The sequence below is a fragment of the Dendropsophus ebraccatus genome, chromosome 14 (assembly GCF_027789765.1).
Source record: "Dendropsophus ebraccatus isolate aDenEbr1 chromosome 14, aDenEbr1.pat, whole genome shotgun sequence".
Taxonomy (NCBI): Eukaryota; Metazoa; Chordata; class Amphibia; order Anura; family Hylidae; genus Dendropsophus; species Dendropsophus ebraccatus.
The window spans coordinates 14,147,536-14,198,008 of record NC_091467.1 but is presented as its reverse complement, the minus strand read 5'-3'; the positions used below and the strand labels follow the sequence as shown (position 1 = coordinate 14,198,008).

General features: G+C 43.8%; 1 protein-coding gene across 1 annotated transcript; it reads left to right on the top strand.

Moving 5' to 3' along the window:
- Positions 1 to 9,838: 9,838 nt before the first annotated feature.
- On the top strand, positions 9,839 to 50,183 carry CFAP97D1 (CFAP97 domain containing 1). The gene is made up of 6 exons (XM_069952937.1): positions 9,839 to 10,068; positions 27,723 to 27,793; positions 29,121 to 29,239; positions 42,410 to 42,533; positions 48,781 to 48,831; positions 50,087 to 50,183. Exons 1-6 carry the CDS (start codon positions 9,897 to 9,899, stop codon positions 50,102 to 50,104), a joined length of 555 nt encoding a protein of 184 aa, XP_069809038.1. The 5' UTR covers positions 9,839 to 9,896; the 3' UTR covers positions 50,105 to 50,183.
- The last annotated feature ends 290 nt before the right edge of the window (positions 50,184 to 50,473 follow it).

The window sequence follows — 50,473 nt, the reverse complement described above, 5'->3', positions numbered from 1 at the left end:
ATATACCTCCAGTCCCCCCCCCCCTTCCCCCTCGTCTCTTCACCAGCAGGAGCAAACATACTACACCAACTCACCTCTCCCCATGCATATCCAGCGGTGGATTGCTGCTCCGGGACCCCCGCTGGTCTCGGGATCTCCTGCAGAGCTGACATCACAATGTCAGTGCATAGGGGGGTGCAGCTGCAGTCAGCCGTGGCGGGCATTCTCCCCTACATAGTGACGTCATCACAACTCGGGGGAAAATGCCTACCGGCGGGGGTCCCAGGAGCCGGTCAAGCTGCTCATCATGGGCGCGGGGAGAGGTAAGCAAAGGTTACCTGTTCTTTCCTCCCCTATCGCCGTCTGTGAGATTTTGGACAGGGCTGGACTTCTCCTTTAAGTGCGTCAATTCCCAGTTCACCAGCGGTTTGTCAGTCTGTAAAAGCCATAAATCCAAAGGCCCGGTGGCTGGCAGCTTACTTGGGTCCTAGTATATAGCTATGGGGTCCTTGTACATCTTACCCCTCTACCCCAGGATAAATTTTGTCTCTTTTACATAAACATAGTTGCATGTGATTTTCTTCTTCACTGACTCCCGTACCAATTTTTTGCAGAACAGGGGGGAGACCTAAGCTGGATGTACACTTTAAATAAAGACTATATACAATCCACTGTCATAATAAATATAGGTCTAACAGTGGCCACACCTGTCTCTTAGATGCATTGACTTTCATACAACTCTTCTAAATGTTCCTCATGTAGATTTCCTGGCTAATCTGAGGGCGTGTTGAATTCCTGCCGCTTTTTTCCGAGCTACCTTGTGATCGCACTTCTCACGGCTCCGTTCTCAGAAGAGCTGGGTCATGCTAATTCAACTCTGCGTTTCTGACAAGTGTGATACTTATCTATCCCCCGGTCATACATGCTCAGCCAATGAGAAGGAGCAAAACTGGGCCAATTATACAATGATTCTCCATCTTACGTATATGCACACAACTCACCCATTGTCCCTGGCATTCATCCCTAATCTCAGGCTATTTCCATTCATGTGGATCCAGTGGGTGCAGAGGAGACATGACTGCTGGCTCGTACATAGGGGGGATATGCTTATTGCCTCACTAGTCCAAAAGATGCTGCGTTTGTGGCAGCTCTATAACATTTGAACTGTGAACTTCATTCCTGCAACTTAGCTATTCCATCTTTTTTTTTTTTTGGTCTTTTTTTTTGTTCCTTTAGGGGATGTTTCAATGAAATATACAAAAATTAGTACAGGCGGTTTAAAAAAAAACTTTGTAATTGGGTTTTTTAGCTGAAAAAGCATCATGAAAAAGCAGTTTGAAGCTCTCCCTCCTGTCTTAATGGTTTTCTACGGAGAGGGGAGGGGTGGAGGGAGATGAGGCACCAAAACAGGACAACAAAGAGTTAATTTACAGCTACATCACTGGGCTATCTCCTTTGAAGTCAGCACTGACCTCTCTGAACTCTGAATACCGGCTCAGGTCCCGCTGTGTAATTCTCTGCTGGTGACTAATTTCCCTCCTTCCCCCTCCCCTCTCCATAGGTTACACAGGGCCCGACTGATGTAAAAGAGTTGAGATTTCTTGATAATGAGCAGTGGATGAGAGAGAGGAGGGGGGGCCTGGGGAAAGTCTTTTTGAATGCAGATAATGGCATATCTGCCTAATAAACCCAATTACAAAGTCTCCTAAAATCGCCTGGACTATTGATTTCTGCTAAAAAAAACAAAAACGACAGTGACACTTTAAAGGGGTAGTGCGGTGCTAAAAAATTATTCGCAGAATAACACACATTACAAAGTTATACAACTTTGTAATGTATGTTATGTCTGTGAATCGCCCCCTTCCCCGTGTCCCACCCCCCCCGCCCGTGTACCGGGAAGTGTGTGGTGCATTATACATTACCTGATCCGCATCGAGCCCGTCCGCCATCTTGTGCCAAACGTCATCTTCGGACGGACGGACGAATCGCTGCCGCCGTCCCCCCTCCGCCGCGTCATAACTGTGCTCAGCCGCAATTGGCTGAGCACAGTTATGCCCAGCCAATCGCGGCTGATGACGCAATATACACTTATTACGGGAAATACTTATAAAGGGCTTTTTTCCCTGCACTTACTACTGCATCAAGACTTCACTTCCTGGATAACATGGTGATGTCACTTCCTGGATAACATGGTGATGTCACTTCCCGGATAACATGGAGATGTCACTTCCTGGATAACATGGTGATGTCACTTCCTGGATAACATGGTGATGTCTGTTCCTGGATAACATGGGGATGTCACTTCCTGGATAACATGGGGATGTCACTTCCTGGATAATATGGTGATGTCACTTCCTGGATAACATGGTGATGTCACTTCCTGGATAACATGGTGATGTCACTTCCTGGATAACATGGTGATGTCACTTCCTGGATAATATGGTGATGTCACTTCCTGGATAACATGGTGATATCACGACCCGACTCCCAGAGCTGTGCAGGCTGTGACTACTGGAGAGGATGATGGCAGTGGGATGCTCAGTGTCCCTCCAGTGCCCTGTGTCCCTCAGTGTCCCCCTGCCATCATCCGTGCAGATTCTGTAGTGTGAACCCACTCTTAGGGCTGGTTCGGTGCAATTCTGCGGCGGAGCTCTCCGCTGTGGAATCCCGCCGTGCTCAGTGTGCTGCTTTGAGCGAATGGGAGAGCGTGCGCCTGTCAGCTCCCTCTCCTCTCCGCTCAAAGAATGAACATGTTCAACCTGAGAGCGGCGGCAGCGGACAGGCGCGCTCTCTCCCATTCACTCAAAGCAGCACACTGAGCACGGCGGGAATTGCGCAGTGTTTGCTCAGTGTGAACCGGCCCTTAGAGTATTTTACTACTGGCTCAACTCTAGTAGGGGTTCATGACCATTACTGCCTTGGACCCTCTCAGTCTCTCAGTCTACCTATTCTAAAGTCGATCACATATAAGGGATATAACACAAACAACTTGTTATTCATGGTCGGCTCGTGACGGCTGTCATGTTCAACAAGAAAGTCATTAGTCAAAATGACAATTCGGCTAAAGCCACCGATCAATTTTTGTCACGATTTTCAGTCAGTCCGGACTTCCATTGCTGCAGATCATTCGGCATGAACGACTTCTGCGCCACCAAAAAAAAAAGAATCGAACACGGCAGATCACATTTCCAACAGATAATTGCGATCAGTCGACGACTGTCACAAAAAGGAGCCTATGGCTGCCGGCAAATGGTCTCCAGCATATAGCCGCCCTTAGATCTGAAAACTGAAAAGCAGATAAACTATCAATAAATAATAAAGCACATAGAGCAAAGTCTAAAGCATTAAATAAACATCTGCATCGCCTGTCAGATGTTTTTCCGCCTCCGGCTCTCGCTTTGATATCTCTGAGAGGGACTCTCATTGTATGGGTTGGATCAGCACTGCTACTTGGGTGCCTGCATGCACGTCGATATCCAGCTGAGGCCGGGCAGGGTCTTCAAAGACTGGGGGGTCACTCCGAGTCTAAAACGCTTTACTTCATGTAGATTGTTGTCAATAAAATATAAAATACCAGGATGTCAGGAGGCTACACGGAAAGCTACGCTAAATTATTGCTGAAGTCTTCCACCGCCTTGACAGCACGGCTAATAAAAATGAATGCGGTCACGTAATAACATGCAAAAATACTGTGGAGACACCATCACGTTAATGTTAGTGAGTTAGCCAGACCTTCCACTGGGAAGGAACAACCAAGCTAGGGGGGGGGGTCTCCAGTAGAGGAAACCACCTGCCAACAAGCCACAGTCAAGCATGACATGACCTTGGAGATACCCAAGCCAGGTATCCATCCACAGACAGCTGTTTCAGGGTATTTGCCCCTCATCAGTGTGGAGCAGTATTCTAGCTAGTGCATTCAAAGGAATGAAGATTAAAGGGGGACTCCAGCAAAAATGTTTTTCTTTCAAATCAACTGGTTTCAGAAAGTTATATAGATTTGTCATTTACTTCCAATCTTCCAGTACTTATCAGCCGCTGTATAAGGTGTATTCTTTCCAGTCTGACACAGTGCTCTCTGCTGCCACTTCTGTCCATGTCAGGAACTGTCCAGAGCAGGAAAAGTTTTTTATGGGGATTTGCTCCTGCTCTGGACAGTTCCTGACATGGACAGAGGTGGCAGCAGAGAGCGCTGTGTCAGACTGGAAATAATACACCAATTCCTGTGAAACATACAGCAGCTGATAAGTAATTGAGATTGTTTTAACAGACGTAAGCTACCAACCTGTATAACCTACTGACACCAGTTGATTTGAAAAAAAAAAATAATATATATATATATATATATATATATACAACCTCAATTCCAAAAATGTTGGAACACTAAACAAATTGTGAATAAAAACTGAATGCAATGATGTGGAGGTGCCAACATCTAATATTATATTCAGAATAGAACACAAATCACAGATGAAAAGTTTAAACTGAGAGAATGTATTACTTTAAGTGAAAAATATGTTTCAAAATTTCACAGTGTCTACAAATCCCCAAAAAGTTGGGACCATGCGGTTTTTACCACTGTGTGGCATCCCCCCTTCTTCTTACAACAGTCAACAGACGTCTGGGGACAGAGGAGACCAGTTTCTAAAGTTTAGAAATACGAATGCTCTCCCATTCATGTCTAATCCAGGCCTCTTACTGTTCAGTCGTCTTTGGACTTCTTTGTCGCACCTTACTCTTTATGATGCGCCAAATTTTCTCTTTAGGTGAAAGATCTGGACTGCAGGCCGGCCGCCATTTCAGTACCCGGATCCTTCTCCTACGTAGCCAAGATGTGATTGCTGCAGAATGTGGGCTGGCATTATTTTGTTGAAAAAAGCCGGGTCTTCCCTAAAAGAGATGACGTCTAGATGGTAGTATATGTTGTTCTAGAACCTGAACCTAGCTCTCTGCATTAATGGTGCCTTTCCAGACATGCAATCTGCCCATGCCACAAGCACTCATGCCACCCCATACCATCAATGATGCAGGTTTCTGAACGGAGCTTTGATAACAACTTGGGTTGTCCTTGTCCTCTCTGGTCCAGATGACATGGCGTTCCACTGTTCCATAAAGAACTTCACATCGTGACTGATCTGACCACAGAACAGTTCCATTTTGCCACACTCCATTGTAGATGACCCCTGGCCCAGTGCAAACGGCTGAGCTTGTGGGGTTTGCTTAGAAATGGCTTCCTCTTAGCACTGTAGAGTTTCAGCTGGCAACGGCGGATGGCACGGTGGATTGTGGTCACTGACAATGCTTTCTGGAAGTATTCCTGAGCCCATTCTGTTATTTCCTGTGATGTTTAGGGGCCTGGAGATCACGAGCATCCAGTAGAGTTTTACGGCCTTGACCCTTACGCACAGAGATTGTTCCAGATTCTCTGAATCTTTTGATGATGTTTTGTATGGTTGATGACGATAACTTGAAATTCTTTGCTATTTTACACTGGGAAACACCATCCTGGTATTGCTGCACTATCTTTCTGGGCAACAATGGTGGAATTGGTGATCCTCTTCCCATCTTGGCTTCAGACACTGACACTCCGAGTAACTCTTTTTATACCCAAACACGTTGTCAATTCAGCCAATTAGTGTTGATTGGTCTTCCAGCTGTTCCTTATATGCTCAATGTCATTTTTCCAGCCACTTCTTACTACTTGTCCCAACTTTTTTGAGATTTGTAGACACTGTGAAATCTTGAAACAACATATTTTTCACTTAAAATGATACATTTTCTCAGTTTAAACCTTTGATCTGTGATTTGTGTTCTATTCTGAATAAAATATTAGATGTGGGCACCTCCACATCATTGCATTCAGTTTTTATTCACAATTTGTTTAGTGTCCCAACTTTTTTGGAATTAAGGTTGTATATATATATATATATATATATATATATATATATATATATGTAATTTTTTTTGCTGGAGTACACCTTTAATTTTATTTCCGTTTACTGAATTTTTTTATTGCCAGACTACCCCTTTAATGCAGAATCCATTGTTTTCTAATATCTGCTGTGAACAACATGCAGACGGCTTAGAAGTATTAATAAAAGTGGTTTATCGTGCCATACAGGACGCCGGCCTATATCTCTACGTATACCCTGCTTTCTATTCAGCTGCCATTGTGTTCCCTGTGAAAGCCGCGCAGGAATAAAGTTATTACAGATAATAAAATAAGGCGGAGGGATTGGAGGTAACAGCATATGGTAGAAGGATCTAGCTGGAACATTTCTCAGCGGCCGGCTCTGTGGAACATACCAGCATTACTCCAGTTTGTTTGTACTAACTGGATTTTTGGCTTTTGCAGCGCTATGATGTCTCAACAATAGCAGCCGCCTGAAGAGGAGCTAAAAATAAGTAGTAGATGTTATACACCAAGCAACCTTTGGAATATAATCAAGACACTTTGTGAATTCTCCATAGCTGCCACAAAAGATCAGATTAACAGACTGCCGACGTCTATTCTTTATGGTGTAAATGTAATTAGCCGGAGCTGGATAGAATATGTCTTTTTTTTCTTTACTTCAACAGATGTATAAATATTTAAAGGAATTACACAACAATGGATTTTCTTCAAGGGATCCAAAAAATATAAAGGGTACACTTTTGGCCACTACCACTATCTGGGGAGTATATATGCCTGACTCCTTTAAGGGAAATGACGGAATGAACGATCGAGGAGTCGCCCGGTACTATGTTTGGCGGCGGAGGCGGACGGGGGAGCAGAGTGGCAGACCTCCCCGGCAGGCATATGGCGGTGGGGGCAGACAGGGGAGTAGAGCGGCACACCTCCCCAGCAGGCATGTGGCGGCAGGGGCGGACAGGACTGGAGGCGGACGGGAAGCAGAGCGGCACACCTCCCAGCTGGCGGGGATGGGGAGCAGAGCGGACAGGCCAGGGGAGCAGGAGGTATGTCGCAGGGAGGGGCAGACGGGACCGGAGGCGGACAGGGAGCAGAGCGGCACACCTCCCGGCAGGCATATGGCGGTGGGGCGGACGGGGAGCGGAGCGGACAGTCCGGGGGAGCAGGAGGCGCGTAGCAGGGGAGACAAGCGGAGCGGGGAGCAGAAAGGTGGCGGACGGGGAGCAGAGAGGCGATACGGTAAGCAAATTCTATGTCGCAGGGGGAAATGATAGAGTTTATTCCATCATTTCCCTGAAAGGGGTCAGGCAGGTTTTCTATGGGGATTTGCTACTGCTCTGGACAGTTCCTGACATGGACAGAGATGGCAGCAGAGAGCACTGTGTCAGACTGGGAAGAATACACCACTTCCTGCAGGACATACAGCAGATGATAAGTACAGGAATAATGGAGATTTTTAAATTAAGGTAATTTACAAATCTGTATAGCTTTCTAACATCAATTGAATTTAAAACTATTTTATTTCTCTAGAGTACCCCTTTAAAGTCAGGGTGACTCCTCGCACTTGCAGATGGGTCTTGCTGTGCCTAATTTCTTTTTTCTCATATCTGACATTAGATGCAAACCGGATTATGAAATATTCACCAGAAATATGAACAATGCATGCCACTGCAGTGTGTGAATCTGACCTTGTCTTTCTCTTCATCATAATCAATCGATTCTTGTGAAAACCTAGATTCTGAAATCTAGCACAGCAGGCAAAGAAATATACATAACAGAGCTAGAAATAGAATAGATTATGGGAACAAGTATTTAAAGGGGTTATCCGGCATTCGAAAAACATGGCCACTTTCTTTCAGAAGTGAAACTAATCTCAGGGACCAACCAGCCTAAGGATAACAGTGCCAGATGCTGGTTAAAGCGCTCAATGCCGTGAAATCCTAAGTGCATTGCTCCCTGGGAAACATGAATATGCAAAAAAGAGAGCCTATGGAGCCTCATTTAGGAGTCTCGAAACACAGGACTAGCCAGATATCCCTCTGGGAAGGACCCAGCCAAGGGGGGGATCTTATAGGGAAACCACCAAAACCACCATATTAACCACTTATGAGTCAATGTAATGACAAGGGAAAAACCAAGGCCAGGTATCCATCCACAGACAGCTGTTTTGTGGTGTTGCCCCTCATCAGTGTGGAGCAGGATCCTCCAGGTCCTTCCCGGAGGGATATCTGGCTGGTCCTGTGTTTCAAGACTCTTAAATGAGGCTCCACGGGCTCTCTTTTTTGCATTTTCTTCCAGAGACAGCATGACTCTTGTCTTCAGGTCAGTAGCGGTTTGCAGTTAAACTCCATTCATTTCAATGAAACTGAGTTGCGAAACCCACTCCCAAACTGGAGACAAGAAAGGTGCTGTCTCTGGAAGAAAGTGGCCATGTTCTAACACTGGATAACCCCTTTGAAGAAAATTTAAGGGAACCAATCACCTCTCTGAGAGAAAGTGACCTGGCCCCATTACTTTACAGCTGCTGGGCACAGCTCTATGTGCTCTATGGAACACTGTGCCTTGCCTGGGGCAACAGTTTTGAAATCTCTGGTGCCCGGTATCCTGGCATGAGGGCTGTGCCACATCAGCATGTAGCCATGCTGCCTCAGCCCTCTTCCCAGTCACTCACACTTGATTGACAGCCTGAGTTCTGGGCTTTGCATTGACTTCCCAGCAATCAGGCTGCCAATCAAAGTGAGTTGTTGGGATGAGTATGGAGGCAAGCTGCTGCGGCTCCACCCTCATGTCTAATTACTAGGTGCCATTGACGATTAAAGATCAAGATTTTGAATTTGCCACCCGCTACAGACTGCAGGGCACAGCGTCAGAGAGCTGTGCCCGGCAGCTGAAAGATAATGGAGCCAACTCACTCTTCTTAAGGGAGGTGATTGGTTCAGTGACATGGCATTGACCAGAATAAGCAATCAAATGGTTGCTTATAATTGTCCCCTAGAGGGACTAAAAAACTGTGGAAAAAATATATGAAAAATAGTTTTTGAAAAGGTAATTCCCTACTAAAAATTCAAAGCACCCTAAAAAAAAATTAAAAAACCATATTAAGTATCACTGCGCGCGTAATTGTCTGATCTACTAAAATGTAATGTTACTTATACTGCATGCTGAATGGCGTTGGCGGGAAATAAATAAAAATGCCTAAATTGCTGATTTATCGTCATAAAAAATAAAAATTAGCAAAAAATTTAGTTGACTCCAAAGTGGTACCATTCATAATTATAGGTGATGGCGCAAAAAAAAAAAAAAAAAAAAGTGCTCAAACAGCAGCATTGATGGAAAAATAAAAAGGTTGTAGGGGTCAGAATTGGACAATTTGAAGCTTTTTTTTTTTTTTTTTTTTTTTTTTTACAAACATTTTTTTTTTTAAATCCAGGGATTTGTAATACTTCTATTAAAAAACAATCAAGTCGACTAGTACTTATCAGCTTCTGTATGTCCTGCAGGAAATTGTATTTTTTCCAGTGTGGACAGCAGGAGGTGTTCTATGGAGATTTGCTACTGATTTGGACAGTTCCTCACACGGACAGAGGCGGCAGCAGAGAGCACTGTGTCAGGCTGGAAAGAATACACCACTTCCTGCAGGACATACAGCAGCGGATAAGTACTGAAAGGCTGAAGATTTTTTTAATAGGAGTAAATTACAAATCTTTGGCACAATTTTTTTTGTGAACAACCCCTTTAAGTGGTTAAAGAAGCCATTATACCATTAAATTCGGTTTATATCAGGGTTAGTGACAGTATGTGACCATTCAGGATTTCTGATAAGAGATGGAGCAGTAATTGATATTCCCTCTCCTTACTATCAGCACTTTCTATACCCTGTAATAGATGTCATTTTTCTTTTATGCACAGGCCCCGGTACCCCATTACATGCTCTGCACTCGCCTGCCATGGCCCTCATCATTGATGTCACCAGACGGGTTGCCATAGTAACCCCTCCAAGAATAGTGCGATGCCACCCAATGAATCAGCTGCTCACTTCTTACCTGTGATTGGGAAAAGGATGAACACTGTAGATTATTTGGCTTTTCCTCTAATAGTCGCCAATCACAGACAAAATAACAGCCTGAAGAAAAAATGGGACAACCACCACTACCAATGCCACCTGTCCCGGGTGAGAGCTGGTAGGTCCATATTTACAAGCACTTTCTTTGGTTTAGTTACAGTATGTGACAGTGCATGCTATGCGGAGCACCCAGAGAGAGAGAGAGAGAGAGAGAGACCATATAAATTATATAAATGGAGAGAGAGAGAGAGAGAGAGAGAGAGAGACCATATAAATAGAGAGACAGAATATATATATGGAGAGAGAGACTATATAAATAAAGAGACAGATTATATATATATATATATATATATATATATATATATATATATATATATAGACAGATTATATAAATGGAGAGAGAGAGAGGGAGAAGATAGATAGGAAATAGATAGATAGGGAATAGATAGATAGATAGATAGATAGATAGATAGGAGATAGATAGATAGATAGATAGATAGATAGATAGATAGATAGATAGATAGATAGATAGATAGGAGATAGATAATAGATAGATAGATAGATAGATAGATAGATAGATAGATAGATAGGAGATAGATAGATAGATAGATAGATAGATAGATAGATAGATAGGAGATAGATAGATAGATAGATAGATGGGAGATATATAGATTATAGATAATAGATAGATAGATAGATAGATAGATAGATAGATAGATAGATAGATAGATAGAAAATATAAAGATAGATAATAAATAAATCGACAGATAAATAGGAGAGAGATAAATAGATAATAGATAGGAGATAGATAGATAGATAGATAGATAGATAGATGATAGATAGGAGATAGATAGATAGGAGATAGATAGATAGATAATAGATAGATAGATAGGAGATAGATAGATAGATAGATAGATAGATAGGAGATAGATAGATAGATAGATAGATAGATAGATAGATAGGAGATAGATGATAGATAGATAGATAGTAGATAGATGATAGATAGATAGATAGATAGATAGGAGATAGATAGATAGATAGATAGATAGATAGATAGATAGATAGATAGATAGATAATAGATAGATAGATGATAGATAGATAATAGATAGATAGATGATAGATAGATAGATAGATAGATAGATAATAGATAGATAGATAGATAGATAGATAGATAGATGATAAATAGATAGATGGATAGATAGATACAGAGACAGAGTTCAAATCATGAAGCAGCACTCTTTTAAACGATGTGGGCGGGTGCCAGCAGATAGGTCTTGACTCCGGACCATGTGATTAACAAAGTAAAAATATTCCGCGGCACTTCCATTAGATACAGAGACATATACATAAACCTGTTTTCGTATGTTTAATAGATTTAGTCATGAATGAATGTTGTGACCTGTCATTCAGCCATATTACAGAAGCTCAGAGCTCCACTTGTTGAGGATGTTGAGGATGTGCAAAGAAATGAGTCAAAGGAGAAGTCCAGCAAAATTAATAATGACAGTGCGGGCGGGGGGGGGGGGAGGTTAACATAATAAAAAACTTGTATATGCAAAAGAAGATGGTCTGGCCTTGGTTTTTCCCTTGTCATTACATTGACTTATAGGGTCACTTAATATGGTGGTTTTGGGGGTTTCCTTACAGGAGCTAGTCCTGTGTTTCGAGACTCTTTGATGAGACTCCACGGGCTTTTCTTTTGCATATCACTGCATTGAGCGCTTTCACTAGCAGCCCGCAGTGTTATGTTTGGCTGGTCTCCCTGAGTTCAGCAATCTTTTTCTCTTATGGCTCTACTAGGCACTGTTGCCACCTAGCCAGAATCCTGCTCCACACTGATGAGGGGCAACCCCCCGAAACAGCTGTCTGTGGATGGATATCTAGCCTTGAATTATCCCTTGTCATTACATTGACTTATAGGGCCACTTAATATGGTGGTTTTGGTGGTTTCCTTACAGGAGCCCCCCTTGGCTGGGTCCTTCCTGGAGGGATATCTAGCTAGTCCTGTGTTTCGAGACTCTTTGATGAGACTCCACGGGCTCTTCTTTTGCATATTCATGTTTCCCAGGGGGCAGTGCACCTAGGACTTCACTGCTTTGAGCGCTTTCACTAGCAGCCGGCAGTGTTGTCATTTGGCTGGTCTCCCTGAGATCAGCGATCAACAAAAAACTTGTACTTACCGGTCCCCATGCCCCCTCAGCGCCACATCACCTGACTCCCAGACCCTCCCGGGTGTAATTTTCTCTCCTTTTCTTGGCATATCATGGCCTGACAGGAGAGGGCAGTAGATAGCCTGCTCAACCAGTCACTGACTACAGCAGTGTCCCGCGGCTGCAGAAGTTGGATGCCACCCTAGGGCTACCAGAAAAACATATATACGGCCTATGGCCCATGGCTGTATCCATGTTTTCCAGTACTCCCTGGGGCAGCATCCGTCTCCAGGCGCCAGGAGTCAAATGTTGAGCGCTCGGGTTCAGAGAACCTTTCAGATCCCCAATTGGTTCGCCGAGTTCACTTAACACTAGTGTTGGATTCTAGTTCCCGTTGAGATGAGGGGTGAGCAAATATGGGCAGTCACCTCCACTGGAACCATTGAGAACTATAGAAAACTATGAGATGTAATCAAAAAAATAGGGGGAGATTTATCAAACATGGTGTAAAGTGAAACTGGCTCAGTTGCTCCTAGCAACCAGATTCCACCTTTCATTCCTCACAGACTTTTTGGAAAATGAAAGGTGGAATCTGATTGGTTGCTAGGGGCAACTGAGGCAGTTTCACTTTACACCATGTTTGATAAATCTCCCCCATTGTCTATCAATAACAACAACATTGTGTTGAAAAACACATGGGGACTTTCTGGTAACAATACAATAGCTCAAATATGAGGTCACCAGGTACCTGAATTGTTGTCACTTGCCATGTAATGAGGGTCTGGACTGGATGTACAGGGCATGTATCACTACGTGTAAAAACATTTACTAGTGCAAAGTGTTTTTACACAAGCTGTTTCTTACCACTGCTTACCAAACATTTACCCATAGCCATACATGTTTCTGTAACTTTGACATTAACTTTGCCTTAAAAACAGCTCAAGTGCCCTTAGATATGTTATAGGTGAGCTGTGTAGGCCTCTTGGACAGCCTCCTGCTTTCTGCTGAAGACACAGAAATCTGTGTGTAAACTGTTCACTTCATCTGTCTTCACCCTCTCCCTACTGAGATGCCTCATGTGAACAGTGACCCTGGCCCTGCTGTCTCTGAACTGTGTAATGCCGGGAAGGTTAATCATCTTAGGTCAAGTTTCTGGTGACCTCACTGTCAGTAACCCTGCCGGCATTACAGATTGCAGAGATAGCCATCCAGGGACACTGTTTACATGAGCCATCTCGGAAAGGAGGGGGAGACAGAGTGAACAGCTCACACATAGTTTTCTGTGTCTTCAGCAGAAAGTAGCAGCTCAGAACTAGGGGAAGGAGACTGAAAAGATAATAACAAGTAACTAATGAATTGTTAGTCTCCAGGAGGGGAAATGATTCAACATATAGTTTACCTGACCGGAATACCCCTTTAAAAGTCAGAAATCTCATTATTTACAATGTTTTATGCATATTACATATCTTTCCTGCTGTGGAAGTGAGGACACATTTCACGGGGGAACACATCAAAGTCCTGAGCAGTTTTTTTTTACTCTATATCAACAATACTTTATGTAAATAATTCAACAATAGCTCCTCATCCTTTTTAGGCCCCACCTCCAGTGAACTCTTGAGCACCTGGGGCATGGGTCTCCAAACTGCGGCCCTCCAGCTGTTGCAAAACCACAATTCCCATCATGCCCGGACAGATAAAACATTGGATTTGGCTGTCCAGGCATGATGGGAAATGTAGTTTTGCAACAGCTGGAGGGCCGCAGTTTGGAGACCCATGTCCTAAGGGGTAGGCTTTATGAGCTGCCACAACTGGGAGTTCAATCTCTGCAAAAAACAGCAGATAAGCGAGGGTATAATGGAATGTGATAATAATCCTAATCTGTAGAACAAGCAGTGGTCACTTCCAGCAATATGTCCGTAAGGGTGCAGGGGATTTTTGGGATCAGACTAATTGGGCGGTGCAAACTCTCTGAAATGAAACAGTCTAAGCCCATTCAAAAAAGGAGACCGTAAAAGTGCAATCACTCATAAAAATGTCCTTTATTGCAGTCTCTGACGTCAGAGGAAGTGCATTGATTGCACGAAACAGCTGTCATTGAAGGTGCCGGATTGTATCCATAGACTGCAATAAAGAACGTTTTTACGGGTGGCTGCACTCTCACTTTCTCCTTTTTTGAATGATAATTTAATGTGAACTATAAAGACTACAAGTTCTACTAAATTGTTTGATAGTCCATTGGATGCCGTCACCTTCAGTGTACATGACAGCTGTTTCGTGCATTCAATGCACTTCCTCTGACATCAGAGACTGCAATAAAGGACCTTTTTAAGGGTGACCGCACTCTCACTTTCTCCTTTTTTGAATGTGCATAGACTGTTTAATTTCAGAGAGTTTGCACCTTCCGATTAGTCTGATCCCAAAAATCCCCTGCACCCTCACTCTATAGTCATGCATTGTACACCTCTAGACCTAGACATACATACATATATATCTTATATGGTTACATAAGACATGCTATTCATTCTAAGGATTCATTAAGACAATATTATAGACATATTGGCTGCTGTTCATTTACAGTTAGTTGCTTTTACAATGTACTAAGCCCCAGACGTCCTGGCAGAAAATGAGTTAATTAGATTAGGGAGCCAGGAAAGCGAATGTTTGTGCATTATGACAGCTGCCAACAATATAATGTAATACGTGCAGGGTAAGCAGTAATGGAAGACTGCAACAGCTGCAAGGCAGTTGTGTGACGCATTGATTCGGTCAGGGTGAACATGATCTGTCAATTTTTAAGGAAGGGGGGGGGTACTGAAAATTATTTCAATTTTGTATTTTTCATTGGCCAAATTTTATTATAGTATAAGGAACAATTGAACAAAACCAACGACTTGAATTTGTGCCCGAAGCTGTGGAATATACAAAGCTTGCAATCCTTCTTTGTCAGGACTACAAACAATTAATCCAAAATTTTTATGTAACCATTGGTTGTCATTGGGTAGATCCATGCCACTTGTATGGAGAGCCAGTGTGAGGTCAGTGTGGTTTCATATCATAAATATAAATTACATTTGTGTGACATAAAAGGTCATTATAGTCACATTAATATTCAGTCAAGGGACTGAACACTTATTTGCATTTTGACTGCTCTCCACAGGTGTAAAGGGGAAATGTTACAGCTTTCATTACTATTTTATATCACACCTCATGGTGCTTATTCTGGTAAAAAGTCCTTTTTATCACCTGTGGATTGGTATATGTGGGCGGGGCCTCGCAGCCTATGTGCCACATCGCTCCGCCCCTAGCGCCACATAGCCCCTCCCCATCCTTGACGTCATTAGCGCATAGGCCCCACCCCTCAGTGGCCATTGGTGTGGATCTAGGGGGTGGGGCTAAGTGGTGCTAGGGGCGGAGCGATGTGGCACATAGGCCGCTAGGCCACGCCCACATATACCAATCCACAGGTGATAAAAATGACTTTTTACCAGAATAAGCACCATGAGGTGTGATATAAAATAAGTAATGAAAGCTGTAACATTTACCCTTTACACCTATGGAGAGCAGTCAAAATGCATATAGGGGGGGACAGTGTCCCTTTAAAGTGGTGGTTGGGTTAGAAAGAATGGTCTTCTTTTCTACGGAAATATTAGCCCTCCTATACATGGGCAGTATCTGCTATTATTTCTCATGCCAAGTCAAGCAGATGGGGCTGTATTTTGGAAAACACCAGAAGACCATTTCCACTGCAACTTTGGGTGGTGTTGCTGCACATGGGTCTAAAGTACTTGAAAAAAATCAGTAACTAAAACTAATGTAAGTTATTGTCATGCCCGTGCCTGTTTGGAACTGGGTGCAGTCCTCGATTCGATTCAATTCAATTTTATTGAATTTGAATTCTATGTTTTATTTGCACTAGTCTGAACACAACTTATCCTTCTGCTCTGGTGATTGATTTCCTACCACACCCATCTCTTTCCTGCCATAAGTTCCTTATGGCCACTTTATAGCTAAGCTCTGTTTTCCGTAACTTGTCTTCCCACTTAGACTGCATTCCCACACCTCGTAAATTGCAGCCCCCCTACAGACATCTATGTATCATTATGATGCTGTGAGTTCCGAACCTGTTCAAAATGTCCCGCTACTGTACTGAGACAGCCGTGCTACACAGCAGTGGGAAGGTTTGAACAGGTTCAGAACTCTTGGCATTAAAGTGATACATAGATGTTGGGAGATCCAGATGCAAGTCTTCAGCTTCACTGTCTATAAGGGGGCCTGTAATTTACAGCACTCTTTGCTGTCCATTAGGTATGACCCCGACCTGTACGACTATCCTTTAGTGTTTGTCTGTCTTGTCTCTGTTTTGTGTTTTCACTATAGTCTCAGGTAAGGGACTGTCACCATGGTTGTCCGCAGTCGCCTAGGGCAGTTTGAGGCAAGTAGGCAGGGTCAGCTGGGTGGGTACCAGGTTAGGGCTCGCTTTCTGTGTCCTCTCCCCATCTCTTCCTCAACTGTAATCTTTTTATGCAAAATAACGCCCGTTGTTTTTAAAATAACGGCTAAAGTACGTCCGCCAATAATGTTCATGAACATCGTTATCAAACAACAGCTTTTATTTTTCCTAAAAAAAAATGCTGTGTGAACATAGCCTTATACTGTATGTACTGTCCTGTATGAATTATTCATGTGCAAGGCTTATACTCATCATCCAGGCACTACGTCTGTGCGGTGTATCCACATAAGTGCACATTTTACCATGTGATCACTCACATTCTCATGACCTCTGCCCCTTCTACATACATTTGTAACACCCAGCGTGCCCGTTCAGCCGCATGATGTCTGCACAGAGCTCATCAGTCAGAATGATGATAAATAATACATCAGCTTGTTCTCATATACATGTGCTAAGGCCAAATTAGAATTTTATATAGCAAATGACATTCATTGGTATTCACCCTGTAACACACTGGGCCAAATGTCTTCTTCACCAAAATATTCATTTATTAGTAAAATAATGTTCAACTGTTGAGTGAATCACAATGTCTTAAAGGGGTTGCACTGTATGGGATAAGTAATTGTTAGGACCCCCATTGATCACATTCCCCATTTGAACTGAGCACGCATGTTAACACTCCATTCAATCTCTATGGGACTGGCCTTGTACTCGCTTGTACTTGCTTGACCACTGCACCATTCAAGGGGGGGGGGGGGGCACAATTGATTTATCAGTGAGGGTCCCAACAATCTCTTATCACCTATCCTATGAATAAGGGTCCTATTCCACGGGCCGATGGAGGCCCGATCAATAATGTAAGCGAGCGCCAATCTGCTAGATCGGCGCTCGTTTACCGGGCCTATTACACAGCTCGATAATCGTTTAGCGAGGGCTGCAGGGACATCATTACTGATGTCCTTGCAGCCCTTGTTTAAACACCATACTTTACCTACCCCTGCGCTCCTTCTTGCTCCCGATCCCGCGCGCAGCAGCAGCAGCTTTGGTGCAGCCTGTCTGAGCTGACAGACCGCTCAGCCAATCACTGGCCACGGCAGTCCTGGCCAGTGATTGGCTGAGCGGTCTGTTACCTAAGACAGGCCGCACCGAAGCTGCTGCTGTGAGCGGGACAAGGAGGAAAAAGGAGCGCAGGAGAAGCATGGTGCTTGTTGAATCATCGGTTGCCCGCGGCGCATCGCTATTCCACGTAGTGATGCGTGGTCAGTGCCCAATGATTTTAGGTTTAAGCCTAAATAAATGATCAGTCGATGACACGATCATCGGCTGATCGTTGTCTCTATTCCACGGAGCGATAATCGGCCAAATCGGGCCGATTCAGCAGATTATTGCTCTGTGGAATAGGCCCCTTACTTTAGAAACACTGAGGATTTTTTGCAAAAAAAAAAGCCCTGGCTACCCCTGAGTTTTCTGCTTCTCATGAATATCCAGGGCTACTGAGCACATGCACATATTGTCCATGTTATTCAGGAGGATATCTCTGGATCAGCTGCACAGAACAGTGATACATCATTCTGCTCAGCTTCTCAGTCACTAGTTTATGCTACCCTTAGGTAGGACACCATAAACCTACTGCCCTATGTTAGCGGCCCTTCCCCCTGTTGTGGTATATGGCCATACTGTGTACAGTTCTGCGTGTTCCGCAGTCAAGGCAAAAAATTTTATGCCTTTGGAAACCTGCTCCACCAGTCTGAAACCACACAGTGTCACATGACAAATTTTGTTTCCCTCGAGTTCTATCCTAAGTCGCATCATACATTATCCATTACTGTCTATGAGAGATGTAGAATCAAAGGAAAAATCAAGTCGCCTGAAGTCAGTAACTTGTATTCCTCACGTTGCGGAATGTGTTATGTATGTTATAAATATAATGAAGGTGTCTTGTCCTTATTAACCTCCTGTTACACCAACAAGATACAACGTGAGAAATGAAAAATCTCATTGTGCAGAATCCACAGAGGATTATAATAACTCCAGTCAGTTATGAGCGGTAAATGGAAAAGATTATTCACAACATGGGCTCCATCTATTTCTCATTATAAAGAGCTTGGTTTGTTTATTTATTATATTATTATAATGTTTTTATTACTAATCTTTTATTTGACTTTTTATAATATAAAACAAGCCTATATAAAACAAGCAGATGTTATTCAATGAATAGCGGCCGCAGAAAACTGACATGTCAGTTTTTTGCGGCGCCGCTAGAGATCCCGGCCGGAGCGTATACGATGTGTATACGCTCCGGCCGGGATTCCATAGACAGCAATGTAACGTATATTTTCGTATTAATCACAGACGTTGTTGCAATCGGCAACAAGGGCCGTACCCTTACGAAAATATATGTTGTGTGAACATGGCCTTAAACTCTAAATCAACAGTAGATGTGAAATTTGCCATATACATTCATAATTTTTTGTTGTTGTTATCCTGCTGTAAAACAAAGCTGTACTTACCAGAAATCCAGGTCCAGTCTCCGGCAGGCAGATTTTCTGACTTGTGCTGGTTGAAAAAATCAGACTAAACCCAGGAATTCTGGCCAGTACAGAGAGTCACGGCTCAATGTGTCCATCCGTCTGCCTTCTCTCTGTGAGGGCTCAGATGGCCTGGGATACACTGGACTTCCTGTTTTCTGACTGGTTCCTGTTTTCTGAGAAAAAAAGAGTCAGAAAACAGGAAGTGCCATGTTCTCCATGATAACTAAAACAAATTATGAATGTAAATTTCAAACTTGCTTTATTTTACATCTACTTCAAAAGTTATAATGACAGTGACACTTTAACAATGAACTGTAACTTCCTGATCTGTAGAGAACATTTTTTCAGCAGTCTCCTCTTTATCATCACAGAAAGGGAGGAAGCTGTATTGAAGTATGTCTGTACACGTTGGTGCAGGTTGATCAGTGATCCAACAAGATTATTATTTTTGCTTTTCTTATACAATAGTTATATCTTTCAAGGTGCTTATAGTATACTATAAGGACTTTGAAAGATATTACTATTGTATATGAAAAGCAAAAATAAATAGATGGCATAATAAACAACACTTGTCCGGGAGTTGAGTGCGGTTGTTGTACATAATACAGAAAGGGAGGAAGGTGACACCAGAATACACTGTGTTTCCTCCCAAAATAAGACAGTGTCTTATATAAATTTTTGCTCCCAAAGATGCGCTAAGTCTTATTTTTGGGGGATGTCTTATTTTTCCATGAAGAAGAATTCACACGTCACATTCACAGCAGGGACAGAGCGTACAGTATGGCAGCTTCCGGCCACCAGGAGGAGCTCACCACAGCACACTTGTACAGCACAGCAGGGACAGCTCCCTACAGCACACTCTTACAGCACAGCGGGAACAGAGTGTACAGTATGGCAGCTTCCGGCCACCAGGAGGAGCTCACCACAGCACACTTGTACAGCACAGCAGGGACAGCTCCCTACAGCACACTCTTACAGCACAGCGGGAACAGAGTGTACAGTATGGCAGCTTCCGGCCACCAGGAGGAGCTCAACACAGCACACTTGTACAGCACAGCAGGGACAGCTCCCTACAGCACACTCTTACAGCACAGCGGGAACAGAGTGTACAGTATGGCAACTTCTGGCCATTAGGAGGAGCTTACCACAGCACACTCGTACTGCACAGCAGGGACAGAGCGTACAGTATGGCAGCTTCCGGCCACCAGGAGGAGCTTACCACAGCACACTTGTACAGCAAAGCAGGGACAGCGCCCTGCAGCACAGCAGGAACACAGTACAGTATGGCAACCTCTGGGCATTAGGAGGTGCTCACCACAGCACACTCGTACAGCACAGCAGAGACAGTGTACGGTATGTCGGCTTCCGGCCACCAGGGGGAGCTCACCACCCCACACTCGTACAGCACAGCAGGGACAGCGTACAGTATAGTGACAGGTGGCAGGATAACGTCAGACTGTGCGCAGCTCTAAATCTGGCAGTAGGGGACAACAGGGATGGCAGCAGGTGACGGGCCTCTTAATGCCTTGCCTGCACATTTACAAGTGACGGCTGTGGAAGGGAACATTGGGATTAGCGGCAGGTGACGGTCTTCATGTCCTGCATGCAGCTGCTTTGCAATGGATGATGAAGGTAGGGGCAGGCTAAAAAGAATCACAGCTGCATGCCCTGGTGTTCTGTGCGTCGGGCATGCTTCCACACAGAAGCTTTGATAGGGCTTACTTTCGGGGGAGGCCTTATATTTAGCAATTCAGCAAAACTTCTACTAGGTCTTATTTTCAGGGGATGTCATATTTTGGAGGAAACAGGGTAGATCAAATGGGATCAGAGTATTCACAAAGTTTAGCTTCCCCTTCCTTTCTTATTGTCATCTGAACAGGTCACACAGCATGCCTACAGTACTCCTATAAAAGTTAATAGGGACACAGTATGGGGGAACAAAAAAAACAGCAATCATTTGTACTGAGTGTCAAACAACGGCCGTCGTTGCACTGAAAATTGCTTTGAACTCTATGGACAACGGACAGAAATAATTGACACGTCAATACAACGGCGGTTGTTTGCATTGACTTCAGTGTAACAAATTTCACTATGAAGAGAATGGCCGTTGTTTTAAGGCTGACACAGGACAAGTGAAGCCCTAACACTGGCACCCGCCCCGCTGTCCCTTCCTCTTGATCGTCTCTTAGCAGGCCGGCCCCAACCTGAATACTGGTTGCTATGCTAATATAAGGGAAACATGAAGACAGAGACGGCACAAAACAAACACAATAATTGGGTCGGTATTTATCAGTTGTCACAGCACAGAATCAGAAGAAGGGGGGAACAGTCGGAAAGTCAAGCTAAAAACAGGGAAATCACAACCAGGATACAACGCTAGCTTAGTCACACTCTACAGAGGCTCTATCACAGGTAAGGAGGATGGTAAGGGGAGTAGTTGTATGGAGGCTGGGGTCCCAAACCCAGGCGTGATTGGGGCAGAGACTCCAGCCCCCAGGGTATTACAGAGCTGACTGGTGGTGCCAGCGGCCAGTCAGCACGTCACAATAAGCAACACCTGAGCCCATCTGGAATGGGCGGTGAAGCCCCGGCAACAACTAAGGAAGCTTTGCCGACAAGGCCCTAGCAACCAGCCAGGCCGGTCGTCAGGGACATAGAAGCATAGAAGATTGTCAGTAGAAAAAGACCGTCTGCCCTTTTAACATTTCCAAGGGGACGTCTAAGGGGGCGCCTTCAGAGCGATCCCCGCAACTGGCCAGCCCCATTGCCAGGAATGCGTTTGGCACTTACAGGTGGCCGGCCATACGCTCCGACAGTGTCAGGAGCCAAGTGTAACAGCCGGCTCCTGACATGTATGTTGTGTGTACTCATATTACATACATCACATGATATGACCGGAATGTTCCATGACCTGCTATCCTCCAATTGTTCTTCTAAAATGTACTCTCCCAAAAAAAAGGGCTGCCTGTATTGTTATGTTTCCAATGGGAATGGGTTACTTTGCAGTGAAAACCTATACTTATTGCAGAACTATATCTTTATGTTTCAGCCTGTACCATTCTTTGAATCCTATTTTAAGCCCTTGTCTCCGCTAGTAATTATTCTCAGTGACATTAGTGAAGGTCTTTATTTAGTACGTGTGGGTATAGCACAGAGAAAATGGTTTTAACAATAATTATAGCCCCTTCTTGGGAGATGGATTGCCCTCTTACAACAGAGATGGTCTTAAAATATAGCTCCTATTTTCCACTTCAGTTTGTCTCTTCTGGCCCTTCTCTCTTCTGTAATGTGAGATATAATCGTGCTGAAAAGTCTATCCTACAATGCCCAAGAACAAAGCACTTTGTTAGAGTAGATCTCCAGCCCATTATAATAGAGTAATGTCACGGGAGGACAACTTCGCTTCATGACCCAGGTTTGCCATCTTCTGCCATCAATGCTAGTGCTGATAACGAAATACATATATTTATTATTGGTGGTGTTAAAGGGGAAATCTAACCTGCTAATAGCTTCCTAATGCATATGGGGCTCTGAGGAGGACGGTATGGGTAGTATCACACGGGCCGATGGGGGCCCGATAATAACTGTATACGAGCAACAGTCTGCTAGATCGGCGCTCGTTTTCTAGGCCTATTACACGGCCCGATAATCATTTAACAAGAGTTGCAGGGACATTGTTACCGATGTCCTTGCAGCCCTTGTTTAAACTGCATACATTACCTATCCATGGTCCAGGGCTCCTCTTGCACTCTGCTTCTCCCCGGGTCCCGCGCATTCCAGCTTCAGAGCAGCCCATCTCAGCTCCAGTCAGCAGTCCCGGCCTGTGATTGGCTGAGCAGCCTGTCAGCTGAGACAGGCCGCTCTGAAGCTGCAGCGTGCGGGACCCGGTGAGAAGCAGAGCGCAAGAGGAGCCCTGCAGCATGGATAGGTAATGTATTCTTCTTTGCATATCGTCAGCCGCAGGCCGCACACCGCTGTTACACGCAGCGGTGCGCGGTTAGCGCCCGACAATTATAGGTCCAAACCTATATCAACGATCAGCCGATGACAACGATCATCGACTGATCGTTGAGCTTATTACACGGAGGGTTTATCGGCCGGATAGAGCCGATTCGGCCGACTATCATTCCGTGTAATAGTACCCTAAGTCTCTTGCCTTCTTCCTCTGCACCGTTCCTGTGCTGTTCGCAGTTTAATCCTCAGTCCGGAGCACTGTTAGGGTCCTATTACACAGCCCGATAATTAACAGTAAACGAGTGCCGATCTGCCAGATCGGTGCTCGTTTACTGAGCCATTACACCGGTTGATCATGGGGCAGCAAGGGCTACACAGACATCATTAGCGATGTCCGTGCAGCCCTTGCATTTAGTATAAAATAATAAATATTGACTCACCTTACCACATTCCCCGGTGTCCTCAGGCCTTCAGCGCTGTGTTCAGCTCTGCCTTTGCTCCGGTCCTTGCAGTGACAGGCCGATGGCCACTGAGCCAATCACTGGCCGAGACAGGCCCTGGCCAGTAATTAGCTGAGGGCGGTGATTGGCTAAGCAGCTGCAGTCTGTCACTGCAAACACCGGAGTGAAGAAAAAACACCAAGGGCGCACAGACTGCAAAGACCGGAGCAGAGGCAGAGCTGCACACAACGCGGAAAACCTCTGAGGATGCCCTGGAACATGGTAAGGTGCGTTAATATTTATTATTTTACACTATAATCATCAGACGTCAGCCGTGCATTGATATAATGCGTAGAGATGCGTGCCCGACACCCAACGATTTTAGGTCTAAACCTAAAGAAACGATCGGCCGATGATTGTTTCATCGACTGATCGTTGTCTTCAGCCGAAGGTCTATTGCCACAACTCCTGTTACATGGAGCGACACACAGCAGACCATCGCTTCACAAAAATCGTGACTTTTCAACATGTCCTAAATGGTCGGTTATCAGCCGATAATCGTTTAGTTTAGGGCCCTTACAGTTTAAAACACAATCACCTAGATCACCAGATCCAGATACGTAATCCTTACAGCCATACGAGATCATTGAGAAGCCATACCCATCACGAAAACATTATTTGCTGCCCTCATTTTCAATAGACGGCCATCTTTTGTCATTCTTTCTTCTTTTTTTTCTTCATTCCACAAATAATTTTTGGGTTCCGCAATACGTTATCGTATATCAGTCATGTCAAACTCTGGCCCGCGGGCTAAATCTGGCCCATGGTGCCATTATTTTAGGCCCACCACGCTTTTCCATTGCTGTGTTAAATCTGGCCCACCTGACGTTGCAGCAAATTATAATATGGGTGGTCCGAATGGCCGCTCAGAGAACTATTTGGAGGGCTGGCTACTATGTGGGGCTCTAATAGTAGGCCTGGCTAGTATGTGTGGCACTATGGGGGGGGCTACTACATGGGGCACAATTATGAGATTACCTACTGCTTGAGGGTAACTACCATGTGGGGACAATTACTTTAGTATAGGCAGTGCCAGAAATTCCACGTGCACTTTTTATTAAAAGTGCACGTGGATGGCCCGTCAAGGATGGCCCGTGACTTTGTCCAATTTTTTTAATTTTGGCCCATTGTGTATTTGAGTTTGACACCATTGTCGCATATGGTCACGTAAATGGTGCCACTAAAAAGTCCAACTTGTCTTGCAAAAAAATATGCCCTCCTACAGCTCTGCTTATGCTGGAAAAGGAAGGAAGAAAAACAAAAGCCTATATCGAAAACTGCTGCCTTAGAAAAGGGTTAAAGCTTTTTGACGTTCACCTATTATAAAGGATGAAGGCAACGAGACAATCTGGCTCATGCGGAAAGGACCTATGACCTCGTGTCGGAGAAGGTTTCCTATCACTGAGGTTCTCATTACATTACTGGAATATGTACAAAAATTATCTCCATTGTTAATGTTTTTGCCCTAAGGTAGTTGCCTCTTACCCGAAGCTGTGTCCAACCCAACAGTAAGGCCCTATTCCACAGGAACGATAATCGTCCAAATCGGCCCGATTCAGACGATTATGGCTCGGTGGAATAGAGAGAACGATTAGCCGATGATCATGTCATCGGCTGATCGTTCATTTAGGGCCAGACCTAAAATCATCGTTCCCCCACCGTGCATCGCTACGGTGGAATAGCGGTGCACCGCGGGCGAGGATACATTACCTGCAGGGCTTCTCCTCCGCTCTGTCTTCCTCCCCGGGTCCCGCTCTAGCTTCAGAATAGCCTGTCAGCTGACGGAGCACTCAGCCAATCCCAGGCCGGGACCGCCGCGGCCTGGGATTGGCTGAGTGGCCTGTCAGCTGACAGGCCATGCTAGAGCACGCGGGACCCGGGGAGGAAGACGGAGCGGAGGAGAAGACCTGACAGGTAATGTATGCTGCAAGGGCTGCAAGGTAATGATGTCCCTGCAGCCCTCACTCAACGATCATCGGGCCGTGGAATAGGCCCAGTAAATGAGCCGCGATCTAGCAGATCGGCGCTCGTTTACATTGTTGATCGGGCCCTGCTCGGCCCGTGGAATAGGGCCCTAACTGTAATTAACATCCTATATTAGCATGTAAACTACTCCCAAAGCATGAAGGCAACTACGCTAAGCTATGGTAGACTGCTCACAGTGACTGAGACCCCCCGGAAGGTGGGATTTACATTTCATTAATCCTATGATAGAAGTTCACTTCCCTCACTGCCCAGAACGGTTTTATATACCGCTATAATATTTACGTCGTCTATGCGGATCGTAAATTTTACTGTCCCAGCTAGGATTAGAAAACCTTCACAGACATCAATTCCAGAGCACAGAGACATCCCTGAGCTGGAAATAAATGGATTAAATCCACAACGTTTTTTTTTGCTTGCTTAGAAAGTCCAAAAATGCCGGCAATTGACCTTAAGGGGGAATCTATCTGTCTTGTTCTGTGCTTGAGCATATATTTTGTTTCATGTTTTATATTTTTATATGCCCTGATCATACAATGGATGCAAAGAGTGAATGATAGCCTGCCCAGGTTTCCATTGTTCTGATGATAAGAGCCAGGTTGGCGTCCTCAACACTTTTTGGACACTATTAGGAAGTGATTGGCACTACAAGTCCCAAAGTAGGTTGCCAACAATATTTCACTGGGTATTTATGTGTTCAATGGTGCTCACTAAGCAAAACATATCCATAATGGTAATACAGTTCAACAAAGAAACAGTAGGGGCACTCACCGATGCAGCTACTGGTGCACTTTTATTTAACGCATGGACATACAGGTTACAAGCTCGTTTCGCGCGACTGTGCTTCACCAGAACCTGTTGAAGGGTCTGTTGAAGCGCAGTCGTGTAAAACAAGCTTGTAACCTGCACCTTTCTGGCGTCCACCCAGTGTATGTCCATGCGTTAAATAAAAGAAAATTGCACCAGTATCTGCAATGGTGAGTGCCGCTACTGTTTCTTTGTTGAACTTTTTGGACACTGACTTAGACACTCTTATCATCAGCATATGGTCCGATTCTCTGATTCCATTATATCTGTTATGGTGGCATGCGGTATATGATTGCTAATCCCATGTATTCGGCACTTGTAGATGTTTAATCCCTAAAGCCAATTTGTAGCCGCAACCCCCTTTTTTCCAAATCTGGTATGGTTCGTAAGAGTAAATTAATTCCTTCTCTGATCTGCTTTTCAAAATGCTCCTGGTGCCATCTTTGGGGTAAAAAATCATCCTGTATTCTGAGCAGCGATGTCAATGAGGCGGGGCCTAGAGCTAGAGCGTTTATGCCCTAGCCATGTGGCGCTTCTTGGATATTCTTCTCCGCCTTCCCAGTTTCTAGTCCCGCCCCTGGCCCGGATCTCTGCTGTATAATGCTTGTTACTTGCGCATGCACCATAGCAATCCTAGACGGCACAGGCACAATGACACGCTAGCCTGGAACAAGAAGCCCGGCCACATCAGAGCGCCTCCAGGATCTAGGATTGCTACAATGGATGTGCAAGTTGCAACCAGCATTCTACAGCATAGATCCGGGCCGTCAGTGGTCCTAGAAACCAGAGGGGGTAGAAGAGAAGAGCCAAGAGGCTTCGCAGGCCTGGGGCACGGACGCTCTAGGCCCCACTTCATTGACACCACTGCTGCAAAATAAAAGATGACCCCAAAACACACCACCAGGAGCATTTTGAAAAACAGATCCGGGAAGGAATTCAGTTCATTTAACAAATGGTACCAGTGGTTTGGCAGGATGGGTAAGTGGGTATAGATTGGCTTTAAATGCTATCTCCTTCCTAGGAAATAAATAGTTGATTGCTGGGGGTTTCCATGCTAGTAAGTAAATTTCCCCCTAGTAAGTGGATTGGCAGTGCCTATACTAAATCACCAGTCCTTTCACTGTCTATGGGACTTATAAATATAGCTGGGTTGGTGCTCAGCAAGGTTTATGAGTCCCAGAGAAGATGAATAGAGCAGCGTCCAAGCATGCACACTGCCAGTGATTTAATGACCCTAGATGTTTTACACCTTGGGCTACCAAGGTCTACGTCATTACTGGATTCATAGTATCAGAGTAAAGGGATAATTGTTAACCGGGTGGGTGCATGCCTCTATTGAATCTACTGTATATGTCTATTAGTTTTTATACTTTTACCTTCTTTCTATGTTTTACAGCCAAACCTGAAGTTGACAATAGACCTCCGTGGGTATTTTTACACCATCAAGTCCAAATGAGAAAAATTCAGGTATAATCTCTTCATATTTTATAAACTTTATTGACTTGAAGAAGACATTGGGGGGTTGTACAGGAAAACGTGTGACTGTTCTCTGCCAGGAATAGCGCCACACCTTTCCATGGGTTATATCTGGTATCAAAGTCAAAAGTAAATGTAAATATCAGTCAAGCAGCTGGAGGGGATAAAAGCAAGAACAGGGTTATATACATAGCTGGGCTTTTGCATCCAGAGGAAACAACCCCAGGGCTTCTGGAGCTCTTTTCTATCTTATTAAGGGAGGGCTCAATCTGTAAAAGCATGGTATGCTTGAAATTATACTGAGAAGCTCTATACAATCATGAATTTAGTTATACCACTGGAGATAAGCGCAAGTCGCGCATGTCCAAGTCTAATTGTTCGGCATTTGATTACGGGGGCTGAAGAAGTTGGATGTAGCCATAGGGAGTATGGGAAAACATGGATACAGCCATAGGGTATATCCATGTTTTCCAGGACTCCCTATGGCTGCATCCAACTTCTTCAGCCACTGGTAATCAAATGCCAAACAATTAGACTTGAGTGTGCTCCAGTTGCGCTCATCTCTATATACCTCCTAAAACCTTGTGACAAATCCACTTTAAAGAGGATGTACCATCAGGTACATCCTCTTTAATTTGACCCACATCATGGGGAAGCTGGTGCCGCTGTCTGTTTTTTGAACCGCTGCCCGGTTCCCGTGTACGGCGCCGTTCTATCCACGGGTACTGAAGCACGTGGCTCCATTCATTCTAAAGGAGCCGCCTCATAGAGGGGAGGGAATTCCCTCCCACTGGGGGCGGCCGGCCCGCCTCCAGTGCTTCAGCCCCAGCCCGGTACCCGTGGATAGAATGGCGCCGTACATGGGAACCGGGCCGTGGTTCAGAAAACATAAGACCGGGTTCACACTACCTAAAAAACACGGCCGTATTTCATAGCGTGTTTACAAAATAACGGCCGTTGTTTGCGCAAATACGGCCGTTGTTATGAAATACGGCCGTGTTTTTTACGTAGTGTAAACATAGCCAAAGGCCTGAAGAAAGGCATTTACACTTTATGTGAAGAAATGCTATATACAATATACTGTGTTCTTCTTTGGGACTTCTCTGGTTTATTAAATCCATTCTTTTTCCTTGTGGTATTTAAAAAGAAAGCGGACAGGTATTTCATAGTTAGATCTTACGGTCTTCTGACCTTGAGATTCTAGCATCTGTCGCACCACATATCACATTAGCGGGGACTTGATTACAACGTTATTACAGGCATCCGGCTAGGGACTTATCTAATAGGCCTATTGTCTGCATCGCCCTTGTTCATACAGATGGAACAAGAGAGACTGGCCGTGATAGAGAGAAACAATCGGCTGCTCATGGAGAAAATCGCTCATATTATGCGCGCTGGAGGGACGGTGGACAACTGGAACAATTGGCGGATAAGAAGGTAATGCCCAGTTTTCTGTATGTAAGTAAAGTCTTATCACTACATGATGAATAATTGTGCAGATGAGAGATGAACACAACTCAAGTCCAGTCGTCCAGCATTTGAATACCGGTGGCTGAAGAAGTTGGATGCAGCCCTAGGGTTTCTGGAAAAACACGGATACAGTCATAGACAGCGCCATACAAACACATATGGCCGTACTTGGTACTGCAGCTTGTCTCATTACAGTTTGAATGAACCTCTAAGGGGACCCATAGCAGAGAAAAGCTTAAATGCAGCAGCTCTAGCAGCCAGTCTGGGTATACACAGTGGTGCCTTGGATTACGAGCATAATTCGTTCCAGGACCGTGCTTGTAATCCAAATCCACTCTTAAACCAAAGCAAATTTTGCCATAAGAAATCATTGAAATGTAGACAATTGGTTCCACACCCCTTAAATAATCATTTTTATTCTAAATAACATGTAGAACAGATGAAACAAACAATGAGAAACAGCTGAATATGTGATATTATAAGTTACTGTACAGTATAGCAATCAGCATGTGGTGTATAATGTATAGTAAGGGCATAAACCTGATAACACAGCAGCAGTTTGTAGATACAGGATGGAACTGCAGATCCCCATAATGCAGTAGCGTAGTACAACAGGCTAGAATAGAGAAGCAGGGCTGCTGTCAGAGGTCTGTGTGGTCACATGACAGCAATGGGGAAGGGGGGGGGTGTTCAGCGTGGACCAATCAGGAAGTGAGAATCACAGAGCTGTGCAGGAGGACAGTGACAGAGACTTTTCTATACAGCAGTGGAAATGGCTGAGTGTAAGTGCAGGCACACTATAGCAGCAGTGTGTATAGCTGAGTGCTAGTGTAGGCACATTGTAGCAGGAATGGAGAGGATGGGAAACACAAGGGATGATAGAGAGTGCAGGGAGCATGAAGGAATGAGCAGGGCAGATGTGGGCACAGTATAGCAGCTCTCTGTCCGGGGAGAGAGGGGTTACAGCTATGGAGAGATTACAGTCCTGTCCCCTGATGTAAGCCCCAGCCTGAAGTGGATCTGCTATGATTTGGAAGGTGAGGGAGACCTCCTGGGTCAGAGTACAGAGCTGTAGACCCCGCTATGCAGACCATGCCCTTCCCCCACTCCTGCTCCCACCCAGTACAGGGAGCTCTTACACCAAAGCAATGCTCTTAAACCAAGTCACAATTTTGAAAAACTGTGAGCTCTTAAACCAAAACGCTCTCAATCCAAGTTACTTTTAAACTGAGGTACCACTGTATTACATTGGAGAGGGTTGCCTAAGGGTAACAATATTAAAGGGGTACTCTGGCGAAAATCTTTTTCTTTCAAATACACTGGTTTTAGAAAGTTATATAGATTTTTTGTTCACTTCTCTTTAAAAGTCAAGTCTTCCCATACTTATTAGCTGCTGCATGTCCTGCAGGAAGTGGTGCAATATTTCCAGTCTGACACAGTGCTCTCTGCCGCCATCTCTGTCCATGTCAGGAATTGTCCAGAGCAGGAGAGGTTTTCTATGGGGTTTTTCCGTTAAGGATCAAATATGACTTGAGGGCATGCTACCTCCCATAGGTGGCACCAGAGTGCAAGCTCATTTGTTTCAGATGGAGTGCCGTTTAGTATACTAGTGCATTGCATGGCCTATATGTTCTAATGGCCTAGAAGTCTCCATATGTCAGTTTCGTGGTGTCTTCAATGAGATATGCAACTAACCCCTCAGTTCCAGGGATTATTATAAAATGAGTGCTCCACCTCTTCCCATCCTACCCCACACTCCACTCAGTAATATACATGCTATAGGAATCCAGAGACCTCTTTTTACCTCTACAATAAATTAGGAAAATAAACATAAAATGAAAGATATATCAAACATGGTGTAAAGTGAGACTGGCTCAGTTGCCCCTAGCAACCAATCAGATTCCACTTCTCATTCCTCACAGACTCTTTGGAAAATGAAAGGTGGAATCTGATTGGTTGTTAGGGGCAACTGAGCCAGTTCTACTTTACACCATGTTTGATAAATCTCCCCTAAAAATCCTTCAATAAATAAAGTACAAACCTATAACGTTCCACATGCCCTTAAAGGTGCTGGCGGTTCGGGCTCTATCAGCATTGTGCCACTCTTCATACGGCGTCCTTTGTAGATCCCACTTCATTATATCGTCTTAGCGCCATACATCATGCGGCATAATAGACCCGAATAAGCCTCTATTATGGAGGAGCGGAAATTTAATGGCTAGAAAAACAGCCGCACATTCTAGCTTTTTATTTTCAACTACAGATAACATTTTGATTCTTTTTATCGCAGACGTCACTCCATGTGGTAAATCCTTTTCCCATCGAAGCTTTTATGTCTCATCGCCGAGACTGATAAAACACAGAACTGCGGAAAACGTGTTTTTTTTTTTTACATGACTAAAAGTCATCTTGTGCAATGCATGTTGAACTCTTTCTACTAACTCTTGACCTTTGACCTAGATTATGGGACTTAAAGAGTTTGAATGGGGAAAAAAAATGTCCTTCAGTAATTGCGGGGCGTCCGTTCTATGACATCCATTTGGCCTAGTTGGGTGTATAGGTAAGGATTGTCCTATTGCAGAGATCGCAAAACTATGATTCCCATCATGCCTGGACAGCCAAAGATAAAGCTTCACCATCTTTTTCCTATTGGGTCAATCGGCTTTAACCCCTTAAGGTCAATGCCAATTTCCGTTTTTGCGCTTTTGCTTTTTCCACTTTATGTTTAAAAGGCCATAGCGCTTGCATTTTTTCACCTAGAGACCCACATGAGCCCTTATTTTTTGCGACACCAATTGTACTTTGCAATGACAGACTTTATTTTATCATAAAATATCTCAGCAAAACCGGAAAAAAACCATTTGCGCTGTCAAATTGAAAAAATTCAAGTCGTTACCATTAAAACGATATATAACATGTATAACTTTTCTTGTATCTGATGGCCTGTAAAAAATTCAAACCATTGTTAACAAATATATGTTCCTAAAAATCGCTCTATTCCCAGGCTTATAGCGCTTTTATTCTTTGGTCTATGGGTCTGTGTAATTTTTTGCGCCATGATGCGTTCTTTCTATTGGTACCTTGATTGCGCATGTACGACTTTTTGATCGCTTTTTATTACATTTTTACTGGATTTGACGCGATCAAAAATGCACAATTTTGCACTTCAGAATTTTTTTGTGCTTGCGCCGTTTACCGTGCGAGATCAGGAATGTGATTTATTAATAGTTGGGGTGATTACACGCGCGGCGATACTAAATATGTTTATTTATTTGTTTATTTATTTATTTATATTTATAAAAAGGGAAAAGGGGGGTGATTTGGACTTTTATTAGCGGAGGGGATTTTTTATTAATAAAAAAACATTTTTACTTTTTTTTTTTACATTAACTAGAAGTCCCCCTGGGGGACTTGTATATACACAGCAAAGATCAGTCACATAGGTGATAGATTGCTTTGGCCTGCTAAGGACGGATCTACCCCCCGCGATCGCATCTCGGGGGGGAGATCCGACCCACTAGACACCAGGGACGTGCGGAGCAAAGCCTCTAAATGCAGCTGTCAGGTTTCGGGCAGGGATCGGGCAGCAGGAGGAGGCTGTCTCACACAACCTCCTCCTGCTGCGCTCCCCCCGGGCAGTTAACCCCATAGACGCCGCGGTCGATGCGACCGCAGCGTCTATGGGGAGATTTGTCGCTTAATATCCTCCGATGTGCGTCCTCCGATGTGCCGGTTCCCCCCTACCCCCGATCCGCCCCCCCCACCCCCGATCTCCCTCTAGTGGGCTCCAGATTCTCCCCCCCCCCCGAAGCCGCGCAAGCAATCACGCGGCTTCGGAGGGGTTACCATAGTAACCCAGACGCTTCCCGGTGCGCCTGGGTTACTATGGTATATAATGATCAGGCCCCTGCACTAAAGCAGGGGTCTGATCGTTTGAATGAGCAGTGTGTAACACTGACTGCTCATTCATTCATTCATTCATTCAGTATACAGTGTAATGTATTACAGCACTCATCATGTGCTGTAATGCATTATAGTGTATATATGTACCTGAAAAGTAAAAAAAAACCACACACACAAACACATAAGTAAATAAATACATAAATAAATAAATTAATAAAATCAATAAAGTAAATAATTAAATACATGAATTAAATAAATAAATAATTAAAATAAACAAATAAATATACATATTCCCCATCCCCCTTTATAAATGATCCCCTATAAATAAAGTACACATATTTGGTATCGCCGCGTCCGTAATGACCCCGTCTATTAACCTGTTACGTTAATTATACCGACCAATTAATGCCATTAAAAAAATAAATAAAAAACTAACCAAAATGACATTTTTTTGTTAATCCCGCCCCCTAAAAAAATATAGAAAAAAAGCTATCAATACGACACATGTACCCAAAAGGTACCACTAAAAACCTCAGCTTATGCCGCAAAAAAGAAGCCCTCACATAACTCCATTGGCGAAAAAATTTAAATAATACAGGTCTCACAATATGCAAGACACAAACAGTATTTATAGTATAAATGCCAGAAACTATAACAAAAGCTATATAATATGGATATCGCTGTAATCGTACCAACCTGATGAATAACTATAACATGTCATATGGGACGTATAGTAAACGGCATACAAAAAAATGATGAAAAACAGCTGCTAAATTGTGGTTTTTTTATTCGTACCACCTCATAAAAAACTTAATAAAAAATTATGAGGGTGTCACATGTCCCCCAGAATGGTACCGATGGAAACATCAACTTGTCTTACACAAATATTTTTGCACCCCAAAGCCTCTGTAACATGGTATAATGGCTATAAAAAAAAACAGAAATAAGATAAGACCCCAAAAATACACAGGGCTTCTGTCATGTCTGCGGCCTGTGATTGAGTCAGGTGACGCACTGCAGCCACATATGGGGGATTTCTAGAAACTTTGGAATAAGGGGAATAAATAGTGAGTAGTATTTCTTAGTTAGTATTTGCTGTATTAGATGAAAACATGGATTAAAATGGAATATCTGCCAAAAAAAATAAAATTTTAAATTTCCCCTCCAACTTGCTTAAATTTCTGTGAAACACCTAAAGGGTTAATACACTTATGAAATGTTACTTTGAATACTTTGAGGGGTGCAGTTTTTATAGTAGAGGGATTTATGGGGGTAACTAACATACAGGCCCCACAAATCCACTTCAGAACTGAACTGGTCCCTAATAAAATCTGAATTAGAAATTTTCCTGAAAATTTGAAAAATCGCTGCAAAATTTTGAAGCCCTCTAACATCCTAACAAGTAAAAGGACGTTCACCAAATGACGTCACCATAAAGTAGACATGTCATAGATGTTGCATTAATAATTAGTTCATGTGGCATGACTATCTTTCTCAGAAAAAGAGAATTTTGAAGGATAGTACATTTTTTAAATTTTTGCGCAAATGTTGTGTTTTTTACAAAAAACTACTGAGTGTATCAACCAAAGTATACCACAAACATAAAGAGGAATATGTCACGAAAAAACAATCTCAGAATAACCGCGATAGTTAAAAGCATCACAAAGTTATCACTACATAAAGAGAGACAGGTCAGATTTGAAAAATAGGCCCTGGGCATTAAGGCCTAAACAGGCTGAAGAAGCGAGGGGTTAAAGGGGTTATACAGCGCTACAAAAACATGGCCACTTTCCTCCTACTGTTGTCTCCAGTTTGGGTGGGGTTTTGAAACTCAGTTCCATTGAAGTAAATGGACCTTAATTGTAAACCACACCTAAACTGGAGACAACAGTAGGGGGAAAAGTGGCCATGTTTTTGTAGCGCTGGATAACCCCTTTAAGGAACAGATAGACCTCGAATACGCTTGGGTCTGGCTGAAGAAGTTAGATGCAACCTTAAAGGAGTAATCCAGTGCTACAAAACATGGCCACTTTTCCCCCTCGCTTGTCTCCAGATTGGGTGGGGTTTCAAACTCAGTTCCATTGAAGTAAATGGAGCTTAATTGCAAACAACACCTGAACTGGAGACAAGAGAGGGGGGGAAAGTGGCCATGTTTTTGTAGGGCTGGATAACCCCTTTAAAGAGTCCAGGAAAACATGGATACAGCTATAGGCCTAGGGTATATCCATGTTTTCCAGGACTCCTTGGGCTGCACCCAACTTCTTCAGTCTTTATAATCATAGAAACAGAATATTGTTGGCAAAAAAGACCACTGGGTCCATCTAGTTTGCCCTGTTAGTGTTTTCCTTCTTACTATCTGTGGATAGATATATGTGTATTCCAGGCAGGTTTCTGCATTCTGTTATTGTCAATTTATCTACCACATGTGCTGGAAGTTTGTTCCAAGTATCTACTACTCTTTCAGTAAAGTAATATTTTCTCACGTTGCTTCTGATCTTTCCCCAGTAACCTCCCCCTGTGTCCTCTTGTCCTGCCGTGAGTTTGCGGTCAGACAAACCTAACCTTGCTTGAGGTTTAATCAACTCTATCTGCTATAAGTTCTTTAAAGTGGATTGACCCAATAGGACAAAGATGGGAAACGTTTGACCCTCCAGCTGTTGAAAAACTACAATTCCCATCATGCCTGGACTACTGCGGCTCTCTCTATTCACTATTATGGGTTTAACTTTTTGCTAAAGATGTGGGTGAAAAGAGCATCATGTGCAGCCAATCCTCTATTCATACTCCACCTTGATGCGGCAGCTGGTAGACCTGGTCTTCACTTAAAGTGTCACTGTTTTTTTTTTTTTGTTTTTTTTTCTTTATGCAGAAATCAATAATCCAGGTGATTTTAAGAAACTTTGTAATTGGGTTTATTAGGCAAATATGCCATTATCTGCATTCAAAAAGACTTTCCCCAGCCCCCCCCCTCCCTCCTCTCTCATTGATTGCTCATTATCAGGAAATCTCGACTCTTTTACATCAGACGTGCCCTGTGTAACCTATGGAGAGGGGAGGGGGAGGAGGAAGGAGCGAGATTAGTCACCAGCAGAGAACAAAGGATTACACAGCGGGATCCGCATGAAAGCCGGTATTCAGAGGTCAGAGAGGTCAGTGCTGACTTCAGAGGAGATAGCCCGTAATGTAGCTGTAAATTAACTGTTTGTTGTCCTGTTTTGGAGCCTCATCTCCCTCCACCCCTCCCCTCCCCATAGAAAACAATGAAGACAGAGAAGAAGAGCTTCAAACTGCTTTTTCATGATAAAAATGCATTTTTCGGCTAATAAACCCCAATTACAAAGTTTCTTAAAATCGCCTAAACTATTGATTTCTGCAAAAAAAAAAAAAAAAAAAATATATATATATATATATATATATATATATAACATTTTCCCAATATAAAAATGAGTAAATAAATCAATAGGAACCTTTGACAATAATTGAATAACTTGTCCTACAGCACAGAGATATCTCTAGCACAATGACTATACAATGGCAGCTTAAACCAAGGGCCATCAATATAAGTGGATAAAAATGTCATATTAAGAGATCCATTATGCGTATTGATCAGAGTAAAGAGAATGTCACCGGGGTGAGTGGGGACCAATTTGCCGATCCGACCATGCAGATGCATTCTGATCATTCCTCTCCATTTGCATTCGTTGCTGTCAAGGACAACGATCTAACGTTCTATATCAAACCTCCCCCATTTCATTATAAAGTTTATAATTTATCGATAGATTTATCGCTCATTTTTACTGATACAGCGTGTCCCTACACAATCTAAGGCTTCAAACATATGGTGGATTTTTTATTGTGGGCCCTTGGATTTTTGGTACAACAAGGATGTGGAACTTTCGGCTCTCCCACTGTACTTGAAAAACTTTGATTTTCCAGTAGAGATGAGCGAGCACGCTCTATTGAGTAAAGTATACGTTCAGATATCGGGCTACTCGAAAGTACTTAACCCTTTAAGAGCTTATTTTCATTTTTGCCCTTTTTCTCCTCCTTGTGTTGAAAAGGCCATAGCGCTTGCATAATTTCACCTACAGACCCACATGAGGCCTTTTTTTGTGACACCAATTGTGCTTTGCATGGACTGACTTAGTTTTGCCATAAAATATGCTGCAGAACCGTAAAAAAAAAATTATTTGTTTAGTGAAATTGAAAAAAAGGGGCAATTTTTTTTTATTGGGCAGGGGTTGTGTTGACACTGTTCTCCCTATGGTAAAACTAACATGTAAAGCCACCATGTAGCCCAAACTTTTTTTTTTTAAATCCGGCGGCCAGTAGGGGCAAATTTGATAACATGTACAAACTTACCTTTCCATGTGTCCACAGTGAGCAGCTGGATGGGCCCCGGGACCCCCGCCGGAAGGCATTTTCCCCCCGAGTTGTGATGACAGGGGAAAAGGTTTGTCCTGGCTGATGGCCTGGCCCCTCAGCGAATCAGTGACTGCAGTGGCGTCCCGCCCCAATCACTGTGTGGCTGAAAGGCCACTCCATCAGCCGGGTCGTGAAGTGTCAGCTCTGGAGATCCCAGAGCATGGCAGGGGTCCTGTGGCTGGTCCCGCCTTTCACCACGGGCTCGGGGAGAGGTAAGTTAGTACTCAAATTAGTAATCAAATTCCCCCCTTGCCGCTGCCGGCTTTTATAATCCGCCAGACTTCTCACTGATCATGAGGATCCCGGGGATCGGACCTGCACCAGTCTTTTGTTAATGACCTATCCTGAGGATACACTATATAATACTAGAATAATACACTAGAAATTCAAGGTACGGCAGTGAAAAACAGAGGATAAATAATCTCACAGCACTGCATAAAATCTATTCTACGCCACGAGACGCGATACAGATTTCCATATTTTACACACATACATATATATATATATTTCGGACTATTTGGCGCTCTCTCTTTTCAGCGTAATGTCTCTTCGCATTGGAGTCTGGCTCAAGACGAAACTGTTCTGCTGAATTCCTCACATAGTGGAGATTAGATTTTTTCCTCACCATTTTAATTAGATTTCTCGCACCTATCTGTCATGTGTAGCATAACACCCGGATGCCTCTTTTATCTCAGCATTGCAGGGTACCGCGGCCTGGACAAGAGCATTACATGTTTGCTAATGTGCACAGATCTCGCTTTGTTTTTTCTTCTATTGAAATGTCAGCCATCAGCTTCCAGGGTGTTATCTGCACCATAGAGAGATTGTTGATAGCGAGATGTTTGCAAACTGATGGCTGGAAGTCTGCCTAATGAATGGCGATTACACACGCTTTTTAGCAGTACATCAGAGGATGAGAGAGGAGAAGTCACCCGCCATTCTTTGTTTAGGAAGGAGTGCTATACCAATGGGAAACTAGCATTATCGGGGCTTTGCATGTAGGCTATAGGAGCTGCTTTTCCTTAGGCTATGTTCAGACGCTGTATGACATGTCACAGAACGGCCGGTCTCATTAAAGATCATCCTGCAGTATCGGCCGGTTGATCTTTAGGGCCACAGAGTTCTAATGCGGGCGCATCCATGTGCGCCCGCATCAGAACTTCCCACTGCGCGCTATGGAGCCGCTCGCTCCACTATGTGCACTGACAGGATTTTCTGCAGCCGCTATTCAATGAATAGCGGCCGCAGAAAACTGGCATGTTAGCTTATTGTGGCGCCGCTAGGGATCCCGGCCAGAGCGTATGCTTTGTGTATACGCTCCGCTCGGGATTCCATATACAGCAAGGTAACGTATATTTTCGTAATAATCACGGCCATTGTTGAAATCTGCAACAACGGCTGTACTTTTATGAAAACATACGTAGTGTGATCATAGCCTTAGGCTATATTCACACTTGGTAAGAGACCGGCCGTTCTCAGGTTATGTTAAGACGCTGCAGAAAAGATAATCCCGGCCGGTACTGCAGTACTGGCCGGATGATCTTTAGCGCCACAGAGTTCTGATGCGGGCGCATCCGTGCGCGCCCGCCTCTGAATTCCTCACTGCTCACAATGGAGAGTACGTCCGGAGCTGCATGCTCTATAGTGTGCACTGACAGGGTTTTCTCCCTGTCAGTTTCTCGCGGTGCCGCTAGGGATCCTGGCTGGAGTGTATACCATGTGTATACACTCCAGCCGGGATTCCCTCAGCCTGCAGCACTACGTAAATACCGCAGAAATAACTTTCTGCAGAACTTACGTAGTGTGAACATAGCCTTAGGCTGTCTCCAACAGTCCCATAACAAGCTCCATTCACACTGGGGTACACAGGATCTCTGTTCTTATGATTGGTCAGGGTCCTTGCTGTCAGATCTCTGTTCTTATGATTGGCCAGGGTCCTTGCTGTCAGATCTCTGTTCTTATGATTGGCCAGGGTCCTTGCTGTCAGATCTCTGTTCTTATGATTGGTCAGGGTCCTTGCTGTCAGATCTCTGTTCTTATGATTGGTCAGGGTCCTTGCTGTCAGATCTCTGTTTTTATGATTGGTCAGGGTCCTTGCTGTCAGATCTCTGTTCTTATGATTGGTCAGGGTCCTTGCTGTCAGATCTCTGTTCTTATGATTGGTCAGGGTCCTTGCTGTCAGATCTCTGTTCTTATGATTGGTCAGGGTCCTTGCTGTCAGATCTCTGTTCTTATGATTGGTCAGGGTCCTTGCTGTCAGATCTGTGTTCTTATGATTGGTCAGGGTCCTTGCTGTCAGATCTCTGTTCTTATGATTGGTCAGGGTCCTTGCTGTTAGATCTCTGTTCTTATGATTGGTCAGGGTCCTTGCTGTTAGATCTCTGTTCTTATGATTGGTCAGGGTCCTTGCTGTCAGATCTCTGTTCTTATGATTGGTCAGGGTCCTTGCTGTCAGATCTCTGTTCTTATGATTGGTCAGGGTCCTTGCTGTCAGATCTCTGTTCTCATGATTGAAGAGGATCGCAGCAGTCCGACCTCTGTTCTTATGAGCGCTGAGGGATAAAGCTTTGGCTCTACAGGCATGATGGGAGTTGTAGTTTTGCAACAACTGGAGAGGCAAGGTTCCCCATCCCTGACATAAGGTATAGATTTCTATCCGCATGTACCATGTTCTATATGTAACAATTCAATGTCTGGAACATCAACTCCAGGCCATGTTTGTGACTTGTACAGGATAATGCATTGTATTGTATAGTAATGGCCTGTTCTGTATTCCTACTGTTGGTATTTCCAGCAGCGTACCGAGAATGTATTTGCTTGGGGGCAAACAAACATCTATGATGAGGACAATAATACACACAAATAGTTCTGTGCTTTTATGAGACCACAGGAGCAGCAATCAGCAGTCATTGGGGAAGTACACCAACCCTCAAAAAGCCTTTGATTCAGATAAAAAAGAAGACTGACCCCAGACTGTGAGAACTTCTTAAAGGGGGAGATCAGATTCTGAATTCTTAAAGTGGATCTGTCACTATGACTTTCCATAGAATATAATCTCATCACCTTTTCTACTAAAAGCCACTTGTACTAACAAACCAATAAATGGCCTTAGAGGTAGTGATGGATATAGGTTTCCTACATGATGCATTGATCCATTGATACAATACAACTGGCAGTGGCTTTTTATGTCCACATTAAAGGGATTATCCAGCGCTACAAAAACATGACCACTTTCTTCCAGAGACAGCACCGCTCTTGTCTCCAGCTTGGGCGGGGTTTTGCTGCTCAGTTCCATTGGATGGAACTTAATTGCAAACCGCACCTGAACTGGAGACAAAAGTCGTGTTGTCTCTGAAAGAAAGTGGCCATGTTTTTGTAGCACTGGATAGCCCCTTAAAGGAGTCCAAAACATCAACCTTGTTTCCCCTGGTTTATAAAGGGAGTTTAAAGGAGTACTCTGGAGAAAAAAAGGTTTTGAAATCAGCTGGTGCCAGAAAGTTATATAGATTTGTAAATTACTTCTTCTTAAAAATATCAAGTCTTGCAGTAATTATTAGCTGCTGTATGCCCTGCAGGAAGTGGTGTATTTTTTCCAGTCTGACACAGTGCTCTCTGCTGCCACCTCTGTCCATATCAGGAACTGTCCAGAGCAGCAGTAAATCCCCATAGAAAACCTCTCCTGCTCTGGACAGTTCCTGACATGGACAGAGGTGGCAGCAGAGAGCACTGTGTCAGGCTGGAAAGAATACACCACTTCCTGCAGGACATACAGCAACTGATAAGTACTGGAAGACTGGAGATTTTTAAATAGAAGTAATTTATAAATCTGTATAACTTTCTAAAACCAGTTGATTTGAAAACATTTTTTTCCTTTAATTGCTGCCAGATGAACGTTTATTCACCTAGTTCCTATGCTTTTCAATTCAGCAATCTTTGTACTTTGTCAGGTCTATACTAAAACTAATCAGAAAGAAACTTAAATTGCAATAATAATGACCACCGCACTCTGCCATGACTGAGTAATGTTGCCATACAGTCTCCATTTGTGGAAATCCCATAATTCTGTGGTCAAAACCAAAAGAGTTTAACCCTTTGGAAGTCCATCTGAGATCAAAATTAGAGATGAGCGAACCTGGAGCATGCTGGAGTTCATCCGAACCCGAACTTTCGGCATTTGATTAGCGGTGGCTGCTGAAGTTGGATAAAGCCCTAAGGCTATGTGGAAAACATGGATATAGTCATTGGCTGTATCCATGTTTTTCCAACCTTAGAGCTTTATCCAAGTTCAGCAGCCCCCGCTAATCAAATGGCGATCGTTCCGGTTCGGATCGACTCGAACCTGAACCCGGTTCGCTCATCTCTAATCAAAATACAACGAACCAGCACAGCACCTGAGGCGAGATGCTCATCTTGCCTCTCCCATACTGCAGGTGTGGCCCTGATCACAAAGGCGAAGGATTGTTTGTATGTCTTTCTAGAAGGGTGGTGATCCACAACCAATGGCAGTTGTGAGTGTGGGTTTTGCACCTATAATGTAGAGGTGGTTCATGTTGATGTGCCTCACCCGGTGATGTTTACAGCACATGGTAGGCACTATGACTATCCACTGCCCATTAACCAAGCAAGATTGGAGATACTGCACTCACAGCTATTAGCAGGTGATTCCCATAGGATCCATATATCAGTTAGATGTAAAAATGCTAGAATATAGGTATAGGTGTATATACTGTATACTATTGTCCCCGGTGCCCTGTCTTTGGCTCTTTTTGAATGGTTATTCAATTTCTTTCATGTTATTCTATTTCACAGTCTTAATAGCAGCAAACGGAACAGAGAAATTGTAAGGATTACTGCCGAGAACCAAGCGATACACAAGAGGATTCAGGACAGCAAGCCGAACTATGATCACAAGAAATGGGAAGATGAATGGAAGGTGATTTCATATTACGGTTGAAATAGTAAAGTACACTGTGCTAATAGTACCTGTGAGAGCTGCCCCGAGTGACCCCAGAACATCACAGGGATCCCGCTCAGAATGTGAGGAGCCATTGTTGCTGAATGGCACATGTCATGAGGCTTCTTGTATGAATCATTAGTAGTTCTGGTATATTCGTCAAAATGATGGCCGTTTTTATTGTACAGCCGCCATTTACCGGCAAATAACGGCCATTATTTTACAACAACAGGCATAATTATACGAGTAATGGCCACTGTTATTGGGCGTCCATCCAATTAAAATGGCCATTATTTTGACAGTTTGTGAACATAGCCTTAAAGGAAAAGTCTGGACAGACCCATTTTTTTAGCAAGTGCTGGGAAGGGGGAGGATAAAAATAACATGCTCTTACCTCCCCCGGTCCAGTGCTGGTAGCCACATACTGCCGCTCAGGACCCTGGCTGCTTCCTGGTCTGAACCGGACCCAGGTTGTGACTTGCATGGTCTGCTCAGCCAGTCAGCGGTCAAGGCGGGTCCCTTCTACGGCTGCTGACTGGCTGAGAGGACTTCACCTGGGTCCCCGCTCAGACCAGAAAACGTCCCAGGATGCGGTACGCGGTCACCAGCGCAATGGCGGGGGAGGTAAGAGCGCGTCATTTTTATCTCCCCCTCCCCAGCACTTGTTAAAAAAAGGAGAAGTCCGGCAAATTTTTTTATTAAAGTATTGTATTGCCCCCAAAAGTTATACAAATCACCAATATACACTTATTACGGGAAATGCACCTAAAGTGTTTTTTTCCCTGCACTTACCACTGCATCAAGGCTTCACTTCCTAGATAAAATGGTGATGTCACTTCCTGGATTACATGGTGATGTCACTTCCTGGATAACATGGTGATGTCACGACCCGACTCCCAGAGCTGTGTGGGCTGTGGCTGCTGGAGAGGATGATGGCAGAGGGATGCTCAGTGTCCCTCCAGTGCCCTGTGTCCCTCTGCCATCATCCTCTCCAGCAGCCACAGCCCGCACAGCTCTGGGAGTCGGGTCGTGACATCACCATTTTATCCAGGAAGTGACATCACATGTTATCCAGAAAGTGACATCACCGTGTTATCCAGGAAGTGACATCACCATTTTATCCAGGAAGTGACATCACCATGTTATCCAGGACGTGACATCACCATTTTATCCAGAAAGTGACATCACCGTGTTATCCAGGAAGTGACATCACCATTTTATCCAGGAAGTGAAGCCTTGATGCAGTAGTAAGTGCAGAAAAAAAAGCACTTTATAAGCATTTCCTGTAATAAGTGTATATTGGTGATTTGTATAACTTTTGGGGGGCAATACAATACTTGAAATGGAGTGGATGGACGCCATTTAATGCCAAATATTTGCTGTTATTTTAAAACAACGGCCGTTGTATTGAAATAATGGCAGTTATTTACCGTTATATGGCGGCCATCCACTTAATTTCAACAGTGTGTGAACAGATCCTTTCTGTGTTTTCAATCCACTCCTGGTTGAGGTTGCAAAATACTGACTGAAATATACTGTGCGTGAACCCAGCCTGAAGGTAGGTTCACACGTACCGACTCGCTGCGAGTATGTAATGCAGCCGCCCCCTTAACCCCTTCGGCTGCCGCTCGGTTCCCGCTCAGTCTGTGTATACATTACATCTCCTAGCTGCACGGGGTCCCGGCGTCCTGCTCTCCCGCCCAGCCAATCAGTGTGTTGCCCAGTCGAGAAAGAGAGGTAATGTATACACAGACAGCGCGGGAGCCGAGCGGCAGCTGAAAGGGTTAAGGGGGGCGGCTTCAGACCGCTGCAAGTATGTAGTCCCAGGGGCCTACCAGGACCTTAACTCGTAGCAGATCTCGCTGCTAAACTCGCAGCGATATTTCCGCTGCGAGTCGGTACGTGTGAACCCACCCTAAGGGTGCGTTCACACCTACAGGATCTGCAGCAGATTTGATGGCCCAGATTAGATTCAAAACAAATCTGCAACTTCAAATTTGCTGCAGATCCAGATCCTGTATGTGTGAATGCACCCTTAGGCCAGGTTCACACTATGTAAAAACGATGGCCGTGTTTCATAACAACGGCCGTAGTTGTGTAAAAAACAGCCGTTATTTCACAGATAACAGCCGTTGTTTGCACAACTACAGCCGCTGTTATGAAATACGGACGTTGTTTTTACATAGTGTGAACCTGGCCTTCAAGGGTTTTCCGAGACTTTTACATTGATTGTATCAGGATGGGCCATTGATATCTGGGTGGTATGTGTCAACACCCCACACCCCAACTGTTGAGCTGTTTGGTAGTGCTGTGTTCTATGTACAACAAATAAGACTGATGCAGATGCTCCAGCTCATTGTGTTGTTGATGTTCTCAGCCACTGTAGCTGCTCCAATTCATTTCAATGGGCATGGTCACTACACAATGTCCAGTTACTGCTGTGCAGGAAAGGACTGTAAATGAAACTCAAAAAGTCACGTCAAAATGCATGTTTTATGTTTTTAGATACGCTTCAGGCACATAGGTTTTTTAAGGTTTGTAAATGAGCCTCAGTCCCTGCAATCTATTCATTCTCATGATCGGTGGGGATCTTGGAAGTTGGGCATATCCTGGTGTGTTGTTTTTTGTTTTTTCAAATTTTTTTTGTTTGAGTGTTTTGAACGATGAGACATGAGCGAACTGAACTTCACAACTTGAGATTTGTTATGAACTTTGCAAAAAGTCCAGTTCGTTACAGAACCAAACTTTTTTGCAAAGCCATCATAAAGATGGCTGCCGCACATTTTAATACACATAATAAACAAAAAAGAGCCTTTGCTTACCTGTCAGCGTTCCTCTGCTGTCCTCCTGCAGGTTTCCGGTGTCCCCCCCACTGATCGCAGCTGCCTCCAGCCAGTGATTGGCTGAGTGGGCTGTCACTCCTGTCTCGGGAGGAAGTGGAGGCGGCTGTGATCATCGAGGACACCCGGGAAGCGCAGACAGGTAAGTATTGATGAGCAAACTTACTGACCTTCCCTAAAGTGCCTGCAATCGTTTAGCTCTGTCGTCCATTTAAGGTCTGGTTCAGACGAACTCAAACTTTTCTTCTGAGCCGAAATCTTCGCAGGAACATCATTTTATTTTATTTGGATTGCGGCCACATTTGGGTGTGCCTGCAATCCAATTAACCATTGACGTCCATGCAATGTACAGCCATCAGAATGGCCATACATTGTGTGAACAGAGCGGGAACAGCGTCCGTTGTTCCTGCTTTAGCGGCCACAAATAATTGACATGTCAATTATAATTACGGCCATAGGGGTACAATGGTCGTTGTTCAATACAATGTGTGTGTGTCACATAGAGTGCTATGTAGTGCATTATTTTAAGGCAACAACGGCCGTTCTTGTCTTAAAAAAATACACAGTGTAAACATAGCTTATATATTAAATCATTGTAATTGTAACAAAGGTCTGTAGGTTAAGGCCTAGTTTATGAATGGTGTATTCCACCAAATATCTGAACCTCCCTGACCATTCCTCTGTTCAATACAATTACAAACATCGATTGAGTTATCAATCTAATTGATCCGGATATGTTCTGGCTATAGCTTAGCAGCTAATACAACAACCCCCCAGGTGTCCATGCTCCAATAGAGACCAGGCAGTGTCGATGACTTCTCATTACGAGGACTGGTGACATGTATTGATTTGCACCGATAGCATTTCTGGTCCCAAGTTACCCAGAGAGTTAATTTGCAGAACTACATCATATTTTCCTATTTGTTTTCATTGTTTACCCATCTCTCAGTGATGACTACTAGGATGAAGGTCCGGGGGTGGACATACAATATGTGCATCATGTGGACAGGGAGGCCTACTGTCACTTTAAGTGGATATATAGGGGGAGATTAGTGAAACATAGAGGGAGATTTATCAAACATGGTGTCTCTATTAGATTATGCCACAAAAGTGCTGGATGAAGGTGGTGCCGTGGATATCACCTATCTGGACTTCAGCAAAGACTTTGATACAGTTCCCCATAAAGGGCTGATAAAGAAGTTGGAGAAAATTGGACTTAATCCCTGGATAGATGTCACAGGGTTGTTGTTAATGGTGTATATATAGCAGAGTGGTGTGCCACAAGGGTCTGTACTGGGTCCTATTCTTTTTAATATGTTTGTAAGTGACATAGGAGAAGGGTTGGTAGGTAAAGTTTGACTGTTTACTGACAACACAAAAGTGTGCAACAGGGTTGATATTCCGGGAGGAGTCAGTAATATGGAAAATGATTTAGCTTTGCTAGATACGTGGTCCAAACAGTGGAAATTGGAAGTGGAAGTGGAAACAGTTTCCAAATGTAAAATAATGCACTTGGGGAGGAGGAATCCTCTATCTGAGTATCACATCGGCAGTACTGTGTTGGAAAAGACTTCAGAAGAGAAGGATTTAGGGGAAGTAATTTCTGACAGCCTTAAAATGAGTCACCAGTGCAACCAGGCGGTGGGGAAAGCAAATCGTATGCTGGGGTGTATATATATACAGTATAATGTATAGCTAGAGGTATAACCAGTAGGAAGAGGGAGATTGTGATCCTGCTTTATAGAGCTCTGGTGAGGCCACATCTGGAATACTGTGTCCAGTTCTGGAGACCTCATCTAAAAAAGGACATTGATAAAATAGAACGGATCCAAAGGCGGGCTACAAAAATGGTGGAGGGTGTGAGGCATAAACCATATCAGGAAAGACTTAAGGATTTGAATTTGTATAGTCTGGAGGAAAGAAGAGAAAGGGGGGACATGATTGAAATCTTTAAAGCGTAACTGTCATATTTTTTTTTTATTGCAGAAATCAGTAGTATAAGCGATTTTAAGAAACTCTGTAATAGGTTTCATTAGCCACCTAACAGCCCCTCCCCTCTCCATAGCCACATAATGGACACAGAAATCCTGCTGCTTCTGAAGTGAGGGGGGAGGCTGGGAGATAGCTTTTTCAGTCCAGAAGGAAACTCTTTTGGTTTATAAAACCTATTACAGAGTTTCTTAAAATTGCTTGAACTGTTGATATTTAATGTTTTAAAAAAAATGACCCTGAAATGACAGTTACGCTTTTAGGCTGGGTTCACACTACGTATATTTCAGGCTGTATTTGGTCCTCTTGTCAGGTCCTCATAGCAACCAAAACCAGGAGTGGATTGAAAACACAGAAAGGCTCTGTCCACACAATGTTGAAATTGAGTGGATGGCCGCCATATAACAGTAAATAGCTTCCATTATTTCAATACAACAGCCGTTGTTTTAAAATAACAGCAAATATTTGCCATTAAGTGAAAGATCAGAAGCAACGTGAGAAAATATATATATATTTTTTTTTTTACTGAAAGAGTAGTAGATACCTGGAACAAACTTCCAGCAGAGGTGGTTGGTAAATCTACAATAACAGAATTTAAACACGCCTGGGATAAACATACATCTATCCTAGGATAATAAGAAAGAAAATACTAAAAGGGCGGACTAGATGGACCCAGTAGTCTTTTTCTGCCGACAATCTTCTATGTCTATGTTTCTAAAGTGAAACTGGCTCTGTTGCCCCTAGCAACCAATCAGATTCCACCTTTCATTTTCCAAAGAGTCTGTGAGGAATGAAAAGTTGCTAGGGGAAACTGAGCCAGTTTCACTTTACACCATGTTGGATAAATCTCCCCCATAGTGTAAAGTGAGACTGGCTCAGTTGCCCCTAGCAACCAATCAGATTCCACCTTTCATTCCTCACAGACTCTTTGGAAAATGAAAGGTGGAATCTGATTGGTTGCTAGGGGCAACTGAGCCAGTTTCACTTTACACCATGTTTGATAAATCTCCCCCATAATGTATACTGTCAGTCCTATTACAGACAGGTAATTGGTTAATTAACAGAGTCCCGTAAATTGTCATTGTAAATGGCCACCATAAAAAGAACTGTGTAAGATCATGTACTATGGCAGAAATCGCCATTTCCAGCCGGGACTGATCAGAGACAAATGCCACGTGGAGAGACGATTTGTCATCCATTATTAAGAAATATAATTATAAGTCCGGCTGCAGCTCCGATCAATTTGTTTAAGGCCAATTAGAGTTTTCTTGGCCCGCTCGGTAGGACATATGCAGTAATACTGTCAAGTTTAATACACTATGAAGAAGAACAAAACCTCGGGTAGCTTGCCGAGAGGTGGCTTACCATGTGTCCTGTCTTCTCTCCCTTCAATCTAGGCTACCAGGAAACACCTGCAAAACACGTCTTCTTACCACGCTCTGGCCAAGGTACGACGTGTGTGTTTCATTGTTTCATGGTTTCATGGGTGAACAAGCTGATTATGTTAATATGGAAGACCCATCCTCGGTAGGAATGAGCACAACTGAAGCACGCTCGAGACCAATGGTTTGGCATTTAAAGGGGAACTCCGGTGAAAATCATTTTCTTTCAATCAATTGGTTTCAGAAAGTTATACAGATTTGTGATTTACTTCTATTGAAAAATCTCAAGTCTTCCAGTACTTATCAGCTGCTGTATGTCCTGCAGGAAGGGGTGTATTCTTTCCAGTCTGACACAGTGCTATCTGCTGCCACCTCTGTCCATGTCAGGAACTGTCCAGAGCAGCAGCAAATCCTTACAGAAAACCTCTCCTGCTCCGGACAGTTCCTGACATGGACAGAGGTGGCAGCAGAGAGTGTCATAGTGGAGAGAATACACCACTTCCTGCATGACATACAGCAGCTGATAGGTACTGTAGGACTAGAGATTTTAAAATTTAAGTAAATTAAAAATCTATATAACTTTCTGAAACCAATTGAGTTGAAAGAAAAAGATTTTCGCCGGACTACCCCTTTAAAGGAAGTTAGATGCAACCTTAGGGAGTCTAAGACAACCTATGGCTATGTTCCCAAAATGTCTTTTTTTTTGGCTATTTAAGTCCAAATAACGACGTCCAAATAATGACGTCCATTATTGTACAAATAATGGCCATCTTTATGAAATAACAGCTGTTATTTGGAATTAAACGGCTAAATAAAAAAAATTGTGGGAACATAGCCATAGGCTGTATCCATGTTTTTCCCAGACTCCTTTGGGCTTCATCCAACTTCTTCAGCCACTGGTAATCAAATGCTGAACGATCGGACTCACGCGCCCATCTCTATTCCTCAGTCCTAACTGACCCAATGCCAGTGTCGGCAGTGAGCGGCAGGACCAGCCTCGAGACCCCAGCCAGAAGGTGATTTGTGATAATTTCATGAATCGGGGGAAAATGCCTGTCCCGGCTGATGGACTGGCCGCTCAGCCAATCAGTGACTGGAATGGCATCCTGCCCCAGTCACTGACTGGCTGAGCGGCCAGTCCATGAGCCGGGTTGTAATGCGTTAGTGCCAAAGAGCCTGGTGGGGGTCCCGAGGCTGGTCCCACTATTCACTCACCTATGTCCATCAATGCGACCTTCTATATATCATATAGTAACTCTATCAGTTGTGTTCTATGTTTCAGCACAATATACATTGATACCGTTTTATTTTTCCCAAACAGGACAAGCGAGTGGGCTAATATCCACTTCTGACATCACGGATACTTCCCGAAGCCAAAACTCAAATGAAATAAATAAAAGGAACAGCATAGAAAAGAATAGAGAGAATTCGTAGTCATTCATTAGAATTCTGTAGATTCTCAATGTGACAACCCTAACCCAGTCCGCCAGTAAATGTGTCATCATAACTTATCATAGTCTCGTAACAGTAAAACATATATAACGGTAATGGCTAAATTCAGTTGTTTGTAAATTTACATAACAAGACGTTCTTGGAATACTGATTCCCTTCGACTTTTATTGCTTTGCTTCCTGCGGATGACATTACCATTGTATACCGAGCTATTAAGTATTAAATAGGCTATGGGATACATTATTAAAGACTTTAT

Excerpts from the sequence above, each read along its gene's own strand:
- CFAP97D1 (XM_069952937.1), top strand. The coding sequence starts at position 9,897 with ATGCCACCCAATGAATCAGCTGCTCACTTCTTACCTGTGATTGGGAAA. Across the intron at positions 10,069-27,722 it reads CCTGTCCCGGGTGAGAGCTG|CCAAACCTGAAGTTGACAAT; the intron begins GTAGGTCCATAT and ends TATGTTTTACAG. Across the intron at positions 27,794-29,120 it reads TCCAAATGAGAAAAATTCAG|ATGGAACAAGAGAGACTGGC; the intron begins GTATAATCTCTT and ends TTGTTCATACAG.